Source organism: Sinohyriopsis cumingii, chromosome 5 (genome assembly GCF_028554795.1).
Source record: "Sinohyriopsis cumingii isolate HCF-2022 chromosome 5, ASM2855479v2, whole genome shotgun sequence".
In the NCBI taxonomy this organism is placed as follows: domain Eukaryota; kingdom Metazoa; phylum Mollusca; class Bivalvia; order Unionida; family Unionidae; genus Sinohyriopsis; species Sinohyriopsis cumingii.
The window spans coordinates 138,666,143-138,738,231 of NC_142965.1; the positions used below are offsets into that span (position 1 = coordinate 138,666,143).

The following is a 72,089-nucleotide window of genomic DNA, read 5'->3' on the forward strand; positions in this document are numbered from 1 at the left end:
GGAATGTGAATACCGGTCTCTTGCATGCATTCGAAATCAAAAAAGATGAAATTGCCTTTCTTCTTGTGACCGACCTCTTTCTCTGGTGGGGGCTGGCATTTTTGCACGTAGCATTCGTGTTCCAAGTCCACGATGTGGTGACAAATGTGACATTTTTTCTTTCCTGAACATACGTGTGTCTTGGCATTATTGGTACGTAGGCCTTGTCCACACGTAGGGCACAATCTCAGGAGTTGACAAGCACATTTCTGCTGTGAACCTTGTGTTTTCAAATGTTGTTGGTAACAGGCAGGGCTGACAAACGTGCGCAGACAAGCAGGACAATGTACTCTTTCTTGTCCTTCGCTCAGACAGGGTGGAGAGGCCAAACATCCTGAGCATTATCATCCGCAATGTTTGTGTTGCTCTCGATTATTATAACCATAGTCACATTTCTCACAGTAATATTTGTATCCCAGGAATCCAGTGATAGTGGTAATGGTATTGAAATGGTCATCGTGATGATAAAGGTGAATGTATTTTCCATCCTTAAAGTCTTGGCCTCGAAACAACAGAGGCTCGCGCACTTCTTGAGGGTGCACTTTCAAGGTGTAGAATGGAGCTAGGACATCTTGCAATGTTTGCATTTCAGGAATATCGCAGGGTATGTCTTTGGACAGGCCAGCTTGTTGTAACAGGAGTTCTGCTTCACTTCGTTGTTTGGCTCGGTTCGATTTTCGAATGTTCTCCCAGGCTCTTTTCCATTCTACCGTGTCGTTCGTGTTGGTATAGGTTCGTCCCACAACGATAGCCCTGGCTAAACACATCTGGTCTTGAGGGTTGTGAATTCGGACGAGGCTCGTTTTGGTGATGCGAAGAACGTTCACCAATAACATCTTATTGCGTTGTCCGGTCCCTTGAGGAGGAGAGACGTGGGTCATGTCCAGTGTGGCTTTTCCATCGGTGATGTCAAACTGGTCATTAGATTGTTGCACGTGTTGAATCTTGTCCATGACTTTGGAAGCAGTCAATTCTGCAGGGGTGCTAAACTCGATCCAAACAGGAGATTTCAAACCGTCGTGTTGTATGGAAAGTCTCAAGCGATCGTCTTCTTTGGGTTGACATTGTCGCTTGAGTGCAGTGAGCAAAGAATCCCACACCCCAGTGATGAACCCTTCTGCTTTCTCTAACGGTACTTCAGCCTTGAAATCTTTAAACTTCACTGAGTATTTGTAAGCCGCGGTTCTTAATTTTCTAGAGGAGCGCTTTTCCGTCTCTCGAATGGAATATTACTTTTCCGGGTTGACTAAGGGTGGTGAAATTTGTTTAGAGGGTTCGGATTCTGGTTCACTCATGTCCTCTTCAAAATCACTGGCATGAATTTGTGCGAAGACTTCAGCCCTGGTACGAGGCAATAGATCACGTTTCTGCCTCTTACTTTCTTCTTCTTTCTTCTCGAATGAATAGGATCGTTTCATCTTGAGTGTAAAACGTCAAATGACTCAAGTTTAAACACCATAGACTAATTTATAGTCCTGGCAGACCAGCGTATATAAAAGGGTGTGTGTCTTGTCCTTTCACTATTCATTTCACTCTCAAGCCGAGCACAACGATGGAAGAGACTAACCAAATCGAACGTTTCATCAGAGCTTTGCGAGGGGTCATTAGAAAATTCTCTTCAGACCAGCCGACGGACTACTCTCCTTCCTTCCGAGATAAAAGTCAAGATACTTGCTATATCTGTCAGAAGAAAGGGCATTGGTCTTCAGAGTGTCCAGACCGTCAAAAAAGAAAAAATGGGGCTAGAAAAGACAAAAGTCAAGATACCTGTTATTATTGTCAAGAAAAAGGACATTGGTCTCCAGATTGCCCAAAAAAGAAACAAGAGGAGTCAGAAGAAAAGAGGGATTCTTCAGAAGAAGAGAGGGATTCTTCAGAGGAAGAGAGGGATTCTTCAGAGGAAGAAAGCAGACAGGTGAAGAAAAAGAAATAGGAGAAGAAAAGAAGAAGGGAAGAAAGTGAGGAGGAAGAGGAGGAAAAGACTGTGACGGTGAAGAAATTGAAAAAACAGAGAGACTAAAAAATGAGACAGAAGGAGTGTAAGAACTTTTTAAAGTTTTATGTTGTGAATTGTGAATTGGATTGTAACTATTGATAAAAGAATACATTAATTATATAAGGTAAGTGTCTTTGAGTTTTGATTTTAAATAAGAAGCTACACTCACGCACTCATATACACGTACTATAGGGGTAAAATGGGGTTTTTTGTTGATTTTTGAGTTATTGGCAATTGAAAGTGTATCTCTTTTCGAGAGACGTGGGTGGCCCTGAAAAGGGCCTTTGGTTTTTGGTGTAGGGGTGAGTTTAAGCAATCAACTTTAACTGCCTTAAGCCTTTGCCACGGCCAAGGCCTACTTCTGGACTGCGTACTGTTGATGATGATTGGGTTGAAATCACTAAGGGTGGTACGGTAGGCTTAGTCACAGGGTTGACGTGTTTAGCTCGGGAAGGTCGTATTCTCTTCGGTCGTAATAAAGAAGTCTGATACATTTGTTTCAGACTTCTTAACTCCGCTAAAATGTCCAACAGTACCGTGACCGTTTGATTTTCACCCTCTTGTTTCTTTGCTGCTACTTCTTCTTCTTCTTGTTTTCTTCTTACCTCTTCTTCTTGCTGCTGTTGCTGTAGGAGAAAAGCTTGTTCCGCTTCCTTTTGTCGTTGTATAAATTTCTCCAATTCTTCTTTCTGTCTCCGTCTAAAATTCTCCACTTGCGGTAATGAAGGTGACGAAGGTTCCGGAACAAATTCTTGCGAGGTAAGAAAATCCACAAAATCCCAATTTGCCTCTTCTGAAAGTAAGTCCGGGTTCCCTTGGGCGGTCTCCACTGCTGGTGCACCCCAATGGATCGTTTTCTGAGTTTCCGTCATGTTGAATCACTGTCGCATAGATTGACTGCACACAGGCGCTAGCGAATCTATATAGACCACGTGACGTCACAGACTGTTCTCTTCGGATTTTGAAACGCGTGTTTGGATTGGTCAATAAACTCAATCCGTTTCAATCCTTCCTCTACCTATAAATAAGCGCAGTTCACTGCATTGATTCACCTTTTCTCGTCGCCTCAAGATGTGGACAGCAGTCGAATCATCCACCCTTGTGTCTTCAATGATGTTTAGGACGGACATGCTAATGTATGTCCGATCCAAGTGGACAGTTGTCCACAAGTCAGACACCAGTCTGTGGATACGAAGAGTCTATGTGGAAAGACAAGGTTGCCTCAAGAGGACTCTGATTTATGGCCCTACACTAAGACGCAGCTTGAGGACAAGAAGATGCCGCAGATGCCATTTATGTTAAGGGCATATTAACATAAATCCAAAGGCCCTTTTTAGGGCCACTCATAGGTCTCAAAAAGAGATTGACTTTCCATTGCCAACCCTCTTTTTTATTTTATTTTTTTAATTTTAAAAAAAAAATCCCATGTTTCAATTGCCTTTGTCCCTAGAATGGATATTTTTTCTCCCATTGTTCAATTGCCTTTGTCCCTAGAATGGATATTTCCTTTCTCCCATGTTAAATTCCCTTGTCCCCAGAGTGGATGCCTTTTTTATCCCATGTTAAATTTATATAGTCCCCAGAGTGGATATTGCTTCCCATGTTAAATTTACGTAGTCCCCAGAGTGGATATTGCCTTTTTAACATGGAACTCCCCTAGTCCCTAGACCGTCCCACCTTACTACTAATAATGTTTTGTCACTTCCAACAACGATCAAGGCCTAACGTCATTAGTTTTATTTTGCTTCAGGTAAACCTGGGATTGCTCCACCTAAAGTCAGACTTAGATTTATCGAATGGCTAGGTTGTATCCTTACGTTCAAATCTAGACTTTACTTCTGTTAGTAATGTCCTTTTCTGAAGTCTTTCTGATGTCTCTTACTGATTGATATACCTAATCAGCTTCATCTTGTTGTGATATGTCTGCAGCTGGGCACTTTTGATGTTGGCGTTAATATTGGCTTTGTCCTCTTATATTTAGAAAGGAAACGTCTATTTTGCCCTCGACTCACCACGGCTTAGTTGGCTTGTCATCCATGGCATATTTGTACACAAACACCTATCCAATGATGTGTATGCCGTAAATCTGGCCAATCCAGCACTAATAGATCTTAATTACTGAAAATGAAGTAAACAGTTTGCGGTGGAGAACTGAGTCGAGTAGCTGACTGAGAGAGCATGTTATTGTATCAATTATATGATCTCTTTATATCTACAATCGCAACACTTAAAGCTCACAATTTCGAACGAAATCACTACATTTTACGGTCGCTAAGAAAGAAACCGCTGAACGATATATTTATGTTTCAAAAGCTTTTGCTGTTTGTAAAAGCAATTTATTCCTCATTTTGTTTTCCCCTGTTTATTCGAGATAATTTTCCACCCCAAATAATCCTGATAATTGAGCTGCAAATTTTGTGTTTTTGTTCTAGCATATTTATGCTACATGCAGCTTTCTAATAATAATCCTCCATGAAAAAGCTCGGTACGCAGTTGACGGGAAAATATTTTCTCACTAGTTCCTATTAATCTAACAGACAGCTCCGGTGGCCTAGTGGTTAGAGCGTCCGCCTCGGATGCGGGAGGTCGTGGGTTCGATCCCCGGCCGAGTCATACCAGAAACTTAAAAAAAATGGTACTAACAACTGCCTCGCTTGGCGTTCAGCATTAAGAGGTTAGTGTTAGGACTGGTCGGCCTGGTGTCAGGATAATGTGACTGGGTGGGACATAATGCTACATGTCTGCGGCATGATGCCCCAGTGCTAGACATCACTATAAACTGCCACACTGCAGACATCGTAGCGATATGACTGAAAATTTGTTAAAGCTACGTTAAAAATCCAAATAACATCACATTAATCTAACACAATTATAACAACAATAAATACACAGTTTGTTGTGTGGTAATCTTCAATGTTCTGAAGGTTTACCTGTACCTTGACTACCTAGGTCAAAATGGTATGGGAACATTATACCTGGAAACTAACAAGGAAGTATATTTTGAATGAGGTTATTGTAAACCTGCATGTCAAATAGATGCATACAAATGACGCACATGTTGGTTTGTTAGACTGCACGTTACGGTACAACAGTATTAAAGGTAATCTATTTGTCTGTCTTGATCTCGCTTTCTTTTTCTCTCTCCCTTACACACATAAACAAATACACTTGTACTCGGGGCCCCGAGTGGCCGAGTGGTCTAAAGCGCTCTCCGTTACGGATCACTGCCATCTCACCTCTGTCTGCGTGGGTTCGAGTCTCGGATTCGGCTAATGTAGGTATGTAAGAAAGCTTGCCAGTAGCTTCTCGTGGGTCGGTGGTTCTTTCCGGGGTTTTCCCGGGTTCTTCCTCCACCATTAATACTGGCCGCCATGTATAGCCTATCGTGTGCTGAAAAATGGCGTTAAACCCTACAACAACAACAACAACAACACTTGTACTCACAAGATGCCACAATGTATACTCATGTAGTCCATGATTATTGTCGCAATCACAGAAAAGAATACACTTTAAGCACCGTGTAAATGTCTTGCAATCTGCTGATACCTCCTCGAGTAATATAAATTTTGACAGCTCAATACGGTGTTATCCGTTGTACCAGTGTAGTGTACCCTGACAATTCTAAAGTGTACTAACTTACCCTGATCACTAAACCAATAATTCTGTTTGAAAACTATCGCTTACGTAGATTAGTCACAAGAATATCCATACATCCGCCCTGCACACACAGACACACATACACAGACGTGTTAGAATCTTACCCAGTGAATTGGCACATGTACTAATTCTATTTTGTAAGGCTTTACATCATAATAGATTAGATTCGGCTCTCGAAGCAATCTCTCCCTCTCTCTCTCTCTATCTCTCTCTAACACACACACACACACACACACACATCATATGTATAGTTAAATACACCTATTATCTGTTATTCGGCCGAGAAATCGCACCCCAACTGTATCTCAACCCACACCCTTTACTATAGATGTGCAGGAAACATACAGTAGACACGCTTAATAAAAGAAAAGCTATTGATCTCCCAAGGAAACAAGGTGAAATGTACCTACATTTGCTTGGTTGTGTACACACGTTATCGACTTATCGACCATTAGCCTCAATTTGAACAGTATTGCGGGATATTGTAATGCATACAGACTCTCTCTCTCTCTCTCTCTCTCTCTCTCTATATATATATATATATATATATATATATATATATATACATCGAACATCGATCTGGTTTAAACAAATTTTATTTCCATATTTACATAACATGGGATCGGGCTACAAATTCACACGACTTAGCAACAACTCTTCTCTAAATACAATAGTAGATACATGAAAAGTGGTAAGGACTGACAATACGTATATATACTTACGAGTGGATCAGAAACACGGTGAATTAATACAAACGGAAAATGAAAAATTCATTATACTACTGTGAGGAAAGAATGGAATCAAATTATACAAACTTAATGCAAACTAAGTGTACAACATGTAATTTAAAGAAAAGAAGGGGGGAGAAGAAGGGATAATAAAGTGATTCCTTTGTACGTGCAAAATGGGGACCATGCTAAAAGGAAGTGTTTTCTTGGATGGGAAATGTTGGTCTACAAGATTTCAAAGATGTGGGTGTGTAGGTCATTTGATAACTAAGATTATCCAAACAGCAGGACCTTAGTACTAACAATTATCAATAACTGGTTAAGCAAAGCATTAATCTTGGTCTCGGTACTGAATATTTCTTACAATTAGGAATATAATGGCAGGTAGTCGTATAGTGCTCTCCACATGTGCACGATATGCTATAAGTATGACAAATATTGTTTAAATCACAGGAGCCGTTTTATCTTATTTAACCCTGGTATGAATAAATGAAGATTTCATGTTACCAATGTAATAATATAGCGGAACATAACTGGGTAAGAGTGAAATTTACGTTAAAATGTTAAATAATCTGGATTGATATATGAACGTTAGGAATGAAGCATGTATGGATGGAATAATGACTGTGTGAATGGATGGATAGATTGCTAATGGATAGACAGATTAATGAGAAGGAATGAGAAGAGTTCTACCTGGTAACGTGTGAACAATAAACAATTATTAAAATACCTCAAAACAAAACAATATAAGACACAAACATTGGACAATGATATCTACTTTAGATTAAGACATATACCGAATGATATACTGATTATTAAAGCTATTTAGATTTAATCTGGATCGTTCTCTACTTTTGACCACACTAAACATATTTGTCTGTATTATGTTCAAGCCGTTAATTGATCCAGTAGAGAAGCATTCGTCATTTTCTGCGAATCATTTTAGGATAGGTATTTATATAGGTATTTATATACATTATCTCGTAATATTACTTACCAAAGACTAATGGTGGGTAGGTTAAGGTTGGAAGAACATGAGAAAATTCTAAAGTACAAAATATAATACATTCAAATCAATATACCCATGTCAGAATATCAATTGTACAGAAAAAAAAAGAGTCATCTAAAATTAAACTAACAGAAAAAATCAATAATTTGATTGTGTCAGATGAGAACATAATGGAAGGATATGAAGGTAATGTGCATTAGTAAATACTCGACTTCGCATCTGTCTGTCTATTTAGATTATACATTAATATTTTCAAACAGTTTTGTTTCGCCTACAGGCTTTAATAATGATTGAATTCTTATCCATTCGTTCTTTGTTTTCTTGTCATTTGCATTTTGAAGCATGATATATCCAACCATAAGTAGGTCGAATTACTTTAAAATTGTTTAGTGACATTATAAACCAACATATAAGTTTTTGGAGGTTTCGTTTATGTTTTTTTTTTTGTTTCTGAGAAATGGAAATTTTGGGTTATAGGCTGGAAAATAATAGTCTTCTCTTTTGAATAAAAACTGTACTTAAGTTTAATAGTCTTTTATATGTCACGTTTTTGCACACAATTATGCCAAATACGGGTGGTGGGGGTGAGTCAATTATTTTAATTTAACACATCTATTTACAAGAAGTTTTAACAGGACGAGATACATGCACATATAAATCCATAGCTGAAGTAAAGCAGCTATTAGTTGTTTCAAAGTTTAATTATTTTGGAGCGAAATCTTACCAATGACACCTTAGAATACAACTAGAGCAGGTTGTGTGTAAAATGAATCTTTCACACGGTGTATCAAAAATGATTTTGTATCGACTCCCTGGCGAAGCTCATGACATATATTGTTACGGGGTAACGTTGGCCATTAAACTCCCGGTGACCATTCAACGACTCACTATGCTCTCTGTGGCTGATAAACTCTCGTTAGACCTTAACTCCAACAGGTACCTGATTCTCTGATGAAGTGGGGAATCCTTACAATAAAAATGGGACTAGTGATAAAATGCAGACTTATATTTAAGTTTCATCTGGTTTATTAACAGTCACAAAATTGTAGGGTATTAAAATTTCAAGATTCAAATATCAGGTGCATCACTCCCAAATAATACCTCATTGCTTTTACATCAAAATGGTAGTGTGCAGTTGGAAAAATTGATATATAACATTTATCAATGTCAAAGTTTAATGTTTAGATGTTATAGTAAAATTATTGTTTACTTATAGACTTTGAAACATTTGCTAACTTTTCATTAAATTCACATAAACAAAACCTTGAGAAAATGTCAATGGTTCTAACAATAATAACTACCGGTAGGTGCATATGTACAAAGTCTTGAGAAACACTCAGCGGCTTTACAATATAACAAATAACTGTAGGAAAGAGCCTTGAGAAACACCCACTTGCTCTATATTCAAACCTGCACTTCTTCTTCTTCTTCTTCTTCTTCTTATTATTATTATTATTATTATATTTTCTATTTCTATTAAATTGTATCAAACATTATCTGAACAGGTTATGCAAGAAACACTTGACTTGACCTCATAGAATCATTAACATACTGTCTGAATGCTATTGAACTGATAAGCAGATATTTAAGCTGAAGTTGCTGATTAAAAACTTTACAATAAATATTCAGATTCAGATATTAAATTAAACGAAACAGAAATTATTAAGTTTAAACAGAGTGTAGAAGAGAAACGAGAAAAAGGTTTTCAAAACTTAGCTATAAGAGCTATCCAAAATTTACTTTAAACATTATTTACTCTGCATTTACTTATGTAGATATCGTGCAATAACTAGGAATTGGGATGTGCTGAAAATAATACACAAAAGAGTTACCTTTCTTGGCACACTTCCTTATATGGTATTCGTCGTAATAAAAAAAAATAAAATAGTAAATGATTTTCCCACGCACTGTCTAAACGTAAGGAGGTCTTGATGTGACCCTCGCAAATCCCGAACAGGTTCTTCTGCAAAGTAAAGTCATAATGTTTTAGTCAGACTTTACATACTCTGATGTCTTTTCTCTAATAAATTCAAATTCTCACAAAAGAAATGGACCTATTTTCAAGTTTCGTTGGCCTACATTTCAGTTGGCTGGAATGGGATGAAAGCCGGGAATGCCGAAATCGGATTACATTGAAATATTATTTTTTAACAAAACGAATAATAATATATTATGCCTACTGGAACTGTAAGCAACGGTCCGTTTCCTTCAAGAAACTTAATCTCAACATGTACCTACTTGAACTTACTTCAGCATACTTCGACTAATGTTGCATTGCAACAAATTCAAATCACTGGTGCTCGACGCCACCTTGATGTTGAGAAGAAAAAATAATATGAATAAAAAAAAAATCATACAGAATGTCAAAATTACCTTAGATTACCCCAGGACCCGTTCTGACATAGGACCCTCTCTCTAGTAATATATTATATATTATATTATGATAGAAAGGTTCCTACGTCAGAACGGGTCATGGGGGTATTCTAAGGTAGTTTTGTCATTCTCTATGATTATTTTCCATCAGATTTTTTTTCTTTCTTCTCAACATCAAGCTCGCGTCGAGCAGCTACCAATAACCGTTATGCGAGATAACGACGGGAGTGTTCCAAATGTGACAAATTTGGAAACGAGGCCTGGAAAAGTTGTACATGTATTCCCAGCATAATAACACTGTGATATTAAAGAGTTCAAAGGATAATTTATGATCAGTTTATATGAGAATATTAAATATACCTGAGAATACTAAACATCATCTGGTATTGAATAACAGTAGGTATTAATGAATAAATTAATATTGACCGTCAATGTTGACAACACCCACCCACCTAGTTACGATATTACATGTATTAGTACTCGCGCTGTTTTACTATTGAAAGCCTTACGATTATAATAATGAACTTAATTTGATACTGTTTTATGCAAAATTAAAGGCTAGATTTAATTCCCATTACAATATGTTAGCAAACTAAAATACACAAACTCGTCATCACAAACCGCTAGAATTTAATTTTAAAGACCTATATGAAATAAAGAGGAAAAAGAAAACCTCCGCTATTTTCTTTGGTTCATTACATTTTTTACGAACAATTACTTACGTAAAAAATGATACGCAGTTGTACCAAAGATAATTTTAGTAAATGTATACAATGCATATATGGATAAGCCAATGAAAAGTCAGAGTTGAAGAGAGAGAGAAAAAAAAAAAAAGAAGCAAAATTAGCAGAATAGAGCATTTCGTAAATACAAACCCCGAGCTCATTTTGGTTTACCTCATGCATATGCAGAATCTACGTCACCTTGGGTCAAATCCACTGGAGTTCAGTTAGACTTAGGTGATCAATTTTAGTTGCATATGAAAAATGCCTCTTAATGAAAAGTAAGTGTATTTCAAGTTATAGGGTTATGAACTCCATAGTACTAGGTTGTGACCCAAGGTTTAAACCTCTTTAGCCTGGTTCCTGAGCCAGGGGTCTCAACTCAGCCCTCTTCTTACACGTACTTACATTTAGGTCAGATATCACACATGCATCAACTTTCAGATGGGTTAGTCTCAAGGTTAATTTATTTATCTTTTTCTAGGGAGCTTTCACCCTTTTTACAAGGCCCAAAACCCGAGGGCTCCATCAACTTCAGACCACCCTCAAATAAATTTCAAGATTTAAATCTTTTTCTTAAATTATATAGGAGGAGTTGCACGACATTGGTCTAGAACAGATGCAGGATAACATAATTCCTGATTTCTAAATTTAATCTATATTAATATATCAGAGCTGAGGAAACTGAATCTATCAGAAATATCGAACAGAACAAAAATGAAGATGTATGTATGTATGTCTATCTTGTGTGTTTCTCTCTTGGCACGTATATTCATTTTAGGCAGTTATATATAGATTGGGTTCTAGCTTTAATATTAATTAATCAGTTTATGAGTTTGAAGTAAATTTTTAGACGGATGGTTAATTCAGGCAAGTGACTACTGTGATATAAGTCACATGATAATGCATTTTAAAATGTTGGGATAGTCAGGGATGGTGCTGGCTTTAAAAAGTTGTCGCCAAAAAATCGCCAACCTCAATATTTTGTTGCCAATTTTTTAAAAATATTGCTATTTTCATAATTCATTACTGTACTATCCATTTATTTCAACATCCTCGGGACCATGGTAATATTGTCAACATAAGCGGGTGTTTAGATAAGTGGTGGGGGGCTGAAATTAAATTAAAATTTCGCATACAAGTGAAAGTTTTAAGAGATAACTTGTTGTCAGTGACTAGGATCGACACAGAGAAAAAGAAATGGAAATTTTGATTAAATAAAAACTAGTCTGAAATACACTTGTATATTGACAACTTACATTTGTGTAGTACACTCAACAACATGTTAAATAATATACATGCTTTAGAAAATTCAGTGGTAAATGAAATCTCATTAGAAAAGACAACTAAAGCACATATATAAAAAACAGTAGTCCTCGTTTGATCAATATCCCATTGTAAAAAAACATGGTTCTCAAAATAATTAACAATATTTATTATCATATTAGCCAGGGCCATAGAGAGCGATCATGGGCCCTGGGGTAAGAAACACCTGGGCCTCTCCTAGTTCTTGTTCAAGCAACATTTTTCTTTTATAAAGTTAAACAGCATTGTTCGGGATTGGCCCGCTTACGGGCCCTGGCCCTGGGGATTTATCCCCAGTTGCCCCCCTCTTGTTAGCCCTGCTAGTAGCAGGTGGCTGTATAGTTGTTTATATGCTACGTGTGCTTAAGTTGGCCTAGATTTGGTCAGCCAGAGACAACTATCATGATGCCAATGCTACCAAGGGGATCAGGCTATTTATAGGGGTATGAAAACATGAACAAATTAAAAAGTTGTAACATTCTTGCAGATATCTATTGTTTGAAAATATTGGAACTTTGATTGTGGTTTTAAACTGTCATTGGTAGAGGTCGTAAGCAGGAACTTTTTTGTTGCAAATAGGAATCTTTCTGGCACAATAAATACTTTCCAATCACAACGAAAAATGAAACAATGTTTTTATTTAAGTTTGTTGCCGACTTTCTGTGATCAAAGGTCTTCAGCTTGCTTTGATGGTGGTTCATGTGTTATTGATGGTGCCACTAAAGGCACTCTTTAAATGCCTGTTTGTTATTGCATCAGCAAAATAAAAAAATTGTAGAACATTGACGGAGACAGACTGTTTTTTTAATTTGCTTAGTATATTTTTAGAATGATCAATGCTTCAGTGCTAATTAGTTTTCTTTGAAGTATCAGCAAAACTATTTTGTCTGGTACATTTTTCTGGTAGATTGTAGTCAATCCTGTTCCTGATTTCATAGGTGGTCGATTGTAGCTAGTCTGGTAGCATGACTATCTGAGTTATATTACAACACAGAGCACTAAGGCAAGACATCAGCATAAGTGTATTATGATATAACAATGCCGTGTTAGGCTGGTTTATCAATATTAGCAGAAGATTTGTTTATGTAACGGTGCAATTTTATATCTAAGTTTGTGGCTTCCTGTCATGGTGCTTTTGAATTTCCCAATTCGAAACCCAAGGCTTTATATACAGTATTTAACAGTCAGAAATGTCGCCAAAAAGATCGACAGATGGTATATTTTGTCACCAATAAGGAGGAAAAAATCACAATTTATGACATTGGCAAAACCCAGTGCAATCTCTGGATAGGTAGTGAAGCCTGTCATGTGTGGGGGGAATTGTATCTTTATACATAGTGAGAAAGAAATATATTAGGTATTCATTCCTAATCCATGATTCATATTTACTGTTGTTTTTTTATGAGTCTGCAAATGTATTTGATGCTGTGCTTGAAATTTATTAGAGATAAACTGTTTCTTTATTCTATTAGAGTTACAGTGTGCTCATACGCTTAAAGCAACATCTTCAAATTATTGTGAATTTAATTAAAGACATTCTGGACAATTAAATTGTGATATAACTTTACTGTTGGTACTTCATCAAGTTAAAGACTGATGACACTTCTTTTGGACTTGTGTTAGAATTTAAACATATTCAAAAATATGGACATTCGGTACATGCAACTTGTTCAGAATACTCAATGATTTTGGAATTGTGATAGAAATTTTATGTTTCTTTTTGATTTAGTTCACAACACTATAAGTTCAGTTTGTAAACTCTAATCATAGATTTTGAAAGACTGATTTGAAACAAAAATGTCTAATTGTTTACCAAACACCTTTCTTATACATATATCCACCTGACCTAAGCACAAGAAATTGCTCTTACTCTTGAACTCAACATCTTGTTTACTAAATAAAACATGACAACATCAGGTAGACAAAAATCAATTCCGCAGTATAAATTATATATATATTCAGGGTTTTCAATAGACACATACCCTCAGATTCTTACACGTGGAATATAAATATGATTCATTTTTGACACATGTAAGTTACGACTTGTGTGTCATTTTGACGCACATAGATTTGGTCTGGAGCATCACTCTTAAGTACCCATGATTTGCCTCTATCTTAGTTTCTTACTAAGAGTGCATTGTCCATAATAAATTTACTGTTCGAAGCACTGATTAACATCCGCTTGAGAACAGTTTACACCTTGGTGGCCAGTAATATAACAAAAATGAAAGATGAACTGGGTGGAACTAACAGTTAGGTACAACTGAATTTGGCTGAATTGTTTTGAGATTACATTTTAAGTTTATGGTAGAGGAAGAGGAAACAATTATGACACAAATGGACTGCCTCTTGATCATATCTCAGAATTGCTATGTTTGGACATCAAATTATAATCAACTGGTCAGAAATGGAACATATGGTGGCTCATGAACCCACTTGTCAAGGTATGGACCAACTTGAATAATTTAATTGGCAATTAATTTGCTTCATTTGGCAGAATATTTAAACCTTCAAAATTGTTTATGACTTCACTTGATTCATTTCTGAAAAAATATCAGTGTTTGTTTAATTGTGCTATAAATTATAATCAGTTAGAAAAACGGGAATGTATGGCTTCTCATGAAGCCAGTTTTGAGCATGGGATTATGTTTTATTGGCAGTTAATTTGCTTCAGTTTGCAAAATGACTAAAACCTTGACCATTTTAATTATTGGATCATTTAGAAAATTATTGAACAGACATAACACTCAGTGCATACATCTGAACTTTGAACAATGTTTCTTACAAAATACTTAAAAAGTATCTCTCATTATTTAGCATGAGACAAGAAATCTTGAACATCATTTGTTACTACCAATAACACAATAACAAGTAATCACAGCTATGGGATCATGACTGTTCAAAAGAATTGACTCTTGAGATTTTGGAGTCAAGAGTCAACTGACTCTTCAGTTTTGAAATCTGTTGAGAACCATATATATATATATATATATATACATATGTGTATATAAATATATATATATATATATATATATATATATATATATATATATATATATATATATATATATATATATATATATATATATATATATTGGTGCTTATAGGTGTGTTTGCATGCCAGTGCACAATGATGCACATGCAAGTGTTAGAGGTTTATACTAATGAGGGGAACTGCTGCAATTGATTGTAAACATGGATTAAGGATGAACACACTCTTCATGCAGGCTCACACTAAATAAACTTACACACCCGCATATAGCAAATCACACACTCACTCACTTACACATTGCACAGACACACTCGGATGGTTACAAGTAATATATATTTGCATGCTTAAGAAAACTGTTTCAAAGAATGGTCGAAGCTGCTTGTTTTAAAGACATGGTGTCATTTATATTTCAGTGAGTAATGGAAATGAAAGATGAAGACAGTTATCAAAGGAAAGGAATCCCTACCAGCTCACCTAGAAATGTACACCTTGTGAAACTTTTCCAGGCTGTTGGAACTGTAATGTACACATTTCAATATATAACTTCTTTATTTCTGAAACAATTATACCTTACTGAACTTAAAAATATAAGCCATGATTAATGAATGATGGAAGAAATACACTTGCTTCTGCAACATTATGCTTCAGAGGTCTTGCTAGGATTTTAAAACTAGGAGTCCAGGACTCCCGTTTTGGTAAAAATAGTCCCACCAGCAAAAGTTGCAGTCCCCTATAGGGGTCAAGCTAGATTTGAATTTTAGGAAGAAGTGACTTCTCCTTTTGGACAGAACAAGGAGAAGTGAGAGCTCAACAGGGAGAAGTGGACACGAAGCAAGAAACAATATATATGCACACACACACACACACTTATATGTTCTCTTATTTGAATTAAGCCTTCTATTTCCCAGTATTCATATCTGCATTTAACTTTTGATTTAAGCAATACTTTATTTCTAAGTAGACAATTTTCAGAGTTATTTTGGGCCATGTGACTCAAAAACAGAATAACAGAAACTACACTGTAACAAATTTTAACTGAGTAACCATATTATATTACTGTAATTTCAAGTTAGGAAAACTGCTTAATCAACTACCCTTAATAAATATTTTAAAATTCTTTTATTTATTTATACTTTCTAAAAGTTCACAATAATGTCACTTCAGAGATTTCTAAACGTGTTTAAAACATCCCCTGTACCATGTACATGAGGGCAAGTGCACACGTGTCTTCAGATCATATTGTTCGTCCTAATTTCTTCGTTGCAGATAATACGTTACCATAACTATTCATACATAACACACTAAAAGGCATAAAATTACAGACATGTCTCATTTATAGTCGGTATGTGAACAAAACCCTTCTTTCAATCAGAATTAACACAGACTTGAGTGCTTCTGTGTTTAGAAGGAGAGGTTTTTATAATGTAATTATTTTAATATAGCAACGGTCCATTGACAGGATTGCAAATTTACGGTTTATTTATTTGTCTATGTACTCATAGTAATTTTAGGCAATGGTTAGACAGTATCTGCTTTGCTGCTTTTCTCTATATTTTCACAAATACGTTTCAAGTCAGAAAACAACTTAGACCTTACAACACATCTCACGAATTCCAAAACACAGCATTGTCCCATACATTTCTGACCTATATAATTTCCATTTTAAAGTTAAGTCTTTAATAAAATAATACCTAGGCTTTGCTTTCAATGGATTGTATGTTTTTCTGGATATATTTGGCCGATGATTTACGAAAACAGACAATCTTAAATTGAATCTAATAAACTGTTACATCCAAGACTTAGCGATGTCTGCCATTATTTCCCATTAGGCTGTTGGGTCACTTACAGTTTCAAACTAATTTTATGAGGAAATAGTGTACAAGATGCTGTTAATATATATATATATATATATATATATATATATATATATATATATATATATATATATATATATATATATATCCAGATCACTGATTCTGATCTTAAAATACAAACTGCTATTTACTCACTATTGTTAAAGTTTTGAAATACAAGTTTGCATGTTTTGATCATCAAAGGAAACATGCGGAAATAGGGCAATGATAGTTGCTACATTACTCAGGAAAGAGTTAATGGTCAGTCAGCTATCAAAGCACATGCTGGTGAATGGGCAAGAGTTTGTCAATGTACTTGATATCAAAACTGGGCCTAGCTACTGATGTCATGATAAATCCGTTTTGCTACAACACTAGAACTAACTGGGCTAAGGCGAGGGGTCATCTCAGAATGTATGGTCAGTCAATGTAACCTCTTGAAAAATCACAGGGCAAAGTCATTTTCGCTTTTCCTAACAGATGAAGGAGAAGTTTACATTTTTCAGGCGACATAGTCACCCACTGCCTGGTAGCATGACCCCTGGCCCTTCCCCAAAACTATGAAAATTAGAAAAACTATTGGTTGCCATTGAGTTTAATTTCTATTTCTTTATAACACAAACACAGCTCTTGTTTGTCCGTCAGAGTGAGACTGAATTTTGTCAATCCATGTAAGGACTTATTCCAAACACTAAGCTAGGCATCACACATTTTCTTACACTTAGCTATTGTCCCATCTGAGCTATCAAGTCTAGCAGCTTTAGCACTGTTCTGAATCTTGTTAAAATCTTTGTAAGTTTGCTGTTTAATCCCAAAGTACTTATTCAAATTTGCAAATGGCAATTTGTCTAGGTCTCAACATGTCTTGATTCTGAGGTCATGTGCACTGCTTATTCCGCTACATTCGGAAATGAACACAATAATGAAAGCTAAAGTTTATTTTGATGTACTGTTATAAATGACCACATGTACATTTCTGGGTCTTTCTACCTCTGAATTAAATCACTGTAAATATCAGTACATTTTCCCACCCGACCGCCAGTCAGAGCCTTTGAACTTGCCTCCCAGCTATTGCATTATGTTCTTTTGATGTACTCTTATAATGGCAACATGTACATCAAGGGGTCTTTCAGTCACTGAAATCTGACATTGCAAATATCAGCACAGTTAATTGATCAACACATTTTTCCACAGCGCAGGTGGCTGAAGCAGGACTGGCATGTGTTTGAATTTTGCTGCACACCTATTACATGCATACGGAGGACTCCCGCCTCAGTGATTTTCAGCATCCTAGATAAAAAATTGGTGTCTAAATATACATGATTAAGCGTTTCCGAGACCTCTGATGCTTACTATCACATAAACTCAAGGCCAAAATCAGACAATAGACTTAAGAAGGCTTTTGACACTCTGTCATCAGGAAGCTTGGAAGCTTTATGTATTTTTTTTAAATGATCAAAATAGCAATGGATGGTAAACATGTTTTGTTTATTCACGTAGGTGTATCCTGCTGCAAACTATGTGCAACATATGTTCAGTGGTCCATATATTGAACAATTGTGAATCAGCATATCTGAACATGTGCTTTGTCAGTTATGCTCAGCAGCATATATTTAAAACATATGTCAAGAGTATGAGTCATATGCTATATCTATACATGCATTTTTCATATAAACTTATGAAAGTGGAACATATATATATATATGGCATACATAGTATCATGTATGTTCAATGCCTAAAGTAATGCAAACCTAAGTTTGACAAGTGAAATGTACTGTGCTTCTTTCTAAATGCATGAATGTATAGATTCCCAGTTAAATAAAACATAGCCAAATAGTCAAACCTTTTAATAAAATGCTAGCGATGCCTCTTCTTTTAGTATAAAACAAAATTCAGATAAGCAGTAAATGCAGTGTCACTGTCAGACAAAAACAACAATGTTGTAAACATCCCAGTATTGTTAGATTTATAACGAGTACATAGCATTAAAAATATAATACTATTTTTCTTTCTCGTAGGATGAAGATAACAAGAAAACAGTTTCAAGTCGATGTGATACTCGGTAATTTAAGATAAGCTGCATCTGATATTCTCAATTTTATTTGAGTGTCGTTAGTGTATTTGAAAACTTCCATTTGATCTCTATGAACATTTGTATTTTTCTTAGCTCCATCCCAAATCCATCATCAAGACATGGTTGATCAGCAAATTATCGGAAAAGATAAATTGCTATTTGCCCAATGTGCCATTCATTTGTAAAAGCAAAATTAAGAAAATGTATAAAAAAGAAAACAAATATTATTCCATCATATATTTAGATAATGTAACTCGTCAATAGCAATCTGTGAATAAATACAAAATATGTGTCATGCCAAAGTTTTGGCACACACTCCTAGCCATTAAATTTCATGTGCATAAAACAATTTGTGCACATATTTAATATTTGTTTAATTTGTAAGAAAAGAGTAAATTTTAATAATATTCTGGACCAGTTTAACCCTTTATTTCATAGAGTGTATGGCTTTTTAGCCCTCCGATACACATGTAGCTAAGTTGCCCTGTGCAGTGCGCTATAAATAGAACACCTGTTACCTATTCAACTCCATACACATAGGCCTGCCTGTTAACTATTAAGCAGTGTAGTGTATATTACGTTTAACAGCAATTTTAACCATTTTACATTTTTGGTACACATCTATTATGCATCGAAAAATGTAAGAGTAAAGTCTGATCATTATAGCTGTGTAATTATTTTTCACGTAAGAATTTTTTATGTGCTTTAAAATCTTGAGAGAACATGTTCACCATCAAGTCAGTGAAGCCACGTGACCAACCGTAGCTGCCATTTCTCATACTCGAAATTTACAAGTTCTTTGTTTGAGTCTACATCACTAAGTCATCTGAATTTGATAGTTTATAAAAACTATTTGCTACCTACATCAATATCAGAGCCTTTACCTAAGTTGTTGAACCCTTCATAGTTGTGATTCTAATCGTGAAAAGTACTGAACAAAATCCGTGACCTCCATGTTGGAGAGTGGAGAATACGACCCAGTTACTTTAAATAGCAGATTTTGACCAGAGCATAAATAGCGACCACGTGATCTGACGTAATGGTCATGTACAGCAATGAATGAGGTATCCAGTAGGGGTTTTTTCCCGGAAGGTGGCACTATGAAAACCCGCTAAAAATGGCCATTGTTTACAGCAGGCGCAGGCGTCAAAAGGCGCTTCCATGTGAATGGACTAAAGGCGTCCAAAGGCGTTAAGCAGGTAAAGGGTTAATCAGTATCAGACTTCTCAACCAGAACATTTTTGAACTATTTTGTTACTTTATACACTATTATGTGTGACAAAGTCAGTGCGCTTGAGTATTAGTAATTTAATAAATCAATGGCAGCTATAATAAATGATTAGTACATTTCCCAAAATAGTGGCTGAAGAGGTAAGCAGAATATCTTTTAATTTTAATATATATTGCATCCTTATACAGAATGTGACTTTGCAGATGTGCTTATAATATACTATATATATATAGATATATATATATATATATTTGATCACATTTATTGTTCCTACCTCATAGAATTCATGAGTAGCTAGTCTTCAGGGAATTAATGCATTTTTTGGGGGGAGACAGTAATGAAGATTGCAAAGTCCAGGATAGACCACTGAGATCATCGACAATTCTGATATTCTGTGACTATAAATGATGCCATATATATTAATGCTATCATTATCATTTGATAATCATATCAAGTCAAATGTTTGGAAGAAGTGCAGCTGTATGGACTGAGAAAGATCCAGAAGAGAATGATTGAGAGACATTAATGTACTGCAGTTAACAGGACTTAAACAACATGGCACTAGGCAAGCACAAGACAGTAGAGACTGTGTATATGGTATAGTTGAACAATTTTCCCTTTTTCTAATCTCTGCTAGGAATATGAATGGAGCATGCGGCCTTATTATTTGCTAACCAATCTTCATGTTCATCACACATTGTTTAAGTTATGTGTTTACCTTAGTTTCTCATGGACACCTGGATGTTGGGTCATACAGAGGTTCCTGTTAGTGCTTCCAGGTTAATACAGCATTATTGTACAATAGTAGGGACGTATATTTCATGCTTCATTTCTATGTTTTATGCTTAAATCAGTTTGTGCTGGCATTTCTGAGCCACTGAAAGAACATTAAAAAAAAAAAAACTAGCAAAATGCTTACATTGAATCATATTTGCATGCTTGAAAAAGCTCTGGTCCCTACACAAATGTGTTCTTGCTATTAAAATTTTGTGAATCTGAATATACATTTTTCTTTCTTGAAAGCACTATTTTCGAATTCAGAAACGAAATCATAGCAGCTTTTTTACTCTATTGTTACCATGAACATGGAACCTCTTCTGTATTTCTGTGAAATGCTTGTTATGACTGTTGTACAAAGCACATAGAGCCTTGCATTCTATCAGAGAATTTGTAAAATGACAAAGCCACATTGTCATAATTTCATACCATAATGGCCCACAAGTAGATTCTTTCTTGACAGTGAGGCTATAAACTTCAAACCTTTTGGCAGTGTGGATGAGGCAAAGAAATTGTCCTGTTGTGAGATTCTTAAAATAATCCAAAGTTCTGGACAACACAGGTGGATCAAGTGTGAGCAAACTTTCCAAAGACTGAAATGGCCAGGTTGGAATCGGATGACTCAAGTCTTCAAACCAAATACCACCTTCTAGAAACACTAGTTGTACATACACATTTGAAAGCCAATTTAACTCAAAAATTAATTCAGCTGTATGGAATTCATAAACATAAAGTTTTATCAAACATGTTTAAAGTATCCTTTAAGTTTTGTCGATAAACGAATGTATGACTGTATGAAATTTGTGTCCTTATTCATATGTTTCTTTAACATTATTTTAGCCATTTAAGGAAAAATTAGGGACTGGCTTTGGAGAAATGCCAAGTCCTTATAATTATTATAATTGTAAATGCTCTAAATACAAGGACATTTTCAATTTCTTTATATCATACTAACTGAAAATTCATTGATAAACCAGTAATGCTTACTAACACATACTGTCGCCATGAATTTAGGTAAAAGCAGAGTTGTTGGGGTTAGTCCTACATGTAAGACATAGCACATGTTGGCTTTGTTTTAGTGCTATGTCTTACAATCCAAATAAAGGCCTTGTATAGCATGTTCTGATGTCATTGACATCAGAACAAGTAGTCAAAGTTTCAGGAATATCTCACACATTTGGCAGCATATATTGACACTCTTCCACTAATTTGTGTAATTAATATACTTACTGTGCTGTCTTTATTCTGGCAGAACGAAAATATGACACTAGCAAATGGACACATTTTCATGTTCCATTGACATACATTTGAATTTGTTGCAATGTGACAGTAGTCAAGGTATGCCAAAGTAGGTTTAAGTAGGTTCATGTAGTAGATATGTTTCTTGAATGAAACGAAACGTTGCTTTACAGTTCCATTAGGCATAATATAGTTTCATTCGTTTCGTTCAAGAATAATATTTCAACTTAACCTGATATTGGCATTTCCAGCTTTCATCACTTTCCAGTCAAATAAAACATAGGCCAACGTAACTTGAAAACAGGTCCATTTCTTTTGTGAGAATTTGAATTTATTAGAGAAAAGACATCAGAGTAAGTAAAGTCTGACTAAAATATTATGACTTTACTTTGTGGAAAAGCACCATTATTTTATTATTTTATTTGCCAGTTGTAACAAGATAACTGGGTGGAATTTTGGATTCACAACAGAACACTTTTGATGATGATATAAATGCAATGTTTAATAATGGATGGCTTGAATGAGCAATAATTATGAATATGTGCATGTATATATAGTCAAAATTTTGGATTTAATTAACATAAGAACGCACAAACTTAATGATGAAAAATACAAATAATTTAGCAAATACAAAAACAAGGGGTGAATGGTTCACAACGATTTGACAATGAAACGATAGATATAGTTTACTCAGGTAGTAAACAATATAGAATTTTACTCATGTAGTAAAATGAATTCACTCAGGTAGTGAAATTATGGTAAAAAGAAAGGGACAGATATACAACTTACCTTTACAGTCCCAAAAGATACAGTAGGTTTTACGAACCCCAGAATTAGCCCATGGCTAAAGAATTATATGTAAGGAGATACACTCCGTCATCAGTACACTTTATTTCAGCTCCATAGGTGCTACACTTCAGCTTCACAGCTGCTACGGTTAATTCCTATGGTTAGCTTTACTTTGAATGTTCTGGTCACTCTAGACACCCTAGATACTCTGGACACTCCAGACAGTTCTACACAGCTCAGCATACTCCGGACATTAGACACACTGGACACTCCAGACATTAGACCGTTCGGACATTAGACACCCTGGACATTAGACACTCCAGACATTAGATACTCCAGACACCCCGGACATTAGACACTTGAAAATATATACAATACCATGTACTATACATAACACTGGAAGGGCCCCGAGTGGCCGAGTGGTCTAGAGCGCTCACCGTTCCGGATCACTGCCATCTCACCTCTGTCTGCGTGGGTTCGAGTCCAAGGCTCGGCTAGCGTGGGTACGTGGGAAAGCCTGCCAGTAGCTTCTCGTGGGTCGGTGGTTCTTCCCTGGGTTTTCCAGGGTTTTTCCTCCACCAGTTATACTGGCCGCCATGTATAGCCTATCTTGTGCTGAAAAATGGCGTTAAACCCTAGATCAACAACAACAACAATACATAACACGGGCATATAAGGTAAACTGTAATGACATTATACACGGTAAGTTATATAGATTCCATTATCAGCACAATAATTACAAAATGACAGGTTCAAAAATAAACCTAATCCTGCTCGATAAGAATCCTACTACATGTATATTAAACAGTTCTTAGAAATGTAACTTTATATTACTAATATAAATCCCTTGCTAAGTTGCAAACAAGAATAGAAATATGTGCATTATACTACATAAACGAAAGCTACATAGCAAACATACAAAAATAAACGTGGTAATATGGTTGTTATAACTTATAGACTAAAAATTAATAAACGTACATACCTCAACAGCTGAAGATGTGCAGGTCCTTGAAGCAGACTGCTGGCTGACAAGACCATCCGTATTGTAAAGAAATGTACATACGCCGAGGTATTTATGCAGAAATAGTCTGTGCATTTTAGGCATTCGGTTCATCCCATCGAGAGCACTTTGCACGTGCAGCATGGGATGAACCGAACTCACTATTTCGAAATACGTCACAATATACATAAATCACCCTCGGGTATCATTGTACACAAATATGAAACCCGAGTACATGTATGCAATAAATAAAAGAATTTAATTCTGTGACACCAGTTGTGTGAGATATTCCTGAAAATTTGACTTTCGTTACGATGTTAGTAGACATTAAAACACACTATACAGCGCCGTTAGTTATGCAGTAAGACCCTGACGCCCAAAACATAAATATCAGCATCAAGGTCTTACATGTAGTACTAGGGTTGGGGTCTGCAAAACTCCATCAAATCTTCAAATACTAAAATTGGTATATATACTGGATTTTAAAATTATAAAATAATGAATAACTGATTTTATTAATTAAATTGACAGTACATATCATATTATAAGAATACAAAAGAGAAAAGCCTTAATTCAGATTGATTATTTATAGTTATTTCAGTTTATTGTGCAATGTGTATTGCATTTTCCTGGTAAAGTCACATCCCCAATTAAAGTTCAGAAACAACAACATTATTATTAACATACTTTTTTGCGAATTGTTTCCATTGAATGCATGCTGAATTACATACTCTGTGAAAATGTGTAACGTAACAACCTATTATCACTGACATACCATAAACATGTGATGAACTTGACGTTAAACCCAGTGTCATTATTTAAAAATAACACACCTCCACGCACACAGCAAATCAAATTCTCCATTTTTTAAGAAATGCGAAGCATCAATACCATTCATTAGTGGGTCACAGACCCAGACGCAGTGGATAGTCGCAGTGACTGAAAACAAAACAGCTGAGTACCTATTTGAAACTCATCCTAATTTCTATATTTTTTAACTGAAAGTGATACAATTTACAAGAGATAAAGAATGGAAAGAAAGCAAGATGTTGGTGTAGTATTTATTATTCTGGTTCATGGGAAATCCATCAAAATTAAAGGTTAATTATATATAAATGCAGATTCAAAGAAAGAAAGGAAGAGAAAAAAATGCAGATGCACAGGGAAGAGAGGAAATGCAAAAATACAGACAAACATACACACAGACAGATATATAACATACAACAATTGTAAAGAAAAGCCACCAAATAATACAAATTCATAATAATAATATATATATATATATATATATATATATATATATATATATATATATATATATATATATATATATATATATGTATATATATATATATATATATATATATATATATATATATATATATATATATATATATATATATATATACATGTATATATATATATATAGTTATAGTTATAGTTATGAATTTGTATTATGCGGTGGCTTTTCTTTATACTTGCAGTGAAAAGTGTTACATAGCAAATGTTATAACACCAATTAAGATTACGGTGCCCCGCATTAGCCTGAGGTTGTTATTTTGTCTCTTGTAAAAAATTATATATTAATATATGCAAGTGTTTGGCATTCTGTACCTCCAGCTGAAAATAATTATATAGAATACTTTTTTGCCTATAGATGCACATTAATTTGATTGGCATATTCAACAACATGAAATGATTTGAAAAAATAGTCAAAACTTTTAACATAACCCTTATATAATTAAGGCCAGGATGCCACGGCCTTAACACACTCAATTTGCACAACTGCAGCCATGTTTTTTATACCCGGCTGCGACTGGTGTTGACAGGATTGAACACCTTTCCTTGAGATAACCGACAGTTAGATTAACAAGTTGCAAGTAACTGATATGGAAATGGAAAACTTCCAATCAGATACCGCTCATATGATATCCCAATGGACTGCTGCCAATTAGATTGTCTACAAATTTACAGTTGTTACACAATTACCTCACTATGGCTGGATTTTCCAAGTGATCCTTGACAGAGCTTTGCTACCTGGATATTACTGCTTATATAATAATGTACAAATTCATCTTCATATAATTTTGCTTCTGTTTCTTCTGTTTTTTGCAGACTTTATATCACATTCTCACATCAGTATCATTAATTTGAGAAATGTTAATGATGTGACAGATTATAAAATAGTGTAATGGACAGTTGCTTTTAATTACACTCTGGTTCAAGCATATGCAAGTACAAACATGTCATACATTTAAGGTCAGTGATTTCATCCATATTCTCCACTTTCCTTGAACCTCACACCACTCCGCTCAGTCATCAATGCAAAATAGTGTAAACTATAAATGATATACTACATATATATGATACTTACTTTATTAAATCTAATCGTGTGATATTTCATCAGTAATGTTGTTTTCAGAACATCTCAACTTAGAATCGAACAGATAGGCGATGAAGAAGATAGCAAACGCATTGTAGGAGCAGAAACCCTCAAGAATGGACACGTAAGCAAAAAACAGCAGCAACAACAAAAAATAAAACAACTGAAAGAGCATATAAAAGAATTGACCGAGGGAAATGAGCAGTTACAAAACAGGTAATAATAAGATCATTTCTTCAGGAAACACAACCTTAAAGAGTGATGCTGATTTTTAAAAAGATATATTCTTTCTTATTTTCTTCTTTTGACCTGAAGATATTATGCTCAATGCCAAATACTCTTATTTTATTTTTATTAGTCATTGTACCAAAACATTTTGCCATTGCTTTCCATCTTTAATCGTTGTTTCTTTACTTTCGTCAAGAGGCAACATTTTATCCTGTCACTTTCTTAATATTCCCTTAGTACATTGTGATAACTTCTGCTAATCTGTTAACTGTGCTCAGTTCAGGTGCAGGAACCAATAGCTTCAGGCATTTTTCTACAATAAATTCTCACAATGATATTTTACAGAAGAGCCTTCACATCTCTGAAAAAGAATAAACCCTTTGTTGCATTGCTTTAAACCTGAGTTCTCAACTGTTCTAAAATTTGCAGCATAATCATGTAAAACAAAATAAACATGCATCATAAACATCATGTAAATTATGAGTAAACATATCATTTTAGATCTGACAATACTCCTGATCATATAGTGTGAAGCAAAACTTGTTTTTCAAAATAATGTGCATTTCATTAAATATATTCCAGAATCTAAATTCTGTTATGGCATCAAAGAAGGGTCTTCAATTGTCTTGCTAAGTTTTGTTTTGCTTTTGGTCTAAGTATGTTGAGTTTTTTAAAATGAAAGTAACAAGCTGTATATGAATCAGTAGCACAAATAAACCTTTGGTAGGCTAGAAGTAACTTAAAGGCTGTTTCTTGTGTCCCCTAACCCATCCCCACCCAAATCAGTGGAATAAATGTGTGAGAGAGAGCAAGCAAGTCTACCTATCTTTACCCCTTTCTTTCATACAAAAGAATGTCAAATGCAAATGCATTTCTGGAGACTTAGTTTAAGTAAATTTAAAGTTTTCTCATCTGGTTAATGTTGATCAGAACTATCAAGCAGGGCATTTCTTTTTCCAATCAGCCCATCCTTATTTACCTCTGGTTTCAAAACTAATAGCACCAGCCATGATTAAAATGTTTTATGTGGTTGAAATTAACTAATTTTACAGATATTTATTGTCATTTCAAAATGTAAAGATTCTTTTTGCATGAAAGGCTTTCATTTAACCTTTTAAAGAAAATAGTAGTAAATACTAAAAGTGTCTGTTAATGTTCATTTGTCCTTAAAAAATCAATAACAAAGGACCTATCTTAGGAATTTTCCTGTCATCGTCCCATTTTCCAGGATTGTGAAATTTTGACATACCACTATAATATCTTGGAAGTCAATACAAATTTGTTTCAGAAGTAAACAATGATAGTACTGATTTATTAGCAGGCTAAATGTGTGATATTGTTATGAATTTTGAACGCTGTAGCTGTTTAATCCATTTATTGCCAAATATGGCGATAATACATACTTTTGCTGTGCATAAGGTGTTTGCTGGAGAACAAGCAGAAAGCTAGTTTGAGTAGAATGACTTGAATATGTTTCCAGAAAATTTACACCTAGTGAGAAAGACAGTAAATACGTCACCAGTGATAGTTAATGCAGTAGTGAGCAAATCAATTAAAAGGATACCTTGAGTTTTACTATACATCTACACTAAACAATATGAGAAATTTTGTGAACCCCTTTCCAAGTCAAGTGAAGCAAAACAACAACGCTGAGATATACAACAAAATCCAAGATGTTTAGAAGTCTTGAATTTGAGGCTGTGAACAGAAGCAGGAGTGTTGGTGGAGCATACTATGACGAGTTTGATGATTTAAATGTCACTGATTATTTTTATTGGGTGTCTGATTTTTACAAGACCATTGTATGGTTGTTTAGATTACCATAAATGAAGAGCTTACTCTACATGGTACTGTATTCTTACCCAATTAGAGAGAGGATTGATTTAGTATTACAAAGCGCTCGCCTTACTGATCACTGCAATCTCACCTCATTCAATGTGGTTTCAATTCTCGTATTCAGTCCATGTGGAAAGCTTGCCAATAGCACCCATAGCTTTTACGTGCACTGAAAAATGGTGTTAAACTCACAACAACCCATTTAGATAAACATGTATTATATATTTCAATGGCATTAAATTAAGACACAAAGGTGTATGCCTGTGTATATACGAACTCTAACAAGCTCTGTAGCAGAGCATGTAATTAGGAATATTGTAAATCACATGTACTAGCATTACGTGTTGGCTTACTAATGACGTAACACAAACGATTTTGATGGCCAATCGCTGGATCTGCAACAGTCCCTTTGATACTGATTCCATAGTTTGCAATAACTGTCACATTACTGGCATGTATAGATTAACCTCACACAGCTCATGAAATCTACAGTTGCCAATTTCGGTTGATAACCAGGGCTTGTCTTTTGAGTAGTGTGATTGCTCTTTCACCTGTCACACTCCTAATATAGCTTCCAGCAGAGTAATCCTCCAATCTTATTATTCAAAACAAATATTTCCAGATGTTTTCTGAGCGAATGTCTCAATTTTGTCCCAGATTTATACTGTTATATTTACAGGTTTTGCCATTTTGATATTATGGTATCATATAATGTCGTAAATATTTGAGGAGATTGAATAACTCCTCTCACACCACCAGGAGAGCTGTTTGCTACTGTTGTGCCCTTTACAAAACACAAGCTGTGCATAACCTGTGTGGGTATGATCTTTACCTGATTATACAAGGAGTCTAGGGATCATCAGTGGCGCCAATAATCATAATCCTGAACAATATGAACAAAATATGAGGTTTAAGCTGTGTCAGCATCATTTCTTTGACACACTGCAGTTTCTGAATTTCAGCCTGTACAGGTTAGTCAGTAACCTTACAATGGGATCCAGTGATCGATTTAAAATCACCAGTCTATATGGTGTCACAAACCTGACAAATTGAAGTTGATAAATTAGAAGTTGAGTATATGAGCGGATGGGACCAACTGAAACACAATTACCACAGATCAAGGCAGTTCATTCATTATTGCCTAGTGATGGTATTTCTGCCGATGACTATGAATACGCAAAAAAACATCTCGTCAGCATTCAAATACAAAGCATGAGTGATTATCATGGTCAGTATATCTATGTTATTGTGTGCTTCTGCTTGAATACATATTTGAGATCTTTTATATACAAAACTTCATGTGTACAAGTGTAATCCCATGCACTATTTTTAATCACTGGAACTGGAGCTTTTCACATAAATTGGGTGTGGAATCCGTTTCAGTATCTCCGTGTCGAGTTGCAGCTAAGCTCACTAACAGTACAGGTGTGGATGGATATGATCCTGCATTCCCAAAAGTTACACCATGTGTTCTTATACATGAACCTTTATGAATGTGCAAAGATGCAGCCTATACCTGTTGGTGGTTTTCAGTGGAACGAGTGTAAAAATAACGATTATATAAGCATCAGTTATATCATGTTCTTTTATGAATTTGACCTGAAGAATCCACATGAGTGTCACAGCAGCCATAATGATATCTGATGGCTCGAGAAGCACTGTTGTTGCCACATGACTTTTGTTCCTGAATCAGTGCTAAATTATCAAATATATCCCCTCCCCCCCCCCATATATATTTCCGGTTGACTGGCAGTCCTGTTTTTTGTGTCTGATCCCAGCACACTTTTCCCCCAGGGTTTAAAAAAATCCAGATTTTGACGTGCGTCTAACTGAGCTGGTTTTGCCCAGTACTTTAAGCACTTAGCACAATATATATATATATATATATATATATATATATAAAGTTTAAAAAAATAATTAAAAAAAAGAATCAAATGCTGAGCACAGGTAAACAGAATGTACAAGGATATTACCAAACAGGAGAACTAAAAACATCTTTGTATTTCAAATGCAGATCCTAAAACTGTGGCTTGTGATACACAGAAGCAAAGTCCACCAAGGTTTTGTTACAGTTTCGCAAGAGCACTTGGGTGGTCAATACATTGAAATGAATAAAACCTGCATGAAGCAGTAACAATCTAGTTTCAGAAAGCCTTTTTCAGACTTAAAAAGGCTGTACCAGGCAAGATATAGGAGAATCGTTGGAAACATATTTGTGTGATAGTGAAGAGGACAAGGTTCAAAGGCTTATTGCTGACTTGGCATTCTAATCACAGAAGATCTTTGATAGTGGATTCATTTCTTTACATAGTAAGAAATTATCAAAACTGAAGCAAGCGAATCCTATCTACGCTGGCATATAAATGATAAGCACATTTCATGGTTGACCTAACAGTAATAATGAAATTTCATGGAATGAACAAATCTTAAGTACAGGACCCAGAGGGTCTGTATGCTATATCTCACTGGACATCGTTAGGTTTACCTCATCGATCCGGGCACATATGACCCATGACATTATCATTGTTAGTTACAAAAGCAGTGCTTCGGCAAGAATAGCCACCCAAGGCTTCATATTGTTTGGGGTCTTCCTTGAGGTTTCCATGAATAATTTGCTCTCAATCATACCAATGCCAGCTCTGGATAGTAAAATCATCAGTGAAGCCGCTTGTCAAAATCTAATTTATTGATTGTAAATAAAGCAATGAGAAGTGGATAATAGTTGTCTTGAGAAATGTATTAGATAAAACAAATAATGTATAAACGATGGCAAAATTCAAAGCTTCATGCTTGAGTGCTTAGATCCAGTATTGCCTTCACTAACTGTCTATGTTCAGTGGGCAATTCATTCCTTGTTGCTGGGCCCTGGTATGCAAAAGAACGCTGTCCATATGACTTTGTTTTCATAGTGGGAATAATGAGTAAACGATTGTCAGAAGAGCAGCGTAAGTATCTTGCTGGTGTGTACACACAGGTGAGGTCGGATAGGTATGTTGGACTAGAGTTCGACAGTGAAACATAGCACAGAGAACAAATTTTGTGTTTGATTTTGGATCGAATGGATAGCCGGTGTAGGGTACAGAGCAGCGGGGAGGTGTGCTCTGATCGTGGTACTCTAAGTATGATCCAAGCAGCTGTGTTTTGAACTTTGTGAAGTTTCTGGAGCAGATATTGAGATAAACCAGACATAATTGAGTTACAATAGTCCAGTCTTGAAAGTACTAATGAACACACAAGTGTTTTAGTAGCATTAACTGAAAGATATTTGCGAATTGAGCTGATGCGTCTCAGCTCAAGATATGCAGGCTTGCACATGTTCATGACATGTTGGTGCATTGTGAGAGTACTGTCCAGAGTAACATCTAGGTTTCGTACTGATTGTGTGAATTTAATGTTGGTGTTGCTGATATTTATTGTTTGAGGTAAAGGATATGAATGAGAAAGTATTTGTATTGTTATCAGAATGGCCTCAGTTTTATCATCATTCATCTGCAGCTTGTTACAAGTCATCCATGATTTCACATCAGAAATGCAAATCTCTACACCTTGGATAGCATCAACTTCAGTTGGGTGGCTAGATTTGTATATTTGGGTGTCATCATAGTACAATTGGTGAGACACTGGATGATGATTGATGACACTTGAGAGCGACTGAGTGTACAGAATGAAGAGAACAGGTCCAAGAACAGACCCCTGTGGAACACCAAAACATAGATCAACTGGGCTGGAGTGTATTCGATTTGCAGATACAATTTGTGTCCTGTTGACCAAGTAGGACTTTAACTACAGTAAGGCTGTATACATGCTGGAGACGGTGAAGTAATATATCATGGTCTATAATGTCAAATGCTGCAGACAAATCAAGGAGGATGAGGAATGTAATTTTTCCGCTATCCAACGCAGAGAGAATGTCGTTAGGGCTGTTCCAGTAAAACATATATCTTCCCTGGGGACAGCACTTCAAAATAACTTCTGTAGGAGGTTGTGTTTCGAACTAGTTTGATTCTGACAGTGGAAGGTTGGTTAGGGAAATCACTTCTGTTGTGGGTTGTGTTAACAAAATGAGAAATCGCTGGTGGGGTTGTCAGAAAGAAAGAAAAAAACAACGAATATATATTTAAAATCGCATCTAACACCCCTCATAGCGGTCTAACGTGAATAAAACATTGGGTCAGAAAATGATGCCAGTACACGTAATTTGTACGAATTCGTGTACTTTTAAAGCAGTGATACGCGTTCAGCAAATTACATCAACATTGCGGAAATAAAAAATGTGCTTTGCACAGGATGCAATTTTTATTAAACTTTTAACTTAAAAGTGCATTTCATGATGTAATTCACGCTGCCGCAGCTGTCTCAAATCACTTGATGTGACATCCAGATATCTGGATACTTCAGTTCGACAAGAATGGCTGTCAAACTAAATTTGATTGGCTCAATGGCCCTGGAACAAGCATTTTATGGAGTTTTAGCCTTAATTTCATCGTGGAAGTTTTACATATGCGTGTTTCCAATAAAGGCCACACAGGAAACCAAAATGGTTGAATCACAACACGGTTTGTCATCAGACGACGTTTTCAGTCGGCAAATACTGGCTGGTGATAGCTATGATGACAATGAATTTCATGTATATCGGTGTGTTGGACATTGGGAAAATGTCACTGGAAATGCCAGTGTGTGATTTTGAGCCCAAAATTGACGTTGAGTGCGAGTCCGATGTACGTGTTGGATGGACAATATGCCGGTTATATTTATTTAAGGTACCCATGTCTAAACAAGCAGACTATGGGAATGTTGGACTTAAAACCCTAATACAGCATTATGGAAGAGAATAATCTAGCATAAGAGGCAGCAAAACACTGATTCAAGGAAGTGAATCTTTGGCAGAGTTCATGTTATTGAAAACTGACAGAAGTCTCGGAAGCGCTTATAATCACGCATATTTGGACGCCATTTTTTTTTTATTTAGGTGGGCGGTAAAATTCAGAGACTTGCCAGTCCTGCTTCAGTCACCTGCATAGTAGGAAAATGTGTTGATCAGTTAGCTGTGCTGATATTTACAATGACAGAATTTAGTGGTTGAAAGCCCCCCCCCCCTCAGTCGTCACTATTATAAGAGTACATCAAAAGAACATGCTGCAATAGCTAAGCGGCAAGATCAAAGGCTTTGACTGGCAACTGAGTGGGAAAATATACTGATATTTACAGTGCTTGAATTCAGAGAAGAAATACCCAGAGATGTACATGTGGTTATTTGTAACAGTACATCAAATAAACAACTTTAGCTTTCATTATTGTGTTCATTTCCGAGTGTAACGGAATAAGCAGTGCACATGACCTCGGAATCATGATATGAGACTTAGACTTGAATGAGAATTTTGGGGTTCAACGGCAAACTGACGAAGATTGTAATGAGATTCAGGAGAGTGCTAAAGTTGCTAGAACTGATAGTTTGGAAGGGACAATAGCCAAGTGTGTGATGCCTAGCTTAGTGCTTTGAATAAAACCGTCTTTGGATCGAAAAAAATTCAGACTCGCTCTGATGGATAAGCAAGAGCTATGTCAGTGTTATAAAGAATGTAGAAATTAAACTCTATGGCAACCAATAGTTATTATAATTCGCATAGTTTTCTGAGAGGGGTCTGCAACTTTTAATGGTGGGATATTTTTACCAAAATGGGAGCCATGGACTCTTAGTCTTAAAATCCTAACGAGACCTCTGGTTCAGAACTTTTCTTTGTGGAACAGAGATATCCAAAAGAGAATACCCGTGGGGCCATACATGTGAGATGTTGAAAATTGCACAACCATAAAGAACAGTAACGTGTTCAAGCTACTTATGCATATGTGTTTCAGACAGCAGGTAATGAAAGGAGTTCACAGCACAGAATAATATTCATACACAGAGGAGGAGGATCATATTAAATTCAGAAACAATTAACAGATTAATGCTCATAGGGAACATCAGAGAATCCCCATACAACATAATTAAGTGTGTGTAGATCTCTAGTTGGCAAAACCACTTTGGCAACAAAAGAATAAAAAGACAAACTTTTATATCATGCAGATGTATGACCAACTGATGTACATGCTCTCTATGTGCAAAAATTAAATGACATTAAACATAAGAGACTGACTGATCTGTGTAAACTCAAAGCAAGATGGATAAAATTTGCCCTGTTTGTGTTCGGTTCTTCCTATGTATCTTTGGATCATGGTGGTATTTTCTGCAGACCTTTTGGCACTTAGTTCCAAGCCATCATTTGGTATTTTTATTGCAAAATGGATAACTAAAAAAGTCTATTATCTAGTACAATACATTTTTAAGCGGTATCATTAACTGATGATGAAAAAATACTTGATGTCATTCTGATATATGGATTCTTTACTACACTACTAATCTGTTCATCCTGATTCTTTTTTTTTACCATCTCCTTTAGTCTTACTGGTATCAGTGCTTTTAATAAAATTGTAACTTCTATTTTCTTGCAATCTAAATATTTGTAATGATGTGTTATTGTCAAAAGGTAAAATGAGCTTAGTGTTGTAAAATCTAAAACTATTAATTAGCAAGGGACTAAAGTAAAAAGTGGACAGAAATTATTGCCATATTACAGTGTTGTTGGAAACAACAGAATAGTTGTACAAGATGTATTTTGCACAAAGTTGTAGAACTAGCGCTCGTATTGTCACCACATATTCTACTTAAATAATTATATCATTATTTCTGTATATTCCTATTAGTATTTTCCCAGTGGTAGTAATTTTATGATCTGACATTCATTTTTTGTGCAATTTTTACACATTAAGAATTCTCACTGTATCATTAAAAAAACAATGTAATTTGCACCAAATTGAGTTTGAGAAAAAAATAATTTTTTTAACCCAAAAATCACTGAAGCTACGAATTCTTGCATTAAAGTCTCATATTAAATAATATTTGAAGTAGCTTCGGTAGTAGTGTCGGATGCAACTGTACCAATTTCACCTTTGGCATATCCAAATCTTGAATGTGATGGAGGAACATAGCTCCAAAATAAACATCAATTTTAGAACCTGTTCATTGACTATGAATCAAGTATCCGAGTCCAACTGAATTGTTAGAAATTTTTTAATTCTTTTGATAACATCATAATTAGCTGTCAAATATGGAGTAAGCCTATGGTCTTTATGCCCTCCCAACCAAGACCCCACCACAACCACGTGATCATGCCCAATGACATCACAGTAATAATCACTATACAACTAGAGATGATATCTCTTAGAGAATTTTGATTTCAGTAGAGCCTTAACAGAGTGGAACAGTAAGAAAGATATTTAAGTGTTAGGGAGATATTTAACAATGGCTATTCATCCTGCCACCACTTCCTCATTGGAGATCACTCACACACAAAACTTGGAGTAAATCCTGAAATCCTGGCAGCATCCCTGCAGGGGAGATAACTTGACTATTCAATTTTATTGTTCCCTGGTTATCCCATGGTATTTCTGTTACTTGAACATTATCTTACAGTGTGTTCAGTCAGCATGGTCGAAAAAGGCTTACAACTATTGAGAGTTGTTAAAGGACTCACATTACTACAGATGTGAAAGAACGATAACCATACTATAAATCAGTGAAGATAAAATAGAGTATATATGGGTTTGACTGTCCCTGATTGGTTGATAATGAAAGTAAGATTATAGTTAAAACAATCTTTTGAGAGCTTGTCCTACTTGTAACTGAAAAGGTGAGGGACATTACTGAAATCAGCAGCTGACTATTTGGTACAGTATTGAAAGCACACATTTCAAATTTGTATAGATCCAGAAAATAGTGCAGCTGTTATGGTTTTCTTTTCACAAAAGCTGTAATCATAGATGTGTCTATGCTGATATAAATTTGATCATGAGCACTCAAAATTTTTAGTTACTGAATTTTAATATCATGGTGTTTGCACAAATTTACAGTGGGAACTGAATTAGTACAGAGAGTCCTGAGTTTTGTGCAGAAATATGGAATCCAAGCAGAATGCATCCAGAAATGTAGAGGTTTTCAATCTTGGATTTAGTCTCCCCATTTGTGTTTCACACCGATATGCATATTCACAGAACATTTGTATAGTAGTAGGAAAAGTAAGTGAGAAATTTACATACACATCATAAACAAGACAAACAGTATGTGGGGGACAAGATCATAAGAACAGGCTGGAATGGAGAAGTATAATAAAAACATTAATGAGTAGAAGTGTGCCTCTTTTTTTGTGTGCAACATTATTTTCTTAACTTCAGTAAGAAATTTCATCAAAAGGAAGACAATAAAGAGGGTGTACAGTTAACTAAAACAATATGAATTTAGCTACTTAAAAGCTGTATCAAATCGATTTTAACCTTCTGGTCTGTTTCTGCCCATTCTGGTGATATGTCCACTGAATCAGTATGGTTGGAAAAAATATTTGGCAAATTTAAAAGTCTTTTGGCAGATTATGATTATACCCTACTTCTGCCTGAGAGATGTGAATAATTTTATTTCTTGGTTTGTTGATTGTGGTTGTTGCTCAATTCAAATGCATCATTGAAAAACACTGATGCATTCTCATACTTTGTTACAAATATTTATTATAGATGCATATCTCCAGATATTGGTGAATATAGCTTGAATAAGTTATAACAGTTCTAGTTGGAACAATGAACATTGTTAAGAGAAAATTTAAATGAGCTAAAATGTAAACTTGTCAGCAGTGTGTGATGCAGAATTGCTCAAGGCTTTTCCATCTCGTATGCTTACCATGAAAAATCCATTTGCACCAACTGATGATGACTTTTAGGTAACTGTCAGAAAGGCATAATTGATGATATTCTAACGTCTACAAAAATTACTTGAGTCAAATTTTTAAACTCGTACAGCTGTGGCAAAAATGATTGACTAGTACCTTTGCTGCTGTTGCCACATTTGATTAGTTGGTTGATTTAGTGTAGTTTGATTTGGTTTTTTTTTTGTGATTTCTTAACAATATATTAGGTGGAGGAAGAACCCCGAAAAACCACCAACCTAAATTGGTTGATCTGTGACACAAACTCACTCTGTGAGATGTGCAAGTGATGTAAAAGCAAGCACCTTAGTACACTTGGGGACATGGAGCCTCTGTTGATTTGACGTTTATCCCCAACAGCTAAAGTCATTTAGCCGTGAGATCTCAGGGTTTCAGTAGATCATTATGGCCTGTACACCATTTTCAGATGAAGAAAATCTATATATGGCAGCCAGTTTTACTGCTGAAGAAAATCCAAGTACTTTAGAGACACCAAACACCACTTATGTAGAACCACGGACCTTCCGCAAGTAACTGGCAACATTCTCATTTACACATTAGAGGCAAGTAATCACATGACAAGCATCTTTTAACACTGCCATGGAAGCCCCTAAGATCTGTATCACAAGACAAGCATCTTATACCACTCTGCTATGAAAGCCCCTCAGGCCATAGGTATAAGTCTCATATGAAAGACTAGAAGTGGGAGATAGAACCTGTGACAGCTGGATTGAAAGTGCAGAATGTTACTGCTAGGCCATCAGTGATGATGATGATGCTGTTGACAATACAGTTAACTGCAATGACATTGATTTTATGAGTGCTCTGGGAAAAATGATTCCTTGACTTTCATCCATTTTTAAAAATCTAACTTATGATATAAAAAAGTTTGACTTGCTATATTTTTTTTTTATAACTTTATATTAGTCTTGCAACAAGGCATAAAAATAAGACATCCGTAACTGAAAAAGATGTTCTTACAAGAAATGATATAGTGTAAAAGTAGACAAATGATGCAACATCACTTCCACAGGCATTATTGTTTTTTTTTTTTCTGACAAATCATATAAGTTTACCAAAACATTTATTGGGAAAAATAATAACAATGAATCATAGAATCTGACCACACATTTAAAGCAATACAAGATTTAACTATTATTCTAATCAAAAGCAGCATGCCTGAGAACAAAGAAAAATAGCAAGACATAGTGACCACTTTAGTAAACATAGAGTTTAGTAAGGATACAAATTCATGATTTCTGTATTAGAATAGAAATATCTATTATAAAATCTGTATTCATGGATTTTAAATTAGTAGGTATTAAGGGACTGATCAATGACATCTACAAATAATAAGCCACCATGAAAATTTGTGATTTTACAGTATCAGAGACATACTTGGCTGACAGACAAACAAACAAAAGGACAAAAGACTGATTATAATGAATGAATAAAAATAAAAATATGCAGTAGATTATATGATCTATAAGAATTCAGTAGATTACCTGCAGCTAGCTGTCATTTAAATCACGTCAGTCCCCAACCCAATATTAAAATCGCTTCTACCGCCCACTAACCCATATCCAGAAATTATATTAAAAAATATACTTCTGTAGGGGGCAGTGTTTCTCGATTAAAACACATCTGACGGTGGATCATAATTTTTTTAAATTGCTTCTGTTGTGGGTTGGTTGAATGTGAAAGTGCCTTCCCCCCGGGGGGTATATGTTTTACTGGAACAGCCCTTAACTACTTTTAGAAGAATAGTTTCAGTACTGTGGCAAGGGCGATATGCATATTGTACATTGCTAAAAAGACTGTTTGAATTTAGATGAGATGCAAGCTGGGATAGAACAACCTTTTCTAAGATTTTTTATATGAATGGGAGATTAGAAACTGGGCGGTAGTTCTTTAAATTGTTATGGTCTAGTGTTGGTTTCTTCAGCAGAGGCTTTACAAAGGCAGTTTTGAAAAATGATTGTAATTCCCCGGATGAGAGAGAGGTATTAATAACATCAGTTAGTGAAGGCAATACTGGATTTAAGCACTCAAGCAGCAGTGATGGTGGAATTGGATCAAGTTCACAAAATCAGTAGAGACAGGTTCAAATGCTGCTAATGGTTGCCGCTCAAATTCTGTATCCCAACTGTATGGTGACGACGAGTCAATTGAAATTGTGGTGTGTGTCAAGCTTATCTCTAATGGTTTGTACTTTGTCATGGAAGAAATTTGCAAACATGTCCGGAATGTCGACTGGAGAGAAGGTAGTTGAAGTGGTGTTGATTTGTTCCTTGACATTTATTTTTGATGCTGTGAAAGGTACCAGTCACAGTGCTAGTTGGAATCAACTATACCATCATGGGGATGGAAGACAACTAAAAGTAGAAGTCAGAAGAATGAAAACCTATGTTACATACATATATAAATCAAACATACATACATGCATGCATAATTAGATAGATATATGCATATATTCATAGACTTCTAAATTAACATTTTAAAAATTTTGATGTAGGTTAAGGGCCGCAGGAGCGATAAATGTCACCAACAACAATCCAGATGTCACAGATCTGAGTGATGTTGACAGTCCCGAAAACCTATTGGAGAAATTTACTGAGCTCTACAAGAATGAGTGGACACTCGCTTTTCATAAATTAATAAAATTTCAGGGCAAACAGGTGGACCAGGCTGTAAATCTACTTCTACATATTCTAAAGGTTAGAATGGAGTAGAGCTAGCTTTGTTCTTGCTGCTCATTAAATTTCAGTGCTCAGCAATGAAATATTATCTGAGCTGTACAATGAGACTGTTTAATGCCTTTTTTAAAAGAATGAATGTCGCTTATTGGCTGACTTTGAAACAAAAGTAAGCTCGAAACAAAATTCATTTTTATTGTATTGTTGCAACTGCACAAGACGTCCCCAATGAATATTAGAATGATATATATATATATATATATATATATATATATATATATATATATATATATATATATATATATATATATATATATATATATATATATATATATATATTAGTTATCGTAGATATGAATATCATAAACAGCTATGTTTGGAACTAGTAGTGAGACCTATTTTGTGTACATGAAGTATAAATTGCATTTGTTATGGCTGTTATCTCATTCACTGCTACACCACCCCGCCCCGATAAGTTACCGTTAAGTTTGTATCATCACGCACCTTGTGTGAGTTTCATTTGTCATCGTCGACCTTGTCTTTCGATATATTTCTCTCACCCATATGGCATTTTTTGTTGAGTTAAAATGCTTCTCATATTTGTCTGTGAATATCATAGGTCTGCATTTTCTGGCCAAACATCTTCCTACACTAGTTATGCAATCCTGCCAAGCCAGTTGCAAGATGTAATCCAATGATTACCATCCTAAACAATTTGTCTGCAGTATTTATGAATTGATTTGAGATATACACAAGAGCTTAAAGAATAAGTTAACAATCAGATCAGATACCAACATTGGTATTCGAAACCTTGTATGTTTACATGGCAAGTGTGGTAGCATTCTATACAAAAGACAAAAGCAAAATACTGATGAAACTACGGAAATACCAGTATGCTTAAAATCTAACAATATTAATTTCTTTATATTCTTAAAAGTCATCGATTGGGATGCCAGCTTCATTGCACTAATATTAGTGAGATATCATTCTTTTCACAGGAAGCGTATGACATATGTATCTCATCAAGGAAAGAAAGTGCAGAAACTCTACGACAAGCCATGCTCTTTTATGTTGGATTATCTGGCGAGGTATGAAACCACTAAAATAATTTCTGTACTCAAAACTGACACATGACCTCAATAAATGTCATAATAACCACTGGTGTTTTATCTATTCCATATCATTGTAGCCATAGTGACTGGAACTACTTTTTACGGCATTATATGCACCTGAATTATTGTTAGTGGAGACAAGAAAACATTAACATATGAATGAAACAAGTGTATGTTTCCAACATGTATGTTGTTGATAAGGGATTTAGCACAACATAGGCTACACATGGCATCCAGTATAACTGGTGGAGGAAAACCCCCTGAAAACCCACCGACTCACTGGTAGCTACAGACAAGCTTTCTCACATACCCACATAAACGAAACCAGAGACTTTAACCCATGCAGACAGCGGTGAGATGGCTGTTATCCGTAACCATGAGCACTTGAGACCACTTGGCCACTTGGAGCACCCTCCAACAAGTATGTAGTTTCTTATGACAATCTACAGCAATAAAGCTTACCAAAGCACTTATCATTCGTCACTTGTTGGATGCAGTTCCATCATTAAGGTCTCCAGCAAATGTTTTCAGACACAAAGCTCAAAAACTATAGTACTACTGTCAACCACATGTTAGAATATAAATGTATAATGCAGAAAATACATGTGGGATGTAGATCCAAACATTTGACAAGAAATTTGGTCACTCAACATTTTACTGTAACTAACAATTTAATGCTGTTTATGTTAGTTCCTGTATTCGATTTGTATGTGATAAGGCAATTACAATTCCATCCCTTCATTTAAGGTGCTAGTATTAGAAATACAATAGGCCAAAAAGGCTAATCAGATTCAAATTGTGTCATCTTCCTTTATCTCGGTAGTATGGCTGATGAGCATACCAACCCTCATCAGCCATACTAGCGAGATGAAGGAAGATGACACAATTTGAATCCGATCAGCCTTTTTTGTTTCTTGTATACTGTGCCAAATAGGCATTTCCTTTTAATCGCAATCAGCAATAAGTTGTTTTAAATCTCCAAGAGCGATTTTCTGATCTCAATAAACATGCCTTACTATCTACTTTTTATCTAGTACTTCAGCTCTAATTAATCCTGTCCATTGTCCTGATACAGCAAAGTAGAAGGCATATTTAATGATATATGTTTAGTACAACTGTGTGGTTTTAATAAGGCTATAGATCTTAAACGTGTCAAATTAAAAAAATTAAATCATTTCTGTGTATATACCTATATTTGTTTGTTTTGATTTTACAGACAAAAAATGATCCCTATTGACTATAAAATTATCGTGATAGGCCTTAATGTCAGCTTTTGAGAATGTAATGGCTTCCTGGCAAACATAAATGTATTATGATGATTTTATCAAGTATTATATACACATATCGATGAAGTCTATATTAACTTTGACTCACATTCTGTATTTGATTTTAGATTCGAATGTGTTCATGTGTGTAATATATTTTAATCTTTGCTCTATGTATATGATATATTGCATAAAGACTATACTTTAGTTCAAAGTAATTAATTTCTACATCTTTAACAGTCTATGATCACCAAAATGAATATATCACTAGAGATCAATCTCAAACATTAGGGTGAACCTTTTACACGTTACAAACACCACGAAGGTGAGATGGAAATGGAGTTTAATTTACTTTATCTGTTTTCTAGACAGTTATAATTTTAAGAAACTGTTCTAAGCATTTCACGAAGTTAAAGTCAAACAAACAATCAATTTTACCATTCCCTGATGAATATTTGCTTGTATAAGTATTGTCTTTGAAATGTGGTTTGAAGCAATATAACCTTTCATAAGACACACAAGTCTGTCTAAATATGTGCAAGACAATTTATAAACAAAACAAAAAACTCGGAGATTAAATGATATTGGAAGGAGGAAATACAAAACAACACTGAGCTGATTTTACCAATCGCATGCACACACCCAAAAATTTGAAATGACAGTATATACTTGCTCAGGCAGATATTGTTACTTTCTGCAATATTTTATTGATTTATAGTACTTTTGTTTATGTATGATTCCTTGTTTCGGCAAAGGAGCTTATATAAACCATTCCTATTGAAAGGTTTGATTTGTATGTTAAAGTGCTTTGTTACATGTCTGACATACCTTTGCATATTCTGTAGGTCTCCTGCGAGCTAGAACTTACCGAAATTGAGAAGGAAATCTGGGAATATCGAAAGAAAAAGTCAAAGAGCAATCTCTCTCGCATTCAGGAGGTAAAGTTTATACTGTGGATGTACAAACCGAATGTAATACTTTGCAATACAAACACAAATTAGACATTTACAAAATAAACCTAATGTAATTATTTTCAAATGTCTTTCATAAAACAATCGGAAAGATAACATATCATTCCATAAGAACTGTTTGCCAAGACTCTTCAATGAAAATATTTATTTGTCTGCTTTCTGTATTTTTCATGTCAGCATTCCTCACAGACTAGTTCACAATTTTATTAATATGTGACATTGTTTCCACATTCACGGACATTATTTAAAACAAAATCCTTGCAGATAATTTCAGTATTCAAGATTGGACACACTGAAAATAGACATTCCTTTCAAACTAAGATTACAATGTCCTAAATATAGGGAGGAGATCCTGCCATTATGGAGTCTAGAACATACTCTCCTATTCTCTGTCTCTATTTCTATCTCTCTGTCGGTCTGTATCTGTATGTCTGTCTGTCTGTGTGTGTATATATATATATATATATATATATATATATATATATATATATATATATATATATATATATATATCTGTGTGTGTGTATGGCATTGGTCATGAAGAGACTTTCTCCAACAATAAGTTCAACTACTTAAGAATTTTACTTTGTAAACAATCCTAATATTTATGCAGATCCAATTAGTCTTGCATGAATGTCACTGGTTTTGATCCCATTTGTAAATGTATTTTCTTTAATTTCTGACAGTCTGGTTCATGCACTTGTTAGTCTACACATTGGGCTTAGAATTTTGGCTACAGAGATTATTCTCTTATCATTTAGGAGGTCAAGCACAAGTTTCGAGATCAGCTTGAAAGAGACTTGTCCAGTACATTGAATTTATACATTGATGAATGTGTCTGTATCTGCTGGTACATGTGCAACAAGAATCCTCCGATGCATTTGGACTTTGGCGAAGGGAACAAGAGCATTACCATTGATACTAAGAAACCAGTAATGAATCAGTTTGACGTTTCAAAGTTTACATGCTACAACAATTCCGGTTTATACATAAATTATGTAGTATGGCCTGCAGTGTACCTACAAGAGGGCGGGAAAATTATGAAAAAGGGGGTGGCAGAAGCATTTTAGCATACTAGAAACATGCTGTAGATGGAGGACAAATAAGTGTGGCAAACACTTAAAAAATCAGTCAAGATTTTTTACGAGTACAGGATATTCTCGATACATCATTATTATTATATGTGCTTTCTTTACCCACCTCTGCAGTCCACTTTTAGACTCCACAAGGACCTAAACAAGGACAAAGGCAATAATAAGTTGTAAGTAGTAAGAGGATAACTGTGCATTTAAAAAAAAACTCACATTACAAACATCTAGCATACAACCGCTTAAAATGATGATGACTAGGAAATATGTTAGATACACAAATATTTCCTTTGCAAATTGAATCCTGGATATAAAACAGTATTTATTATGAACAAGACAACACTTGCCTATCACCAGTTCCCTTTTATTGGAAATAAATTTTAAAAATAGGCCTTGCTGTCTAATACTGATGTTCTCATTGTTTTGCCCCATATGATTTTGGCCTCCATTTAATAAACCTTTTTTAATTCAATGTTACCATGATAGCTGTTATTTAACATTAAATATAACTCTACAATGAAAAGTGGTATTATGGTGTAAATAGCACTCTTACTTATTGAACCCAGTAATAATACTTAACCTTTTAAACGTACCTTGTGCTACCATGCTCTGTTGTCGTGTTGATGTCCTGCTAAAATATATTTGTCTAATTAGTTATTAGCTGCTAGTAATATCATTGGTGTTATGTTTTATTAATTTCATGTCATGTTCATATTATTTTTCTTTGTTTTAATGTCAAAAAGATTAAATTTGTAATGTGGATTTCAGTTTAATCGTATATGATGACATGTTTTACTTCACTCTTGTCTCGTTTGCAATTGGACCATGTCTGATTTGCAAAATAAAACAAGATATGTACATTAACTTTCATTGGGATCTAAATATAGTATATTCTTTCATATTATGGCTGTATGGTTGCTAGTGGCTTAAGCCATTTTTCAGCGCATGATGGACCATACATGGTGGTCAGTATAAGGAAGGAGCAAGAACCTGGGGAAACCCTGGGAAGAATCACCAAAGCACCGACAAGCTTTCTCAGATACCCATGTTGGCCAATCCAGATACTCAAACCCATGCAAACAGAGGTAAGATATCACTGATCAGTAAAGGCAAGCGCCTAACACCACTTGGACACCCTGGAACCCTTTTGCCTATTAACTCATATGACATGTACAATAATAAATATATACGCAGGTTACACCTTAATTATGACCCAGTAACTGATAATTGATATGTACTTGGTTGCACTTTGGTCCCTCTGCATTTGATAGAGAATTTAAAATAAACTGATTGATTCCTGACAGTACAGGACAGACATTTTTGTTGTTGAAGACGTGGGGTAAGCATATCTTGCCCAGTGACATAGGATCTACCATCCAGCAGTAGCATATCATTGTGTTTCCAAATGAAATCATTCCTTCAGTCAATATAATTATAGCTGTCGTGTGCAATATATAGAATGACACACATACACTCTGTATATATATATCTTGGAATAAAACAAAATATTATTTAAACATTTAATTAAACATTTAACACATTATGAACCATGATTATGCCCTGCACACTACAAAACATGATTATACTCCTTTTGGATCACATGTACATTGGTGATTCTCATTCATCAGTGAATGAAACTGAATAATGTTTAAAAAAGATGAAATGTCTTGTAGCCTGACAAACACAATGAAATATCAGTATCAAGAACAAATGTATTTAATTAGGGTGAACTACATTTTCTAGATCTGTTTTATATAAAGAGCAATACCAACTATTATCAATCCCATTCAGTCAATAAATATGCTTGATAACTTTTGATAACCAGTCAAACTGACATTTGAAAGCTTCTTCTGCCTGGTATTTTACACACTGCAATTTTTTCCATAAATTTGCTACACACTCAAGATCAATCATTGTTCATATATTTGTTTCATTCTACAAAATAAGATGCAGAGTCATGCATAATCTTCAAGTCCAGATCATATATTTAGAAATATAAAATCCTATGTGAAAGTAAGGGCTTATTGGAATCCTAAATACTTCTAGATGATAAATATCATACATTTAGGCAAGTAAACAATAAACATGACATACTCTCTGTTCACCTTAAAACAGTTGTTCCGAACCTTTTTTGGCTGCAACCCTAAAATAGGTTTTCTGAGCCTGGGGACCACGTTTCCACATTTTGATAAGTTTTTTCCCCATTAAAACTTATCCTGGTGACCCTCCAGAATGTCCCCAAGATACTGATTTGCTGCTTTACCTCGGAATAGGTAACCACTTCCTTAGAACATAATGTATGTTATCATCTTGCAAATATATTTATATCATAACCTTTCTTTACATTGTCGTCTCTTGCTGAACTCTTTCCATGTACATTATTAAATCTTTGCTGGATTGTATTAGTTTGCCCTTGAATTATTCAGCATGATACTGAAGGATGAATTTATACAGGTCATTAATATATTGGAAAACAGTCCTTAAGAGATTTGTCCATTTTATGCCTTCGTGGCTGCAATCGTTTTGCACTGCACATTTATTTTTTCTTAAGAAGGGCTTATATTCGTGATCTTTTGACAAGATGAATTCTGCTAAGTTCATGTTGGTCACATGGATTGTGTGTATATATATATATATATATATATATATATATATATATATATATATATATATATATATATATATATATATATATATATATATATATTAGATTTGTGATATGTGATTGACCTTTTCCATAATTGAGGATAAGAAGTTAAGAGTTTGGGTCTACCTGATGTCTGTCTCTTTTTGTGAACAACATATTAAATAGCTAATTTTGTCTATGATTCTTGATTATATTTTAACATAATTATTTTTGTAGGTAAACACGTTTACTTTGATTTGACTTCAGGGCATTTATTTTTCCTTCACAAATTCCCAGTCTACCTGATATTTGCCAGGTTCTTATATAAAGTTTTAGTAATAGACCTGATCCAGATTAAAACTTAAAATATTCTGGAAACAAACTTTTGACCCTCATGATAGTCCTCTTATTGTGGTTTAGACTTTATATTAAATGTGTTTAAATCAGAAACATCTGAAATTGGATCATTGTATTAGTTGTGTATAGTTCTAATTTCAGAGAATTTATTATTGTGATTATTGTGAATTCATTTAGATATATGTTTTGATACATGATCACTGTTAGCACAGACTATCGGTACATCAGATCATTTAGGATTGGAATTGAATCAGAACACTGCTGGAAGTCAACCGGAATACCCTACTATGTTGGACTTGTGATAGAACAATTTGAACTACCTGTGATGTAATTCACAATTCTGTCAGCTGTTGATAAATTGCCACTTTGTATTGTAGTGAAATATATTATTTGTTGACCTTGATTTTCTTTGCTTTCTGTCAGCTAGTTTAAGACCATAGATTTGGAACAAGAAAGATATATATATTTGTGTGTGTAAGAAAGATATTATATTTGTGTGTGTAATGGAAAATGGCACAGTCGTTTTCATTATTTCAAAATAATAGCAAATAACATTACTTCATCTTAAAGAATTATTTTGATAATTAAGCAAACATTGACAACTCTCCTCATCAACCTTTACATTTACTTTAAAAATATTTAAAAATGTTGTATGTCATTAATAAAGTTTAGAGTTTCAAACATGTCACAGAGTGCCTTCAAAGTAATTAGTATCTGTATTTAAGATGTTTTGTTTCCAGTAGTAATTAATATTAATTTGGATTAGAAAGGAAGATATTGAAAAGGACATCAGTGATTTTTTCTTCATTCTGTCTGCGTGTTTGCATTTTGGTTATTGATCTGTTTGTGTACAACAGCCATTTACAAATGGGACATTATGTTCCACTTACGCTTCTCAGAGACCTAGCAGAGACTCGACGTTCAACTGAAAAAAAGCAAAAACTTTTCAAATACAATTTAGTTTACAAGACTTGTTATTCATTAGCAAGATACAGTTTATCCTCCAGTTTATTACTAAGGCGCCTGCTGTATTAGCAATACCATTGACCCCGAGCGTCAAGCACAGTTTCTCTAAAAGTGAGTTTAGGAAAGAAAATCAGATCCATCAGTGTCCTAACTGTTTGTTTATGGCGCCTCTCTTGAGTTAATGTAATACGGTAGATTCATATTTTGTTTGCCACCAACCACATTTGGAACTTTAACTTATATTATCTACATAGAGTTAAATGCTGAACCAGTTAAACCCAAAACTTCATAAGAACTTGCTGAAACTGATACTGATGTTGATGACATACTACATGGGTTGATTTTTAAAACAAACAAATGAGCGTGCACATGGAAAGATAGCTACATGATTCTTGACTTGTGCTGTGTCAGCTGTGTCAGTTCAATCAGTACTAACACAGTAGCATTACAGTCTGTCCTAACTTGATGGCTTCTGGAACAATTAAATAATACACAGGCGGATGTTGTACCTCATTGGGCCTTATCTCAAATACCAATGAAGAAGCAAATATCCATGCCATATACAAGGCTAAACTGGGGGGAATCACTCGTGTCGTCTCTGCACTTACTGTAAGTGTCGGTTGTAAGAAAACTTATGTCATTATATAAGTGTGAATGTCTTGCGCTTGATTTGGAGAAAGATCCATCCATCCTACCCTCTTCATCGAAGATCAACAGACACTTTACTTTAGGTACAGTGCGGTAGTAGCATCGATATCAGTTGGTATAATTATCAATCAACTTGCTGATTTTGAGAAGAAACAAGACGAAATTACAATTACAATCGATGGAGGATGAACCAACGCAAAAACCAATGGATATGCCAGCACAAACTACTGTGCAGTCTGCTCAGGAAGCAGAAAAGGTCACCAATGTTAATCACCAGGAAGAGTTTCTGATGGAAACAAATACCCTTCACAGATGAAGAAACAACACCTGAGAAAAACGTCAAGACTGAAGATGCGTATACCACTCTCGCTGCTTGCTCAAGAGCAGCATTAGGAAGTGATACCATTTTATGTATGCTGAATCTGCATGTCTCTGTCCTCTGGCCTTTTGCACTTCATCATCATCAGGAGACACCGCGGAATCTCAGTTTCGTAAAACACGGGTGCCAGAGCATCTTCCCTAAACAAAAACTTCTGAGAAAGGTCCAAGCAGAATCTATTAGAGTACTACGTTTGCCCGATCCCTATAATATCGAATAGCAGTGTGTTTGTAAACACAAACAATATTATCTTGTTGAAAACAATGTAAGATAGGTACACCACAGAATGACAAGGACCTCAGAAACCTCAATTATCACAAACTCGTATTCGATGGGCTCAATGCGAAATATTCGATGGGCTCAATGCGAGGTATTCGATGATTCCTAAAACAACAAAGTAGCCAAAATGAAACCAGAGCCGACTCAAATTTGACGATGGCACACATGTCATAGACTGAGTAGTGATGGGCCTCTGCGCGATGGACTAATATTATTATGTCTGCCTCAATTTTCATTTGCAGGTGTAAATAATAGCCACATGTATTTTCGTGATCAGCGGGACAATGTTTAATGATTGTAAAACTAACAAACATCACTATAATTGCCAGAATGAATAGCTACGTGACCAACATCTTCCTTTAAAAGTCATGATGACCCAATTTCTCATTGCTCAACTAGGTCAAATCGTTGCTTGTATATAACGTGCTAGAGATTTCTGATTTTAACGCACCATCAGCAGAACAGTAAAATTTATATTTGTCAATGTTGGACTCGTAGAGCCTTCAGCCTGGTTGCTGATGAATGTTAATAGAATCTAGCCATATATGCTGCTCTTAGAAACAAAAACAAAATCAAGAAACAAAACAAATAATAATTGTTGAGTGTTGCAGATATTGCATCATGAGTGTCGCGAGCCATGTGCTTTTATTATGTAAACGTGCATTAATACCAGTATGTTAATGACGGCAATGGTGTGCACAGTCAACTCTAAATACCTACATTCTACGCATGAAAGAAATACACGCATTTGTTATTATTACCTTATTTCCACATTTAGTCGATGGATGACGTACGTGAAAATATCAATAAGAAATTGCCGAGTGGTCTAAAGCGCTCTCCGTTACGGATCACTGCCATCTCACCTCTGTCTGCATGGGTTCGAGTCTCGGATTCAGCCAATGTAGGTATGTGAGAAAGCATGCCAGTAGCTTCTCGTGGGTCGGTGGTTCTTTCCGGGGTTTTCCCGGATTCTTCCTCCACCATTAAGATAAAATAAGATAAGAATTCTTTATTTCAGACTACAAAGTCCATACCTCTAAATTAAAATATAATTATAAAGTAAAAACATTGTAAACATAAAAGAACATATATATCATACATACAAGTATACAGATACATTTAAAACAAATAATTGTGCCATGCAGTGTTAAGAAGGAAATTGAACTGCACATTTAAATATTAATTTGTTCCATCTACTAATAATGTGAGAATTTAAATGAATGTCATAGTTCCAAAGAGATTTCAATATACAGTTCTTACTATTAGATATTCTTGTCATCATTGAGAAAACATACTTTCTCATTACTTCATCAAAACTGAATACATTATGATTTACAAACATGCTGGAGGCACTGTTCCACCTAGGAAGACCTATTAGAAAACGAAGACTATTATTATAACCAATAAGTAATTTTCTTTTCATAGATTCACTAAAGTTTGTCCACAGAGGAGCACAATACATAGTGCAGCAAAAAGATTTGAATAATCTAATTTTGATATTCAATGAACAATTCTTAAATTTACGTAGAAGCATGTTTGTTAGAGTACACAAAGATCGATGATTTCTCATCATATTTTCATTATCAGACCGATTGGATTTCAAAATATGACCCAGATAGGTATAACTGTTGACATACGTAAGAACATTGCCGTTAAGATGTACTGGGGGAGGAGATGGTAATTTGAAAGAAGTTGGCTGAAAGACCATGCATACTGATTTTTTTGTATTATAGATGATATCATTCTCAAATGCGTATTGTTAACATATCTTTAATAATTTCCTTAAACCTGTGATAGAAGGACTTATCAATGACATATCATCAGCAAAACTAAAATTGTTAAGAAACAACGCATTTGGTGACAGACGTAACCCCACCCAACACTGACCGAGCTTACGATTTAACTCGTCTATATATATATATATATATATATATATATATATATATATATATATATATATATATATATATATATATATATATATATATATATATATATATATATATATATATATATATATATATATATATATATATATATATATATATATATTAAATAACAAAGGGGAAAGAATACCCCCCTGCCTCACCGCATTGGTTACATGGAAAACGCTGGATATTACACTTCCCCATCGTACGCAATACAACTGTTTGCCATACCAGTTAGCTAAAATATGAACTATGTAGACAGGTATTTTAATATCAATCAGCTTTCTAAAGAGTGTCCAGTGACTGACCCTATCAAATGCCTTGCTAGCGTTTAAAAAGCATGCAAATACTGGGCTGCCATGATCTGCATAATAGCTAACAGTTTCCTTAAAGGCATATATGCATAAATCTGTTGACTGCTGCTTTTTAAAACCAAACTGATTACCGGAGGTTATGACTTCACATCTTTGAAGTATGGTGCCTTCAAATATTTTTGAAATAATAGTCGTAAGAGCTATGGGTCTGTAGTTATTTTTGTCCGCCAGGTTACTAATTTTGCTCTTTAGTAGCGGTATAATTGTAACTTTTTTGAAATCATCTGGTACAAAGTGATGCACAAACATACAATAAAATAAAATCATCAAAAGCACACGAAGTCTAGTATCTGAAAATTTAAAATTTTCCACATATAAAAAATCTGGTCCTGGACATATACCACCTTTTTGTCTTGTAATTGCACTTTGGATCTCAGGTAATGTGATTTCGTCAGTAGGAGCAGAAGGGGTATTCAATGCTGAAAGCACATGCTTCTTATTCGATTCATTTTTTTAACACTATTGAGTAAGTCTTCAAAATGATTTTTCCACATGTTGCATATATTATTCTGACCATGGTTCCCATCAATGCAGATTGATAGTTTATTGGAAGTTGTCGTAGCATTTTGTTTAACTTACTTCCAGAATTCACGTTGCTCGACATTTTCAAATTTTTGTGCTAACGAGTCTGCTCGATGTTTTACTTCCTCCATCTTACATAATCTAAGAGCATACTTAAATTGTGCTCTTGTTTGACGCATTTGATTACTGAGACTGCCATGACGAGGTTTACCGTTATCACGCCACATAAGGTAAGCATTTCGTGCAAATTCATGTAGTTCTTTGACACAGTCATTCCAGCCTGGAATAACCCGGTGACCGCGTTTGGATTTACTAGTCAAGTTATTACCAGAGCTCGACAAAGCTATTACTATATCAGTGTATAATCCATTTATCTGTTTCATATGCACCTGGTTAGTGCAGCCGTGGTCATTACAGATCGTAACACAATGTGGGATCTCAATCTTGCTTAATAAGAATGCAAATGTCTGAGTATAATTCAATTTTTCATCAGAAGTATCATCTACCATTATTCTTGGCCACCATGTATAGCCTATCGTGTGCTGAAAAATGTCGTTAAACCCCACAACAACAACAATAAGAAATTAGTATCTTTTATACAAACAACTTTTAACTTTCATCAGTTCTAATTTGGAAAAAGAGCTATGTTAGGCAATGGTACGCTAAAGTACACAGCTCAGTCTAACGAAGTGTGTAATGACTGAGGAAATTTCAAATGCATGATATTCTTTATTATCATCTGCCCTTGAAATATATCAAGTGTTGTTATTACTGGTACATGGACATCTTGTGGAATAGATAGTGGACTATTGAATAAACCACACTGATAGTTAAGTGCGGGAACGTTTATTTGCTTACAATTTTTGATTCAACTGGGGCTGGTTGGGAGTACTTGATAAAGTTTGAAGAATTAGGTACTTTTCGCTACATTTAATTATGCTAACCTGAAAAATTACTAAGCAACAGATAGGATAAAATTCGCCATGCTGTGTTTAGTTTCTAGCATAATACAGAATAACTCGGCTTCATGTGCATGTGTGTCTGTCTCTCTCAAAATATGTTGCATGGTGTGTTATAAACGTTGCAGAGACTTTAAGTTCCTTTGCGTGAATTTCTTTTTGTTATAAGTAGTGAATGGGGCCACTATAGTGCCTATGGGAATTAGCATTAAAAACACCCCTGGGCCACTATAGGGTCTATGCAAATTTAACATGGACAAAACCTCTGGGCCACTGTAGGGTCTATGGGAATTAACATGGACAAAAATCTTGGGCTGGTATAGGGTCTATGTAAATTTAACATTAATCACCCTGGGCCTGTATAGGGTCTATGTAAATTTAACATGGACAAAAACCCCTTGGCCTGTATAGGGTCTATGTAAAATTAACATGGGAAAAAAATCTTGGGCAAGTTGAGCCTCAAGGGAAATGGAACAGGGTCGGGACCCTATTTTAATACGGTCCCGACCTGATGGGTCTATGGAAATGGAACAGGCGAAAATTGAAACAGGGAGGGGTCTCTATTCATTTTTAAACAAACAAACAAACAAACAAACAAAAAAAAAAAAAAATCGGGTAGGCAATTGAAAGTCTATCTCTTTTCGAGAAATGTGGGTGGCCCTGAAAAGGGCCTTTGGGTTTCTTCTTCTTCTTCTTCTTCTAACTCGTCCACTTCTTCCACCAAGTCCTCACTTTTTCCATTATTCCTTTCTTCTTCCTCTTTTCAGTTTCTGTTATCCAGTCAGGATGACCCATATCTCTGAATTTCTGTTGAATCTTCATCCAGTTGTTATTCAATCTTTCAAACTCTAATTTCTTCTTATTATTCTCTTCTTCCTTTCTCTCTTTGCTCCATTTTTCTTTTATCTTCATCACTTCTACTTTCATTACCTCTCTAATTACTTCTTCTGCTTTTATCAACTGGTAAAAACCCACTTTACGTACCACCAGTCATTCCAATAAAAGCTATTTTCTGGGAAGCTCCTGACTTCTATGACATGATCCAAGGATTCCTTTAAAGTACCTACTCTCACGTAAGGTGGGTCAATGAATCCTCTGATTCTTTCTACTTCTTCCTCAATCATTCCCCCTATTAGATATTTTGCTACTCCAAGACTCTTAACATTGTTCAGACTACCTTGAAATCTTCCTTCCTTATTCAATCTTTCTACTACGTAAGTCCCATCCATGATCCAAAAATAGCTATGTCTCAAATCGTTAAATAATTTTGTCACCTCCATCTTCTTTGTTTATTCCTTAGAATGGTACGAACGACTAACACTGTGGATTCTTATACGAAAAGCGCGGACGTGAAGGAAAACATCCCCTAAAACAAAATTTATATTACCTAGATCATGACCAAACAACGCGCGGACGTGAAGGAAAACATCCCCTACTTTTCTCATCTCATATTATCTACTATCCGCATACGCGAAGCAGCAACAAACAAACCCCAAATCTACTATCCACACACGCAAAGCATTAAAATGAAACCCAGTAATCTACTATCCACACAAACGTACTTGAGCGCTTACGAACACACACACACACACACACACACACACACACGGAAAAAAGAGTCATTGTTTATATTCACACTACTCAAGATACACACATTGGCAAATCGATTGTTATTTCTTTTCTAAAGGTTTGGGTAGCCCTGAAAAGGGCTGTTTGTTTTTGAACTCCAGTGACACCTGGTTAATGATGGCACCTTCCAGGTCTGGCACCACACACGCATATTCTTCCCCAGTCTCCTTTTACTTTTTTACTTGAGAGCGCAGAGGGAGGATGATTGGCTTCAGCACCCCAATCCTCTGTCTCTGGTATATTGTAAGCCATCCTCTCTCCTATTTTCTTTTCCTCCTCTTCCCTCTGTCTTCTCTCCTCCTCTTCATTCTTTATTCTTCCCTCTTCTACTATGGCCTCCGCTGCCAGTTCATTTAACAGGCGCCTGACATATTCCAGATGTATCTGGAGTTCAAGAAGTTTGCTTATTCTGGTATTCATTGTCTTGTTAACGAATGAACAGGGTAGCTAGACTGCCAAGCGATTTTCAATTTATAGTTAAAGCACGGACGTGAAGGAAAACATCCCCTAAAACAAAAGTTATATTGCCTAGATCATTACCAAACAACGCGCGGACCTAAAAGAAACACTCACTGACTTTTTTTATTCTACCTATAACTATTCTAAAAAAATTTCATTAAAAAAATAATATACTAACCACATACGCAAAGCAGTCAAATCAAACCCCAAATCTACTCTCTACGCACGTCAAACAGCAAAAAAACAAGATCATTATCTACTATCCACAAAAACACATACACTCACATCACAAAAGAGTCAGTGTTTATATTCGCACTACTCTACCTACACACATTGGCAAATCGATTGTTATTTCTTTTCTAGAGTATTGGGTAGCCCTGAAAAGGGCTGTCTTTTTGTTTGCTATGGCAATCTTTTAGTTTCTAAGAATGCGATGTCCTCTGACGATAGACTTTCTGACGATACGTCTGCTTCTTCGGAAAGAGAAGAAGAACTCTTTGGTGTCGATACGACAATCGACAAAGCCTCTGTCAGGTTCAGGTTGCTGCTGCTGCTGTTGTTGCTCTTGCTGCTGTCTCTGCTGTTTCTGAAGTCTGTACTTCTCTGTCCATTCTTCTTTCTCCCTGTTCACTTCTTCTCTGAAGAGCTCTTCTATCAGGTCTTCAGTGACTTTTAACATTCTCACATTCTCTATCTCTTCTGGCTTCGGTATCAGACTGTGTCTGACCCTATGCAAATTCACGTAGGCTTCGTTTAGCTTAGCTAGTTTGGAGCACATCTTCGTAGGAGGATGAGTCGACAATGGATGGTTAGACTGAAGGCTACCCCCGGCTTTAAAGTCAAAGCGCGGACGTGAAGGAAAACATCCCTCCACGGTTTTCGAGCCGCAACGTTCAATGAGTGTCATGAGAGGGATAGTAAGAAGTCAAAGAGCATGAATCAAAATTCCTATAGCCAAACAAAAGACAAAGGCATTTTTTTTTTCGAAACACTACATTTTTTATTCAAAATCACTTAACACTAACAAACAACTATAACATTTTTATTAATAATTTAACAATATAACATCAAACATTTTTTTTCAAATCACAAACATTTTTTTCAACTCGCACATTATTTTGGACAGGGTTGACAACGTTGTGAATGAAATTGTGAGTTCCACTGTTTTCTAGCTTGAGACAAAAGATAAGCATAATGGTCACAAAACCATCGATCTACTTTCACATCGTATCCAGAAGAAGAACGAGGATCAAAATGAGTCACTAAATGTTCTAAATAATAGCCCAGGCTGCGATGATGCAGAAAATACACACAATATTGTCCACACACCAAGGAATCTGTGCCTTGTAATTTCACATTATTGAATCGGGTGGTCTGAGCATTTCTTCTCATAAAGTCAATGATATCGTCTTCCAAAGGAGGCAATCCATAGGAATCGAAATATTCCACACATCCTTCTTGAGGAAAGTAAACGGCTACTCAGTGGGTTCCTGGGAGATGACTGTCGTCCGTGTTGATGACATAAGCTTGATGGTCTTGAGGTTTGCGATGAGGGAGTTCATCTTAGCACAGACGACAGGATTCCAAGAAGCCGTGTACGAACTGTGGTTCAAAAGGTAATAAAGTTCCCAGGTATCCATGTTTTGTCTGGGATTTTTTCTTCACAGGTAATGATAAGTGATCAATTCGATCCTGACTTTTTACTTGAAAATGTATGACAAGTAAAAGGCGTTTAGATCCGATTATTACCCTGGTCCAAGAGAGATTTGATGCGACGGCACTCCAGAGACGTTAATGGAGGAGAAGAATATTTATCCAAGCCTTTATACCACTCGTTCAACACGAATTCTATCTCGATGTGATCCCAAGCTTTGTCCAGATATTCGTCCAATTTTTCTTCTTGACTCAACATCAGACATTTGTCGTGTTGAATTTGACTGGGATGATCGTTGTGACATCCATAGCACTCTTCCTTGATCAATTCTTTCATTATATCTGCCAGGAATGTAGCAAAACAGGAAACTAAATAGGCTTCTTGTTCTGGCCATCTTGACTTCATCATGATAACTTCTTCGTCTTGGGATTCTTCTTCTTCTTCTTCTTCTTCTCCTTCTTCCCCGGTCTCCTCACATTCCATCTCCAAAGTTTCTCCACTAGGTAAAGAGGGATAACATTCTTCCATGGCTTCTAATAGTCTAGAATGACTTCTCTCAAACTGTTGATTTCTATGGTATTGTCAAATTCTGCATACAGGAGGACGTTCACTGTGTGATCTGGAGGTGAATTTGCCAACTGAAGTTCCACACGAATCAGACCCGATTTTATAGGGTGGAAATGTCCCTCGTCGCTGCCTTGGTCTGGAGTGAAATCAAAACCCCACAAAGCATAGCCTCCTGCATAATCGTCGTACGAAATACCGTGACTGGTGTTGGTTCCTAACTGTCCCGTGGCTTCGTACAGGGACAAGTACGATCTCAAATAATTCTTCGCGACACCAAAGTTGGCCTCAAAGGGTCGGGTACACAAGTTCTTGCCGTCGCGACTGACTTCGATCTTGGACACATTGTAATGTTGAAACTCAAAAGGATTTTGATCGTGGGTTCCGTTGAAGGCTGAATTCGTGACGATACCAACAATCAGACGCTTGGGTAACTGTCCTTGGAACAGATAATCTTCGATCATAGATCGCTGTCCAGCGGGAATGGTGAACGTTTTCACTTCTACGCGTCGTATCGGATACTTGGCGGTCGTTCTGCTCAACGTCTGACTGACGTCATTTCCCGCTTTAGGTAACACTTCCACACGACGCACGTAAAGTCGGGTTTCTTGAATGATAGTTTTGTATTAATTTGCATGGGCCATCAAATGGAAAGCGGCACTGCTACGATTCAGTCTCAGACGGATATCCACCCCGTTCAGCAAATACTTTTCTTGTAACCACATGTCCAAATGCAAACGATCCATCAGTTCTAAACTTCGCCCTTGCAGAATTTTCTTACGACGGTCGTTAAACCCCACATTGTGAGGACTGTCATCTTCTGTCAGGGCTGTGTCGCTAAACGTGGCTACACCTGCCGTGTCAGGTTTCCATACCACGCAAGCATCCAGGTGAGTATTCTTGGCTTCTTTTCCGTACGTCAAGAGATTTTCCAGGTAGGCACGATATGGGTAAGTATCCATGCTGCTGCTGACCAGTTTGTTATTCAAGTACAAGTCCACTTCACTGAACAAGGAATGCATGAAATTATTGACAGGAGCTACTCTAGCATCGCCTCCTGGATTGGTGTTGTCCGTTTTGATCACTTTCACTTTCAAATACAGGTAACTGCTATTCAGATCGATGTAATCTTCGGGCTGACCTTTGATTTCAAACTCGATGGGAGCGGAATCCGTCAAAGAGGAGACGGGGTGAAATTCCACCCACCGGGATTCTTGCATCGTGATCATGGTGGGGGGCATGGCAAACAGATCCAGTTCCGACTTGGAACAAGCGCAAGACTCTCGGTGCATCATTTTTTCTCTTTCTCAATAATCGAAAACGTCTAAGTCTCGGACGGTTCTTCTTTTCTTTGCCTTTCTAGCTTTAGACGTGTGAAGTCTGGTGAAAGGGTGTTTTCTTCGTCGTCTCTTTCTGCCTTGTCCTTGCTGAATGCCTGACTTGGTAGCGTGCAGGGCATTTATAGGTGTTTCTCGTCGGCCCAAAAGGTCTTTGCCCGTTTGCAGCAAGACATTTTTGCCTGCCCTCACGAAGGCTTCTTTAGGATTTTGTTTGTCGATGATGACATTTTGGAGAAATTCTTTGCCTTGTGTCAGTGCTGCATCTTTCGTGCAATCCGCGTGTCACCATTGGTTTCAACACCGGGGCCACCGAACGAAAGGCCGATTTCAGCATATCTCCTAAACCGTGTCCTCGCTGTCGAGCATCCCCTCGGTACACTGGATACATGACTTACAACTCGTGAGAGAACCGTTTTCGAAAATGGAGTTTCACCGTGACTTTTCCTTTGGTGAATGGAATATTTTGTCCCAGATCTCCTTTTATAGCAATGTTGATCGTGTCCAAATACGACTTGCTGACAGGCAAATAGTGAGGATGTACAAATTCGCGGTGAACGTGGTGTTTCCACCTTCCTCGTCAGCGGTCGTGGCAGAATCCACTTTGAAAGGAATGACATGCAGTAACGGCACAGAGGTGTGTCCCACCACGTTGTACTCCACCACATCGGAGTACACAAACATCAAATTCAGTCCTTGGTTCAGTTCTACCGGGGCACGAAATAACTTGATAAAAGACTCGTTGTCGTAAATGATTGGTAATTCGTTTTTCTTGAGTATGGCCATTCTCATGTCCATGTCTCCGCCCAACATGTCAAACAATTCAGAACAAAATAAAATGGACAGTTTTACTCCCGTCAAATTTCATCAAGAAGCGACGAGCTGCTTTGTGGTATTCCATGGTGACACTTTTTTTGACACTTTCCAAAGCTTTCAGAAGCACGACATTAAACCTGGAGGCTATGGTGCTCACCAAATGTTGACCACTAAAATAATAGCCTGGGGGAACGAACAAGTGATAGGTGGTGTACTTTTGATTTTTTTTGCCAGGAGTTTTCTTGTCATTTTTGCCATAGGTATCCAAGTACTGTTGCAATGGTTCGTCATGAACTTCCACATCAAAAAAATTTTGATTCGGAAGGACACTGAGGATTTGGGTCGGGTGAATGATTTCTACTAAAGCCACTTCCCAATGGGCTTCGTGATCTAATGGGGATGGTCTGAGGTAATTTGGCTGTGTAACAGCACAACGTGTTCTTAGGAAACACCTCCATGGAACTCTCACTGGGTAAGGTTAAGGAAAATTGGTTTTGGTGACTCATAATTCCAGAGTTATGTGGCTGTCCGAGGGGTTACTGGAAGTCAGAGGCGTGTCTCCGCCTAAAATGAGGTTGTTGTTGTTGTTATTGGAGTGGTGACTGGCACTGGCACTGGACACAAGGTTGCCGTTGTTCCCGTTCGAGGAGAATTTCAGGGAGGGATTGGGAAGCAGGTAACCGATGCAACTGCTCAATAAAATGGTCCACAATTGTTTGTCTCCTTGTTGCAAACTCAAATTGGCAATGTCTGCACCGATGACACAATACACCACGAGGATTTGACAGAAAAAGACGATTTGCGTTTTAGGCACACGTTCTCTGCACCACACCCACAAGAGTTATTTCTTTAAATCTTGCAGAGAAGAACTGGGTGAAGGAGTTGTCGACGTAGCTGCGTCTCTGTGAAAGGGCATGATGGTCACTTCTTTTTATAGTCGATGACTTGCGAAGCGTCGATCCAAGAATCAAAACTGGGTGGATATCCTTTCCAACGTACTTTGATTTCTTTGACACGTCGTTTACCCACTTTACGGGTTCTGCGTTCGAGAATGCTTTCGATGTCGTACACGTCGTCTTCTTTTTTGGTGACACGTTGTAACTCGGGCAAATAAAACGTTCCTTTGAGCACTTCTCCGTTCATGTCTTCCAATTTATGGACGGCAGGATGACGGCCATGCACTCGTCCAGTGACACGAAACAATTCGATCGTCCAGTTAGGTAAGTAACCTTTGTCGAAAGTGCGTTTGGTTTTGCCAATGCGCACCCAATCTCCTACGGTCAACTCTCCACTTTTCTTGGGGACGTACCAAACAGACGCTCAAACACCAACACTTCGTTCTCGGGAGTCACTTCTTGCGGGGCATGTCCGATGCTTCGATGGTAAGATTGGTTGTACGCTTGAACCAGGTGCGGTAAGATGTCGATGTACTTCAGAGTGTGGTGATGCGTAAAATATTTCCACATGCGTTCTTTCAAAGTGCATTGAAACGTTCCACGATGCTGGCTTTGGTTTCAGGATTCTCGGTGGTAAAAAAATGAATGTCACGTTTCTTTAATTCCTTTTGGAAAGTTTGGTTCAGAAATTCGGTACCTTTGTCCGTTTGCCATCGAAGAGGGTGACGACCGCTTTGTTTCAACACCCGTTGCAGGGCTCGCACTAACTCGCTGCTCGATTTGGAAGTCAAGGGCACGACCCAGGCAAATTTGGAAAAGACGTCGATGACACAAAACAAATATTTGTAGCCGCGATTGTAGCTGGCCAAATGAGAGACATCGGCTAAATCGGCTTGCCATTGATGATCGATGCCTTCCACTCGGGTGCGACTTCTGGAAAACTTGCGTCGAATGGGTGTGTGTAAAGTGTAGGTAGCTTGTTCTTGTAACCATCGTTGCACTTGAGGTAAACGGAGACTTTTCAGTCACGTTTTGGCAGCACGATACAATTCTTGAACTCCTGCGTAACCTGCAGGATGGGAGGGATCGTAGTAAATGCTGGCTAACGCTTTTTCCATATTTTGTTTGTTTGTTAATAAGGCACCCACTCTTGGAGGATACTACTCTTTTTCTCTTTGGGTAATTTCTTGGATTGTAATACTTTGCGTGTGCGACCGGCAATAGGTGTTGAGGAGGAGGATGTCAGAACAGGGGATATCGGTTCTTATTTCACTTCTGTCTTCACCTTCTTTTTCTCTTGTGATGAAGAAGGAGTGGTCATCATCTTTTTAATCCATCCAATTCTGGAGGTAGGTGGTGTTGTTAACTTGCGTACTTTTTCTGGTGGAGTTTGAAACACTTCTTCTTCTTCTTCTTCTTCTCCTTTTTCTGTCTTGGTCACTGGTAGTGGTGGTGATGGTACTGGTGAGGGTCCTGGACTTTTCATCAAGGTCTTAAAATCTTTCAGTGTGGGAAGAGCTGTTTCGTCTGAGGCTTTCTGGTGAAAGAGTTGCAGTCGTTGCAAGAGTTGACCGTACTTTTGCGATTTTTCTGTTTTGGACAAATCTTGGCGATCCATCAAGGACTGCAATTCGTGTTGTAACTGGGACATTTCGCTCAAATTGGGATTGGGAGGTAAATGCGGGGTACGTTGTTCTTGCCAACGATGGCATTCCATCCATCATTTGTAAGGCTTTAAAGCTAGTTTTGGTCCTTCCATGGGATGTCAGGGGTCGATTCTGAGATCTTGGGACTTCAGAGGGCCTTTTTATCTTGCTCCCACCAGTCCTCCCAACATGGTTCTCAAGATTCCTTTCAGCAATGGGCCTAGCAAGAGGGGTAAAATGCCTCCACTTTGGACCAACATCTTCTTCTTTTGACGAATGGGAACTTTTTTTGAACTATTTGGCAAAGAACGTGACGATGTTTGCCTAAGCATTGTTTCTGGTGTTTGGACAAAGGGATCGTGCCTTTTAACACGTTCAAACAACATTCGCACACGGTATCGATGACCTCTTTGGAAGCTGATTGAATGTTTGACTAAACGTGGAGGTAGTCCTTTCCTTTTATTTCCTTGGGGTTGTTTAGAAGAGGGATGTTTTCTGGAGGGTGACATCTTCAGGAGCACCAAAACACTGATACCCTTACTCGGTCACACACCTTCTTTTATACTGGAACACGTCGCCACTGATTGTCTTTACGTAGTATTAACTTCAGGACAGGCATGGCACGTCGTGCAGGGGTACGTAACGGACTAAATCGAGCCAGTTCTTGCTTGGACAAATCCACTAAACTTTGTAACATGCTCGATCTTTCTTGAACTTTGATTTTGGGAGCAGGTACTTTGTGAGAAGCAGCCACTGCCACTAAATTGGAGGGTCCTACCACTGGGGAAGTTCTTGGGGTCATCAACGGAAAAGTTCTTGGCGTAATCAACGTCTCTAGGTACTCTTCAGTTCTTGGTGTCATCAACGGGGAAGTGGATGAACTTGAGGCTGCCGGAGACGTGGTCACCGCCGTTCCAGGTCGTGGTTTGCGAGTGTAAGGTTGCGTCCTGGCTGAAGTGCCTCTCTTGCGACTAGTTTTCTTCTGTGGACTTTTCTGGGGACTTTTTCGCTGCTTCTTTTTCTGGGGGCTTCTTTTCTTTTTCCGGGATGGTGTCTGGTAAGAGGAGGGTCCCGCCACTGGAGAAGTTCTTGCAGACACGGGTCTCCTTGGAGACCTGGTCTTTTTCTTCTTCTTCTTGGAGCTTCGTTTGTCTTTTTTCTTGGGGAGAACTTTGGGGGCATTAAGATCCCATCTTAAGAGAGAGCGAATGATGACCCCTCCTAGAGTAACGCTCCCTCCAGGTTTCAAAATGATTTGTTTTTTGGTTTGAGTGTCGATGCGAGGATCGGCCAGTTGGGTCAAAGCGACTTTGTTTCTATCAAAAAAGCGTTTGGTTTGAAGAGGAATCTGAATGATAACTTGCAGTAATTGACGTGCAGTCACCGTGAACCATCGTAAGACTTCTTTGAAACTAGCTTCTAAGACACGAGCCCGTATTTGTGGATTTTTTTCTCGACTGATGCCATACAAGGCACGAATCAATTTAACGGGGAGATGTGATTGAAGGGACGTCATGTTCAAACTGTATGAGACAGACGAAAAGTGTCTGAGGTTTTTATAGATTTTTTTGTTGAGTGAAGTTAAGTCGAGGACGGAGACGTGTACAGGACAGGCCCTCCGTCTTGGCACCAGTGGTGAAACAAGTGGGTACGAAATCGCAAATCCTCGGGTGTCGTAGGTTTCAAATCGACGAGTAAATAGGCGTGTGGAGTTTGAGTGGCATCGTTGTACGCCTGAGTCAGCCAAGGCGTCCCTAACTCTTTGGCTAAGACTTGCACTTGCGATTTATCTCGAGGGCTTTTAAACAAGACCACGTAATGTGCATTGAGACTGATGGTGTGATGGGCTTTACTTTGTTGAAACAAATTTTGGGTGGTGTAAACGACACTGGCATTACGATGATGCCCTTTGCGCGTGAACCACAGTTTAATTTCTTCTTCGTCTTCTCCTAACATGTCGTCGAAAATGACCAAATGGGTTTGACGGGAGTCAGAGACGATGCCGTCGTCTTCTTTAGGAATGCTTTCCACAAAGACAATGGAATCGCCTTGACTTTCTCGCAAGAGGCTGTACGCCGATTGCCACTCTTTGTAACACCACACGATCCGCTGAGGTGGTCGATCGATCAAATGATGTTTATGTTCGATCAAACGTTTGACGAATTCGGTTTTGCCTGAACCGCTAGGTCCAGCAATGAGCATGTTAAAGGGATGGCGAAGATACAAAGCCTCCCAACTGGCACGATCTAAGTGTTCGTCGATGACTTTGACAGTAGAGGAAGAGGGAGCAGAGACAGCAGAGGTAGCCATAGTATTAGGTATGTCACTTGTGACACGAAAACAAACAAGACGAGAGTTTATATACTTTTTCAGAACACGTTTATTGAATGTTTTAAACATGAACACGAAAGACAAAAGTACATAAAAGCCAAAGGCTTAAGTACAACGATAAAAGGCACATGATAACCATTAACGTGGAATAAACACAAGTGTCTGTACAACATGTTTTGGGCAATGTTCTGACCAGTTCTATAAGGGGTAAGGTCACACAAGTGTCCTCCCGAAAGGGTCTTTCAGGCATTTCCACGACAGTCCTATCCTGGGTGACGGGTTCTTCTTCTGGTACTGTCACTAACACAGGTTGAAAAGTAACTTTTTTCCTTGAACAACTCTCGTGCATACTGGGCTACTTCTTGGGTCCAAGCCTCAAAACCCCTTTTTTCCAGTCACGGACATCTGTCCAATGGGGGTGTAAGTCACAAGCTACACACACATCGTCATACACGTCTTCGGTAGCTAAAAGTTGACGAATCTTTTTTCCTGTTGAGGTTGAGAAGTATCCAGATGAAAACGCAAGGCTTTGAGCAAAAGGAGTCTTTCGTGACCATTTAAGGCCATTGGAATGGTAAGTACTGTTCGTAAAGAGTCCACAAGGAATCGGCTGGTAAACGAAATCCCAGAAAACAAGTCACTAAGACACACACTATGCGTCGTCCCAAATTGACTGGATACAGTTCTTGTAATAATTGATGATAATGATCCACGGTTTGAATATGGTCATTGAGTTCCTGCCACGGAATCTGTTCAATTACATGTGATAAAAGTCGTGGCATGGCAAACTGTTTTTATACTCTCTTTGTTTCGGAAACAATACACGTACTTTCTAGCCAGAGATCTTCGTTCTCCATGGGGGAATCTAAATGCTCCAAACTGTAACCTACACTTCAAAGTTCGATTAGAAGTTTCCTCTTCCTCTAAGTAGATTCCACGTAAAATATGTTGGTAATCCTTTAACTTGTCTTCCTCAATGCGTTGCACTAGGTAAATCTCGAAGTAACCAAAATGATCAACACGTAGATCATCGGGGGCCTGGAAGTATTGAACAAGGTCTGACCACTGAAACAATTTCTGACGAATCAGTTCTTTTATACCATTCAGGTACCAGTGGTTAAACATCTGATGACGTAACGGATGCAACTGTTCTGTACGTTTGACATGTATTCTGACCAGCTCTCGGTAAATGCGTTCTCTTAACTCCACAGGCAAAGCACGAATGTTCTCTTGTAAAGTATCCATGAATAGGTCAGTCCGTACAATTCACAATCTTCTCCTAGAGCAAAAGTAATCCACATAGTAAGTAATTTCTGACCACTGCCATTCAGGGTAACGTCCAAGAATCTCACTGAACTCTTTTGATGTAAACGGTCTAGAGTGATATAATAGGACGAATGCACACTTGACCCAGAGAAATCTAACACACTGGTTGACTTTTTTCACTTTCCTCTTGTGAATTTCTCGGCAGAAAAGTTCTACAGTTACCCATTGAGATTTCACTCTGGCAAACCCCTGCCAAACTTCCTTGTAAATCTTCTCTTGCAGTTCTTTAGGTAATGATTCAATATCGTTTTTGAAATGAAGTTTAAACACTGGTCTCGGTGATGTCCAACATTTGACTCCTAACCAATCTGGTTTCTTCTTCTTCAACGACATGGTAAGTTACTTTAATGTCTCGGTCCCACTAAAGTTAAGTAATGACAATTCGGTGACCAACGAGCATGTTCTAGGTAAGCCGAATCTTGCGGTTCCCAGTGATGAAGTGACACACCGCAACTGAAGCACTTGACTTTATCCCCTTCGCCCAAGTAGAAAAATCCGGCTCTGGCTAATTCTTCGGGGGTCGGACCTCCCAGATACTTAGGCCATTTTCCTTTGAACGATTGAAGACGATTTTCAAAGTCACAGTATTCCGACAAACGCACAGGGAACGAATATTCGTCTTTCACAGGTTCGTTTCGATGAGGGTTGGGTGACATGGACAGGAGTTTGCTCAGTGCTGGATGACATCCGTAGGGAGGTAGATGTGAAGGTGGACATTCACCTTTAAAACGAAACCCAGTAAAATGTCCAAGAGGACGAGTGGCATCGCTTTCGCATCCCTCATGTTTGACAGCATCACTTTCCATGATAGGGGCAATGAGAACAAAGTTCCCACGATGCTTTACGGCATCGCTAAGGTCACAGAGTACAGCATCGTTCCCATCGCAAGGCTCACAATCGCATTCCACTTCAGAGCCCCCAAGCTTGAATTGTGCCCTTCTGAATTTGTTTTGTGTTTCTCTGAAAGTATTCATCTTGTTCACTTGGTCTTGGTAGTCACAATGAATTATCGATCTTGCCTAGGGTTCCTTTTTAAATACAGACCAATACCGACGCGTCCATACGGTAAGGTGAAATGATTGGGAAGTCGCACTCGCTTCTGGTGCACGATTTGATAGACTTTCTCCAAGGGTCGACTGACATTGTGGTGAGTGGGTAAACGTACAATCTTGTTGGGTTGATAGGTGGTCACTTTAAAGTGTTCATCCTCTCCAGATTGCAAGGCTTCTTTCAATACCCCAAAGTTCACCACTCGACTGGTACGATAATTCAGAGTCAATCCTTTCACTTTACACGTCGTGTGCACTTCTCCCTGTTTGTCCCGGTATTCGTAACCGTAATTTTTGGGACCACCACTGACGAAACTTAGAATCTTGTCGTCGGGGTGCTCGTCTGTCCACGCTCCTAAACGGTCTCCTTCGATGTCAGGGTGATGTTGACTCGGGTGATGGATGTAAATGCAACTGTCTGTGTCAAAGTACAGGACACGTTCCCCTAACAGTTTTAAAGCTTCGTACAATTTTAAGCAAGCATGAGCTGTCACGTAAGCCGCAATGATGACATTTCCAAAAGGGTCATCTTGTACAAAGTCCAGATCTTCTTCGTAACTGACCAAAATCAAATCCTCGCGAACGACGTCCACGTGTTTCATGAATTTGGTTTTGTCGTGAATCATCTGGAAATAGCGGGAAGGTTCTGTCAAATATTTCGTCTTGGGTAAACACGGTCGTTGTGCCATTTTACCCCACAAGGAATTTGACATCACTTTGGCAAACGATCGCCTGCCTTCGTTTTTCTCGATGTGATCGAAAGAGATGCCTTCTTGTGCCCGGTATTTCTCTTTGAATGTCTTTTGGTCTTCGGGAGTGTAACACCAGGAAGGATAGCCACTGGCTTCTTGTTTCAGCTTCAAAAAGGCATCTACGTAGTCTGCGAAAATGCCTTTCTGAGTGGGGTCACCCTTGTGGTATTGTTCTGTCTTCGGAAAGTGACAAATTTCGTACACTTATAACAGTTGGTATCCCATGTCCAGAGCTTTGAATAATTCTATGCTGACCCACGTCCCCGTCAAGGCCCGTTCTTCCTGGGTGTGATGACAAGGTTGATCTTGGTTGCACGTTTCGGCACAAGTACGGCACAAAGGAAACATCAGTTTGCCTTGACAATGGTGAGGTAAGACGGGATGGTATAGGTTCGTGGGATTCAAAACTTTGCACTTGATCAGACCTTCGTATTGTCGAATGTTTTTCAGGTCGATGTGTTCCGTCAACAGTTGTGGGTGCCCTGCAGGAAAGCGACAATATTTGCACACGTAGGGATACAGCGAACACACGTCCAAATATTTGATTTCTTCTCCTTTCTCTTCGTCGGCTTGGTACAGCAAACAGGTGGCATTGGTCCTTCCTCCGTACAAACTATCCCTCGGGTTCAGGGGGCCCATGAACTGGTAACTTTCCACGACACTTTTAAACTCGGGATCGATTTTCAAGCGGCGATCGTATTCGTGTTCCCACATTTCCACCACTTGGTATCCTTCCTGTTCTAACATTAGGCGTCGCTGACAAGTGGCCTGGTACAAGTCTTCCATGGTTCGTTGTAGAAACTGATTTTTAGTGCCACGGTCAGGGTAACAGACGGGACATCCGTAAAATAAGCAACCGTTAAACTCGTACACGATCTTGGGGTTTTCTAAGTCCCAGCCATCGACCGAATGCGTTCCGGTGGTCTTTTCGCCTCCTCCGTTGCGGGCATGCTGAATCCACTTGTCTTCCTTGTCGCACAAGTAATGTAACCAGCGTAGGGCTTTGACCGAGTATTGACGTTTGACATAGTTGGTCGTTTGAGGACTGATGACAGCCACGGTGTTTTCAGGCATGAATCGTTGGCGGTACACTAAGGAACACGCTTTGGCAATGGTGCAAGCTGCTTCTTTCAAGTATAGACCCCTCCGTTTTCCATGAACAGTTCTCGAAATTTTCCACAGCAACGCCGTAAAATGTCCACGTCGGAACGACAATACTTTAGCATTTCTTCCTGAAAGTCGAAAGGGTCGGAGGTGTGAGCCTGGTGCCAAGCGTAGAAAGCTTCTCGTTGTTCGGTACGCATGTTGTCGGGGTCGTAATAGTGAGCCTCGGGTAAATGGGGTAGAACGGCGTGTTGTTTGGCTTCCGTATTGAAAAAGTGAGGAAAGTACCCTTTAGCCATTTCTGTCATTCCAAACGTTTTAGGCATTCGACTCAAAGGCATCGCCAAGTAACTCATCGAATCTTTAAACTGCACTTGTCCCACTTGCATGAAAATGATTTTGGCTCCGTTCAAAGTGACTTTAGGACGTTCGGTGCCTTGTTCCGTATAGTACCTCAAAAGAAACTGTCCATCGCATCCGGAGAAATTGTGAGCCATCACTGTGGCATGGCGATGACAATCTCCGTAACGTTCGATGTCCTCTTGGCTCCACGTCTTGTCGATGGGGTCTAAGACCCATCGGGCGAAATCGGCTAGAGTCTTCGGTCCCCGAAAGATTTTTTCACGTCCTCCAGGAATCTTGCTGCAGTGAGGGCAATGACTGAAGATAGGTTCTTGAATGCACTTTTCGCACGCTCGATGAGCCACGCAGAAATTAGGAATGTGAATGCCAGTCTCTTGCATGCATTCGAAATCGAAAAAGATGAAATTTCCTTTCTTCTTCTTGTGACCGTCCTCTTCCTCTTGTTGGGGTTGGTATGTTTGCACGTAACATTGGTGTTCCAAGTCCACGATGTGATGACAAATGTGACATTTTGTTTTTCCTGAACATACGTGTGCCTTGGCACTATTGGTACATATGCCTTGTCCACAAGTGGGGCACAATCTCAGGAGTTGACAAGCACATTTCTGCTGTGAACCTTGCGTCTTGAGATGTTGCTGGTAACAGGCAGGGCTGACAAACGTGTGCTGACAAGTTGAACAATGCACTGGTTCTTGCCCTTCGCTCAGACAGGGTGGATAGGCCAAACATCCTGAGCATTTCGATCAACAATGCTTGTGTTGTTCTTGATTGTTATAGCCATAGTCACATTTCTCACAGTAATATCTGTATCCCAGGGATCCGGTGATAGTGGTAATGGTATCGAAATGGTCATCGTGATGATAGACGTGAATGTATTTTCCATCTTTAAAGTCTTTCCTTCGAAACAACAGAGGCCCACGCATTTCTTGAGTGTGCACTTTCAAGGTGTAGTTTGGAGCTAAAATATCTTGCAATGTTTGCATCTCAGGAATGCCACAGGGTGTGTCTTTGGACAGGCCGGCTTGTTGTAACAGGAGTTCTGCTTCACTTCGTTGTTTGGCTCGGTCCGATTGTCGAATGTTTCCCCAGTCTCTTTTCCATTCTACCGTGTCGTTCCTGTTGGCATAGGTTCGTCCCACCACGATAGCCCTGGCTAAACACATCTGGTCTTGAGAATTGTGAATTTGGACGAGGCTACGCTTAATGCTGCGAAGGTCGTTCACCAATAAGACCTCTTTGCGTCCGGTCCCTTGAGGAGGAGAGACGTGGGTCATAAACAGTGTGGTTTTTCCATCGGTGATGTCAAACTGGTCATTGGATTGTTGTACGTGTTGAATTTTGTCCAAGACTTTGGAAGCAGTCAATTATGCAGGGCTGCTAAACTCGATCCAAACAGGGGATTTCAAGCCGTCGTGTTGTATGGAAAGTCTCAAGCGATCGTCTTCTTTGGCTTGACATTGTCGCTTGAGTGTGGTAAGCAAAGAATCCCACATCTCGGTGATGAACCCTTCTGCTTTCTCTAACGGTATGTAGGACTTGAAATTTTTAAACTTCACCCTGTACGTGTAAGCCGTGGTTCTAAATTTTCTAGAGGAGCGCTTTTCTGTCTCTCGAATGTCATAGTACTTTTCAGGGTTAACTAAGGCTGGTGAACTTTGTTCAGAGGAAGACTCTCTGGGGTTCGATTATGGTTCACTCATCTCCTCTTCAAAATGACTGGCATGAATTTGTGTCAAGACTTCAGCTCTGGTACGAGGCGATATATCACGTTTCTACCTCTTACTTTCTTCTTCTTTCTTCTCAAATGAATTGGATCGTTTCATCTTGAGTGAAAAACGTCAAATGACTACAGTTTAAACACCATGGACTAATTTATAGTCCTAGCAAACCAGCGTGTATAAAAGGGTGTGTGTCTTGTCCTTTCACTATTTATTTCACTCTCAAACCGAGCACAACGATGGAAGAGACTACCCAGATCGAACATTTCATCAGAGCGTTGCGAGGGGTCATTAGAAAATTCTCTTCAGACCAGCCGACGGACTACTCTCCTTCCTTTCGAGAGAAAAGTCAAGATACTTGCTATATCTGTCAGAAGAAAGGGCATTGGTCTTCAGAGTGTCCAGACCGTCAAAAAAGAAAAAAAGGGGTTAGAAAAGACAAAAGTCAAGATACCTGTTATTATTGTCAAGTAAAAGGACATTGGTCTCCAGATTGCCCAAAAAAGAAACAAAAGGAGTCAGAAGAAGAGAGGGATTCGTCAGAGGAAGAAGAGAGGGATTCTTCAGAGGAAGAAGAGGAAGAAAGAAGACAACTCTATTTACAAGAAGCAAAGAAAAAGAAACAGGAGAAGAAAAGAAGAAGGGAAGAAAGCGAGGAGGAAGAAGAGGAAAAGCCTGTGATGGTGAAGAAATTGAAAAACAGAGAGACTAAACAATGAGACAGAAGTGTATGAACTTTTTAAAGTGCTCTGTTGTGAATTGTGAATTGGATTGTTAATATTTATAAAAGAAGAAATTAAGTATTAAAAGGTAAGTGTCTTTGGGTTTTGATTTTAAAATAAGAACGTACACTCACACACTCATACACAGACACGTAATATAGGGGTAAAATGTTTTTTTTGAGTTATTGGCAATTGAAAGTCTATCTCTTTTCGAGAGACGTGGGTGGCCCTGAAAAGGGCCTTTTTTTGGTGTAGGGGTGAGTTTAAGCAATCAACATTAACTGTCTTAAGCCTTTGCCACGGCCGAGGCCTACTTCTGGACTGCGTACTGTTGATGATGATTGGGTTGAAATCACTAAGGGTGGTACGGTAGGCTTAGTCACAGGGTTGGAGTGTTTAGCTCGAGAAGGTCGTATTCTCTTCGGTCGTAATAAAGAAGTCTGATACATTTGTTTCAGACTTCTTAACTCCGCTAAAATGTCTAACAATACCGTGACCGTTTGATTTTCACACCCTTGTTTCCTTGCTGC

General features: G+C 37.3%; 1 protein-coding gene across 2 annotated transcripts; it reads left to right on the forward strand.

The window, feature by feature from the left end:
* Positions 1 to 4,996: 4,996 nt before the first annotated feature.
* LOC149800353 (uncharacterized) lies at positions 4,997 to 47,541 on the forward strand. 2 transcript variants are annotated; one of them, XM_089959974.1, is made up of 8 exons: positions 4,997 to 5,135; positions 15,235 to 15,339; positions 18,693 to 18,736; positions 26,207 to 26,383; positions 39,539 to 39,740; positions 40,718 to 40,807; positions 42,942 to 43,034; positions 43,829 to 47,541. In XM_089959974.1, the coding sequence occupies exons 2-8, from the start codon at positions 15,241 to 15,243 to the stop codon at positions 44,135 to 44,137; spliced, it is 1,014 nt and encodes a 337-aa protein (XP_089816100.1). In that variant the 5' UTR covers positions 4,997 to 5,135; positions 15,235 to 15,240; the 3' UTR covers positions 44,138 to 47,541. The 2 variants fall into 2 exon arrangements, with proteins under 2 accessions (XP_089816100.1, XP_089816101.1); XM_089959975.1 differs by lacking the exon at positions 4,997 to 5,135 and adding an exon at positions 10,051 to 10,198.
* Positions 47,542 to 72,089: the final 24,548 nt, after the last annotated feature.

Coding starts and splice junctions, on each gene's coding strand:
- LOC149800353 (XM_089959974.1), top strand. CDS start 15,241: ATGGAAATGAAAGATGAAGACAGTTATCAAAGGAAAGGAATCCCTACC. Junction 26,384..39,538: donor AATGAGCAGTTACAAAACAG/GTAATAATAAGA, acceptor ATTTTGATGTAG/GTTAAGGGCCGCAGGAGCGA. Junction 43,035..43,828: donor ATCTCTCTCGCATTCAGGAG/GTAAAGTTTATA, acceptor CTTATCATTTAG/GAGGTCAAGCACAAGTTTCG.